Source organism: Diadema setosum, chromosome 4 (assembly GCF_964275005.1).
Source record: "Diadema setosum chromosome 4, eeDiaSeto1, whole genome shotgun sequence".
Lineage (NCBI taxonomy): Eukaryota > Metazoa > Echinodermata > Echinoidea > Diadematoida > Diadematidae > Diadema > Diadema setosum.
This window is the reverse complement of record NC_092688.1, coordinates 43,243,320-43,315,408: the sequence shown is the minus strand read 5'-3', so window position 1 is coordinate 43,315,408 and position 72,089 is coordinate 43,243,320. Positions and strand designations below refer to the sequence as shown.

At 40.2% G+C, this 72,089-nt stretch overlaps 1 protein-coding gene across 1 annotated transcript; it reads right to left on the bottom strand.

Annotated features, from left to right (window-relative positions):
• Positions 1 to 22,187: 22,187 nt before the first annotated feature.
• On the bottom strand, positions 22,188 to 54,229 carry LOC140227912 (uncharacterized). The gene is made up of 5 exons (XM_072308294.1): positions 54,226 to 54,229; positions 52,991 to 53,305; positions 47,922 to 48,227; positions 31,917 to 32,248; positions 22,188 to 22,280 (listed from the first exon to the last, which is right to left on the bottom strand). Exons 1-5 carry the CDS (start codon positions 54,227 to 54,229, stop codon positions 22,188 to 22,190), a joined length of 1,050 nt encoding a protein of 349 aa, XP_072164395.1.
• Positions 54,230 to 72,089: the final 17,860 nt, after the last annotated feature.

The following is a 72,089-nucleotide window of genomic DNA, read 5'->3' as shown; positions in this document are numbered from 1 at the left end:
ACTTGTACAGAAGTCTAAAGCAGTGTAAATGCTAGATGTCCCGATGTGTGGAATCATATCACAACTGCCCGTATTTCTACCTATCATTCTTGTAGAACTCGACCAGCTGACGGGACTGGCGGCAATACTGCGATTCCCGATGCCCGACATCGAGGACGATGACAGCTCCGGCTCAGACGACGACTGAAACCTCCCAACGCACAAGGAGAGACAATTACAAGATGAATACAGACTAAACAATATATACAAATATATGTTTACATATATATCAAGCGCAGATATTCAAGTTTTCTTCTCCCACCGGTTGGATGTGTCACATCTTTCTTGTGAGGATGATGTAGAGGAGTGGTGCTCCAGCTCTTTTTTCTTGATCATCCCATGGGGAAGCGGATTTCCATGCTAGAAAGAAGATATGTGGGCAAGGTGGTGGGGAAGAAATCTTGAGTGAACAGAGCTAGCCTGGTGGTATGTCTGGAGTTCGGACTGACATGTACCATGATGTCCAGCTCATGGGGGGAGAGCAGTGGTGGACTGAAGACTGGACATATACTTGTTGGATCAATGGCTGGGAATATGTTCCTCCCTTTTCTCAAATTGATAGTTAGATAATCTTTTGTGATGCCAAACTGGAGAATCAAAATCTGTGTGAACGACCCTTTAGCGTGGGGTTTGATATGGAAATGGAATGCACCCGCTGTGTGGGTTTCTCAATCTGTCTGATGGTAGGATGTCTCTTTGCAATGGAATATTGAACAGATATTGCTTTGTTAAAGGTGTGATATAACACTTGACATCGCAGCAGGAATTATATTTTTCCCCAAAGTGTTCAGCACTAGGAAAAAATTTGTCTTTAGGGGAAGATATAACTCCCAAGGGACTGTCAAGTGTAACATTACAACAATTGACAAAACAATATTTGTTATACTATATGGTCTACATGAATACTGTACACCTTATTTCATTGTATAGTGTGAAGTGACAATAGTTTGGATAGTTGCAAAGGTGCATATTATTTTAATATACCGGTACATTTCATTGGCAGCCAGTTAAATTCTGGAATTATACAAATTAACTGGTACATGTATTTGAATTGACATCACTGCTTGCAATGTGATTTCAATCTCCACCGCATTAGTCACATGACTGTGTTATATCCCAATTTACTGACTTGTATCTACAAGTGTATGTAGACCATTTAGTATAAACCTCTGGCGACAGGTTGACATAAAATAATCATGCGACTGATGATACATGTACTGTGAAAGGAATGTTCATGTGCATTTCAATTTCGCGAGCGCTAAGATTCACAAAATGAAAATGCACGCGCAAGTTCTTCTCTACAGTATATGCATTGAACATCAGTGGCAATTTGTGAAAATTTCATGCCACAAATATATCATGTTTTACAGTATTTGATAGAGAGATTGTCACATTACCGTAGGCTGTATATCGCAGGCAAAGTGATTTGCAAATTCAAACTTGCCAAAAACCGAAGTGGGTGACCTCACAAAGGAGGAAACACATAATGATGAGGAAAATCAATGTGATTGGCCACAATTTCCCTGTATTGTAATTCATTCACTGAACAGATACTTGTAGTGTGTTTTTCCAAATTAAGTTTCGCTGAGAAAAGAGAGTTTATGTAGAAACTTACATTGTCCGATTCTGCAATCACAAATAGTTTCATTCGTTTCTCTGATTCTGACAGAGACTAAACTTTCAGCAAGATGTAGCAGCAAGTGTAGCAAGCTTGTGATATATAGGAAAAGTGCTTGTTTCTCAAAGCAGATGTGATAATAAATTAAAGAAGAAAGTCAGATTATTTCTCCCTCTTGTTTTCTTTTATGGGTGTTTCAGATAAGAAGATGGCAGTGACGAAGATGTTGCATCATGTGGCTTTACCCAAGAAAATAAAGAGATTACTGGTACTAATTATAAGCTGTTATTTTTTGTGTACTGATATTTTCACGAATGAGCAGGTCACAGGCATTTTCATGGGATGTTGTTTTTGCGAATTGATGCTGAGCCTATTGTGAGTGCACTATCAGCTTAGCGCATGGCGACATTATTGCATGTTGTTCAATTAGGGGCCCCAGGAGTGATTTGTGAAATTTGGGAAAATGAAACCCTTGTGAAAATAACAGCTTGTACAATACAATGTTCAGTGTGTATGTGTGAGTATGTGTGTGTGTGTGTGTGTATGGGGGGGGGAGAATTAAGCAATTGCAATGTACATACACATTATATAAAGCTGGACCTTCTAATCTTGATGGTAAATATGCTGTCTGGTCTTGCATTATTGTCAACACCATGCAAAGAAGCTCATGATATGTCTTAATAATGTAGTCAACCGCCCCCCCCCCCCCCCCATGGCTATGGTGAGTATAGAAATTCTATACCGTAATTCTGATTCCTATTACAGCCAAGTGGCCTTTGTTTGGTATTGCTACACTTCGTACATAGTCTGTTATGTATTACAACCACTAGTTTTCCCCTCTGCTTTGAAATTAAATCAACACTAATAAACTGTCTTGGCAAGTTTGAGCCAATTTCATCGGTACATATAAAAATGTCAAGTGAAATTAAATCATTGGAAAATTTATATCAAAATAGTGCCCTCAATCTTAAACTAGCATCAGACACAGCCACACAAAACAACTGAGACATCAGCAAGCACAGGTACGGGAAGTTTACTTGACATTAGCACACAGTACTGTTTCCTAAAGAAAAAGAAAAAAAAAAGGCGACGATGTGATTTTCTCTGATGCACTCAAGTTTTCTAGCAATTTGGAGAAAAGTACTTGCATATAGCATAGTTAAATTTACAAGTATTGTATTGCCACAAAAATTTTGGTGGATAGGTGTAAGGAATGGTGCTTTCCAAGATTTGATGTCCAGTTGTGGACTCTATTCAAAGATGCAAAATACTGTTGCTCATTATTAAGCAAAAAATACTTCCACTTTTGCATTATTGTTTGAATGAAAGCGTTTGAAAATTTGAGTACAGTGGAACCTTGTTAAAAAGAGGTAAGAAATAACAAAACAGTCTTTTTGTAACAAAGTGATTTTGCAGGTCTTCAGTCTTAAAGGGACTGTACAGTACTGGTTGAGGTAGGGATTCATGTTTCGAACATTCCTGAGTGAGATAATGAAAAGCCTCTTATGAAATATGAAAGAGCATGTAATTTTAAGAAGGATTCAACGTTTATTTGATAAAAATTGGTTTTCATATGGCCGAGATATCCAAAAAAGTGCTAATAATAAAAGGCGACATGCCCCAACTTTATTAGTATCTCTTTGTTTCACCTTGTTTTTGGATATCTCCGCCATTTCAAAACCGATTTTCATCGAATAAACTTTTGATACCCCTTAGAACTGCATGCTCTTTGACATCTCAAAGAGTGGTTTCTGAATGTCTCACAAAATGTTAAAAGCTAAATCTTCACCTCGACCAGAACTGTACACACCCTTTAATATTTCTTTGTTTTTGTACTGATATAGTGAGAAACCTGATATAACAAGATAATGATTGTTTCTTAAAAGCCTTATTATAATGAGGTTTCCCTGTATCGAACTACGCATTGTGTTGATATACATGTATTATGTTTGTAAAGTCTTTGCAATGATGAGTCTGAGCAAAGACTAACCTGCCAGCTGTAGCTGGATGTAACATGATATGCCCCATGTGCAAAGGACACACTGGAAGAACCAGTTGAATAAAGGCACTCACACAGTTCACATCATCTCAACAATGTCTCCTCATTACTAAGAATCCTCCTTTCCAACTAAGGCATATAAATGCCAAGACATGGTGTCAGAGTGGTTCAACTGTCCAAGTCATGGTGTCAGTCAACTGTCTACATCATTCTGAAGTACAGAAGGGACTAGGACAAGGAATAATCCACGCAAGAAACAGGCCAGACCGTTTCATTTGAAAGAGTGGAGGATGCATGGAGCTATGTGTACATTAGCATGCTGTACAGTAGCCAAGCAGCAGTGTGTTGAGATGCCCTAACCCAGCGTGTGTGTGTGTGTGTGTATGACATACCTGAATGTGCATGACTGTATTGTGTGTCCAATGACCTGCATCAGCACTGTGGTACATGGTAGCTCGGAACAGAAAGTTCTAGAGGTCAACTGACCAGACTGCACAGTGCATGAGGTATTGGGAACACTACAGCCAGTGACGTGGCCTTAGCCTAGATTAGCCACATATATGATGCAACATACTAACCTCGTGAAAGTGTTGGATGATTGAGCATAAGTTAACTTGTTGAAAAGATACAGTTTTCTGCTAATTGTTAACACTGTTCATGTGAGTGAATGCTCAGAGAGTGAACATGGCAAACTTAACCCAACCAGCACCACTAGATTTGAGGGGTAATTTGTCTGAGAATTGGAAGAGATTCAAGCAAAGATTCACTCTGTATAATGTTGCTTCTGGAATGTCAAGGAAAGATGATAAAGCACAAACATCAATGTTGTTGCATGTGATAGGTGATGCTGCCCTTGATATATACAACACATTCACATTTGCTGAGGGTGATGAGATGAAGTTGGAGAAAGTGCTTGAACAGTTTGAGAAATATTGCACTCCCAAGAAGAATGTCACGTATGAGAGGCATAAATTCTTTACCAGATCTCAGGGTGTGAGTGAGAACATTGATCAGTATGTCACAGAATTGAGAAATCGTGCACAATCGTGTGAATTCGGTGAGTTGACTGATGGTCTGATCAGAGATCAGGGGGGCATTTCATGAAGGAACTTGTCGGATAAAATATCTGACAAGTCAGTTATATCCGACAAGTTCAGAGAAATCAGCCAATCAGACTAAAGAATTTCTCACAACTTGTCGGATATAACTGACTTGTCAGATATTTTATCCGACAAGTTCCTTCATGAAATGCCCCCCAGATAATTTGTGGAATCACAGATGGTGGTTTGCGTGAGCGTTTGCTCAGAGAGGATGATTTGACACTTCAAAAGGCATTGCAAATTTGTCGTGCTGCTGAAATTACCAGAGCTCAGGCACAAGAGCTTGGTTCAAAGGCAGATGTGTCAGTCCCTGTTGATGCTTTGAACAAAAAGAAAAAGGCAGTCAATCCCGGTAAAAGATCAGAACCTCCAAGGTGGAAGCAAAAAAGTCAAAGTCAAAGTCAAGGTCAGAATTCCCAGGCTTGTGGCAGGTGTGGCAATCGACATGCCATGAATTCATGCCCTGCACAAGGAAAGGTGTGTAAAAAATGTAGAAAAATGAATCACTTCGCAAAGTGTTGCAAAAGTCGTGTTCAGGTAAATGAACTACAGAGTAATTCCAAGGATGAGAGTTTTCTTGTTGATGTCGTCAAGTCACAGGAGTCATGTGACGAATGGAAAGTGAATCTCATGGTGAATGAACGTCAAGTGCTGTTCAAATTAGATACAGGCGCGCAAACGAATCTACTACCAGAGAGTGTGTATCAGACGTTGAAACCAAAACCAAAGTTGTCATCGGTGAATGTCAAGTTGACAGGGTACAGTGGAGTTGAAATTCCAGTGAAAGGTCGTTGCTTTGTACAGGTGAAGCACAAGAATTTGACAGAGAATATGTCGTTTCTAGTGACTCCCGGAAATCGTCAACCACTACTAGGTTTGCAAGCATGTGACAAGTTGAAACTGGTGAAACGTGTGTTGAATGTCGCACAAAACACACATGATGAAAAAATGTCGGTCGAAGACTATGAAGACGTGTTCGAAGGTCTAGGATGTGTGCCCGGTAAGCACCACATCACAGTGACAGAAAATGCGAGACCTGTCCAACACGCATGCCGAAAAGTACCGTTTCCGATGAGAGAAAAACTCAAAGAAGAGTTAGACAAAATGGAACGCATGAACGTCATTGAGCCCGTAGATACGCCCACTGACTGGGTGTCGTCTCTCGTGATCGTACCGAAAAAGACCGGCCAACTCCGAGTTTGCTTAGATCCGCGAGATCTAAACCGCGCTGTAAAGCGAGAGCATTTTCAGCTACCGTCGAGAGCTGAAATAACCGCGCAGTTTGCCGGAGCGAAGTACTTCAGTAAACTAGATGCATCCAGTGGATTCTGGCAGATTCAGCTGGATGATGAAAGCTCAAGGTTGTGTACCTTCATCACGCCTTTCGGAAGGTACCGATTCCTGAGACTTCCGTTCGGAATATGCAGTGCTCCAGAGGTGTATCACAAGATAGTGCACCAGCTCTTCGCACATATTCCAGGAGTGAACACAATGATGGACGATATCATTGTATGGGGAGCTACAAAGGAAGAGCATGACCTCAGGCTGAAAGAAGTTCTAGAGACAGCGAGAAAGAACAACTTGAAACTCAACCGAGAAAAATGTGAGTTCTGTGTTAACAAGCTGACATTCATCGGAGATGTCATCAGTGATCAAGGAGTTCAGCCTGACCCCAAGAAAGTGGCAGCCATACAGAACATGGAAAGACCACAGTGCAAGCAGGATGTCCAGAGATTCCTCGGCATGATCAACTACCAAGGAAAGTTCATCGCTGACTTGTCAACCAAATCAGAGCCCCTCAGGAGCCTTTTAGAGAAAAGGAATGAGTGGGTGTGGACCGATGCACAGGAACATGCATGGCAAGAGCTGAAAAAAGCCTTGACAACAGAGCCAGTGCTGCATTTCTACGACTGCGCAAAACCAACCAAGCTGTCAGCTGATGCATCAAAGAATGGGCTCGGAGCAGTGTTGCTTCAGAAGCATGACCAAGATTGGGTCCCCATAGCGTATGCATCTAGAGCCATGACTGATGCAGAGACAAGATACGCGCAGATCGAGAAAGAACTGCTAGCTATCACGTACTCATGTGAAAGATTGCACCAGTACATATATGGACGACAGGTTGAGGTAGAGACGGATCACAAGCCGCTAATACCCCTGTTCGTCAAGCCCCTGTGTGACTGTCCCCTTCGCATCCAGCGACTCCTCATCAGAGTTCAAAGGTATGACTTGAAAGTGTCATACACACCAGGGAAGTATATGTACACAGCGGATACCCTCTCCAGAGCGGTCGACCCAGAGTCAAAACCAGATGTCATGAGAGAGGAAGACATCAAAGTCTATGTAGATGCTGTCGTGATGAACATGCCAGTCACGTCAAACAAACGAAGCCAGTTTGTAGATGAGACAAAGAAAGACACAGCACTACAAGAACTCTTAGCTGTCATCAGAGATGGATGGCCAGAGAGAAAACAACAGTGTCCAGTCTCAGTCAGAGAATACTGGAACATCAGAAGTGAACTGTCAGAGGCACAAGGCATCATCTTCAAAGGAAGTAAGATTGTTGTACCAGCTACAATGAGACGTGAGATGCTGCAAAAGATCCACAAAGGGCACTTGGGAATTGAAAAGTGCAAGAGACGTGCAAGAGATGTCCTGTACTGGCCCCGGATCAACCACGATGTAGCAGAAATGGTGCAAAACTGCAATGCTTGCCTCATGTACCAGCCAAGACAGCAGAAAGAGAGCCTTCAACCTCACATGGTACCCGATAGACCATGGCAAAAGGTGGCCGCAGATCTGCTTACGCTGGACAACAAGGAGTACCTGGTGATTGTGGATTATTTTTCACAGTACATAGAACTGTGTTCACTGTCGACCACAACGAGTAGAGCAGTGATCAACAGTATGAAAGCTGTATTCGCCCGCCACGGAACTCCGTGTGAACTCATCACAGACAATGGACCACAGTTCTCAAGTCGTGAGTTCCAACAATTCGCAGCAGAATGGGACTTTCGCCATACGACCACAAGTCCATATCACCCGCAGTCGAACGGACAAGCAGAGAATGCCGTCAAGATTGTCAAAAACCTGATGCGGAAGTCCAAGCACAGCGGACAAGAAGTCCTTCGAGCTCTACAGGTCTACAGGAGCTCACCACTAGAGTGTGGAAAATCGCCAGCAGAACTGCTCTTCAACAGGCGAATCAGAACAAATCTGCCTATGGCCGAAAAACTACTTGACCCCCAGCACATCAATGCTCGCTTGGTGAAGGAAAGGAAAGAAAGGCAGAAACAGAAGCAAAAGGAGCATTTCGACAAACATGCTCGTGACCTACCCCACCTGAAAGTAGGAGATCATGTCAAACTCCAAGACATGAATACCGGCAGATGGTCACAAGGTGGTGTCATCAAGAAAACACTACCACATCGGTCGTACCTGGTCCAGACAGAGACTGGTGAGATTCGTCGCAGAAATAGGCGTCATCTTCGACCTGATCCTAGACGAGGCCAAGACGAGCGACAACCAGCGCAGAGGTACGATGACGACGACGACAACGTCAACGCCCCGATGGTAGACGAGACTACACGAAACGCGACGTCTGTGAAATCTACCCGAAGTGGACGCATCGTGAAGCCTCCCATCCGCTTAGATTTGTAAATAGTGAAACTAGCGATGAAGAACTTTTCGCGAATTATTAAGACCGCTCGAGAAGAACTTTTCGCGAATTTGTTAGAGTTAATAGTTGAAACATGATGGACTCTAATGATAATGTAAAGACAGGATTTAGTTAAAATACGCGAATGATTAAATACGCGCACTAAGAAGCAGTGAAACCCGGTTGTTGCATATGAACTCTAATCATTGAACTCAAAGAACTCAGTTTTGAAACTACAGCAAAGATTTTTGGATGTTTGAAACGCACATGCATGAAAGTCAAAAGAGTTAAAGTAAACTCTGAGAGGTTGTCATGAATGTGTATGTAAATAGTCGATAACAATGTTATCTCCTTTTAAAGAAAGGGAGATGTGTTGATATACATGTATTATGTTTGTAAAGTCTTTGCAATGATGAGTCTGAGCAAAGACTAACCTGCCAGCTGTAGCTGGATGTAACATGATATGCCCCATGTGCAAAGGACACACTGGAAGAACCAGTTGAATAAAGGCACTCACACAGTTCACATCATCTCAACAATGTCTCCTCATTACTAAGAATCCTCCTTTCCAACTAAGGCATATAAATGCCAAGACACGCATAAAACAAATGTACGTATCTGTAGTATGCATAGGCCTATGAGACATACTTTCTTTTTTTTGGGGGGGGGGGGAGGAACTAGAATTGGTCCAGGAATGGGGTTGTGGTGTCATCGTACAGGGGTTTACCAGGGTTCAGTCTTGGAGCCTGCATAATTCAGTCTTTCATCATCAAGCCACATCATACTGGTTCATCAGTGGGTGCGTTCGAGCGCTCTGCTAAAGCGAGCCTCATCAGTGAGTCCAAAGTAATAACAATGATTGATGATTCCATAATTTATCATTAACTATGGATCCAGCTTTAGGGAGACATTATAGGGTCAATACTCATAATTATGATATCATGTTAAGGAAACACTTGACCTTGAGGAGACAATTCGTCTCCTTGACTTTTTCAACTATATCATATTCCATTCAATCACATGCTTTACTACTGACATTGCTTATCTACACAGTCAGTGTCTCCCTAAAACTGGATTCAGAGTTAGCATATATATATATATATATATATATATATATGATAAACACCTAAAATGGCAGTAGACATTTTATCACATATATATGTATATATATATATATATATATATATATATATATACATATACGTATGTAGATGCACACACATGCACTTATGTATTATTTTATATAATGTACAAGCAAATATATATTTTGGCACTCCCCATTATTCTTTGTTTCTGTATCTTTTGTCAAATAATTGATTTTCTGTGGGTGACCAGATTTGCCACACAAAATTGTCTCCTTAGACATATGAGTATTTTAAAATCTTTTTAGAAATGATGCATGCCGTTATTTGTTCATAGAGCATGATGACTGAGTGGTAGTTTTCAAAACTTTAGTCATCGTTTTTGTTCCCTTCAATTGAACATCATTACAACTACACATACCGGTACACACATTTTCAAAATCAAGCCATTGCAATATGTCAAACAGTGTCCATTTGGAACCATCAAGTTTTGAATAATATACAGTTGCACATTGCACAGCATAATCTGTGAAGTAATAATTTCATTTACATAAGTTGTTCATTTAATATAGAGATGTAACATGAAATCTTTGCCTCTTTTTGTTGCATTACATATCTTTCTCTTTGTTGACACAACCACAATAGTGCACATAACAATATCATATCCGTGGTGATCACCACGGATGACACTATTTTTTAAGGCCTTTCTTGGCTCACTCTTACAACAACTACATTTTATGCTTAACTCAGGACTCCTCAGACAAGACACTTGACACAAGTAGTAGAGAATAAAATTGGCACAGTCCCAATTTGTTCTTTATTACACTGTTGACCACATTGTAAAAGGTGGCATTGTTAACTTCAACAGAAGATGTAAACACTGTACATCAAACTCCATAACACACACCTCATGAAAGCCGTACTGGCAAAGTTAAAGTACATATTTTACAACTTCCAAGACTACAGTAAGTATCAATTTTTATTTCAGAAGTGCATAAAGAAGCCATTCTTGACTACAGGCATGTACATGTATACATTCAGTACTGAATGTCAGCAAAGATTTCCTACACAACAACTTGGCAGGCTACTACAATGTAGGCTACATGCAACACTAGGTTTGCTGCTTTGGTCAACGCATACACAAAATAGGTAGCCATTAACCACACTTTTCATCACAGCTTTACAACAGAGTACATAATAAAAGACGGTTCTATATTTCTAGATAAACTACGGTAGTAAAAAGCATTTCACTAATAAAAGAATGTTAGTGCATAATGTAAGCTTAGCAGGGTATGCATGAGACAATAGTTTGTATTTACTATCCTTCCTTAGCGGCACTCTGCTAAATAACCCTGAAGCGTACATGATAACTCAATGTCAAATAATCAAGTCAAATGCATAGAAAAATCAAAATGATAGAATATCAACTTGCAGCATCACACTGTTATATAGATTTTCCAAGTCACATATTCGCTGTATCAGAGCAAGTGTCATACTGTTAATGGAGGAATATTTGCATGCATTTTAATTTTGCAAATTTTGGGAGCCAAGATTAGCAAAATTGAAATGCACATGAAATTTCTTGAATACACTTCTACAATGCATTGAATGCCAGAGGCACTTCACGTAGATTTCATGCCATGATAGAGGCCATCGGCTCCAATTTGATAAAAAATAGGTTTTACAGTATTGAGTAATTCATATAGCAGCAGGGAAATTAAATGTCCACTCAGCAAAACCGATATCCTAGTACTAGTAGGTAAATAAGATGTCCATAGCCAAATAAAATAGCCACACAACAGAAATTGTGTAATCTCAGGTGAATGAGAGTATCACATCAGTCATAGGTAATTCAATCGTCACATAGGAAAATCCAAATATGACTCCAAAACACAGCAAAGATGTCTTACTCAAAAATATATAATGCTAATAAGCATTATCAACCAGCTAGGTGAAGAAAATGACACTATCTTGCGAAGATAATTTTTAATGACTTCACAGAAATGACTAAGTTTCTCAATTGATTTTTTTTTCCTTTTCTGAAGAACACTATTTTTTTAAAGGAATACATAAGGGTTTAGAAAACTGAAACTTGAGAAATAATTTTGAATTTTTCACTACAATGACAGATAAACATTTACTGATGTACTGCAACAAAACTGTAGCAAAATTAGTATGAGCATTTTTTTATACTTTTTTTTTTTCTACGGGATGATGCGAAAGATTTAAGAATCATTCTTTAGACAAAGAAAGTGAATAACCACACGCCGGAAAATTTCATCTATTTATACGTAATATTGCATGTATGGAAGTCATATCATAATATGATTCATGGAAGTTTTGTTGTTTATTTTTGTCTGCGTGCATCTATACAAGGATTTCAATAAATGTCATATTTCTTGCCATTGTAGTCTAGTTTTTGATGTTTGGCGTTGTAAACATGCAAGGAAATACTGGACAATACAATTATGTTTGAATATTTTTGCTTTCAATACGTTCCAGTAATTGATGTCTCAATTCCGCAGAATTAAACACATGCAAAATTCGTATTGGCCAAGTGCGCGGAAATATCCACTTTTACAGTACTATATGGACATTTCATACCTACATTGACATTTCATACCTACATGGACATTTGAACTACCAAGTATCTAGATAGATACCTGTATTCTTTTGTGGTCATTTATATTCAGCTATGATTCAGCTATAGGCCTACGCCTATGGACATTTGAACTGTCTATGATAACAATAGTTTCAATCAGCAAACATTTGACTTGGAAACCTATAGACCTGTTCAGTTTGGGTGCTGCTTTATGTGTTATTGTCTATTTCAGCCATAACCTGAGGACTTCAGTATACCTAACAATACTTGATCTATGAACAAACATAGTAACGTACCCGACCCATTACATACCCCATTGAAGCATCTTTCTTCTTTTGTTGTGGAAGACCGGAGTTATGGCTGACAGTGTTTTAAAACCAGATATTTGTAGGTCTATTATACACAATACATCATACACGCTGTAGCATGATACAGGATCCAATCCCTGTGAGAAATTGTGTGATAATTGACGAGAACAGATTTGTTACAGAAAAGAATACCCATCATATCACAATGAGCCCAAGTAACTTCTCATATCTTTTATCACTATTATTATCTTGTTTTACATTTTATTCCTCAACTGAATATTCATCTTTTTTTTCCCCACCGAAATGTAAAAATCTGATCAAGGTAAGACACTATCAGTAATCTATCTAATGCTACGTTTACACCATGTTCCTGGTGGAAAAGGCTATCGCGATGGACGTGAGACAATGCGGGGTACAGGATGAGCATAATATGTGACAGGTTGTGATTGCTGTGGATGCAGCACTAGATTTCAAACTGCCAAAAAATTTGTCACAGCAGTCACGGAGAAACCGAGTATTGTAATGAAATTGTGACAGCACGTAATAAGCCGTAACAAAACTTGGGAGGCGGTCCAAAGTGGGACGTGACGGGAAATATGTGTAGTCTACACCAACCAGACGCCATGAGAATGGCATCTGAGAGCAACATGTTCACTGGAGCGAGAACTGGAACAAACAAGACTGACTGAAATATGGAAGGGGGAAAAAAAGGGAAATACCCCACCTACTCATGGTGCACTATGTTTTGGGCAAACAGGGCTGCTGTGGCCACTGAGAACATGGTGTAAACGTAGCATAATGACAACACTTAGATATATAATAGAATATCATTTACTGCGACCATCATCTGTCACAAATATATTACAATCAACAGCTATACAAATGCATTGTGATAAAATAGCTCAGTATAAAATTCATCATTTGATAATTTCTATATCAAACATGGTAAAACGATAATAGTTTTTATTAATCTTATCATATTAGAAAGACAGAGAATATATTGCACCATAATATGAATTAATTTTTGCATGATTAGTGCTAAAGCCAATGCTACACCATGCACAGTTCACACTCTCAGCATCATTTCCGACGTAAAAATACTTTGGAATGCTCTACAGACTACCTCCTTTTGAGTGACATCAATGAACACACAATGACCACTGTTGTGCAGGATCACTGCCTTCTCCTATCCAATGTCTTCCCTGACTTCCAAGCTATTAATCTAGTATCTATCCTACCCTGTTGCAGATATACACAAAACAGGAGAGGGGAAGATAAATGTGTACAGAAGGAGTAGCAGTACATTTTACAGAGAAAAGACATATTGTACATGTATCTGTGCAAATCATACTTAACAGTTCATATACAAATCATGAATGTTTATGAGTGCCACGGACAGAATATTTCACAAGGTGAAAGATGAAATGATCCATTTCATCTTTCACTGAATGAAATATTCTGTCCATCGCACGAATGAAAAACATTTATTATTTGTTTTATATAACGCCTAAAATAGATCGTCATTTCATATTTTATTAATTTAGAAACAAAGAGAGAATCTGAGATCGCGAGAGTGCTCACTGACCGCTTTACGCTAGCGCGCTGTCGCATACAGACACTGCAAATGCAAGCATCTAGCGCGCTGTCGCATACTAGTACTACACACACTGCAAACGCAGGCGTTTTACACGCGTGTGTGCCGGGCTCTCAGCGAGTGTGCAATAGACCAAATCGTATGGATCCAAAATTGCATGGTGTATGGAGCCACAATTGCACAGATGATGACGTCATAGTTAAATGGGCCGAATGATCAATGTCAAACAACCAATCGAATGACAAGGATCTCTTCAGGTGTTATATAATATACAAATAATGAATGTTTATGAGTGCAACGAACAGACTATTTCATGAGGTGAAAAATGAAATGATCCATTCGAGGTGCAGCTGAGTTGAATGGATACATAATTTCATCTTTCAATAAATGATATATTCTGTCCATTGCACGAATGAAAAAACATTTATTGTTTTATTAAACATCTAAAAATAGATCCTTGTCATTTGATTATTATGAATTTAGACACAAGAGATCATGTGCAAGATCTGAGATCGAGAGAGTGCTCACTAAGCGCTAAATGCCTCTGTATATATGAATATGCTTGATCGCATGCACACTGCAAACGTACGGATAGTTTGCCGGGCTCTCTGCATGCGTGCAATGGAGAAAATTGTATGGATTCAAGCTTGCACGGTAAATGGAGTCACAATTGCATGGATGATGGCATAATAGTAAAATTGGACAAATCATCAATATCAACCAACCAATCAAATGACAAGGATCTCATGAGGTGTTATATAACATCATCTTGTTATAAAATCACAAGTGCAATAACAAAGTACACAATTGAACTACCAAAAGGAAAAAAGAAACAGATAATCCTCTGGCAATGGGATTGTTCTGTATCTTAAATGTCCATTTTGTTTCCTTTGGTATGACATTCTGCATTTACAGTTGTGTATAATGTACAAGTTTTGGACCACTCGGTTTTAAAAAAATGGATACTGTATACATAAATATGAGCACTGATGTTTTGATTTTTATCAATATCACAATAAATTAAAAAAAAATTAAATGATCTCACATCGATAACAAAAATGAATTTTCAGATGTTGATACAGCTTATGTTAAACATACAGCACAAAACCATGACCTAGACTCTAAACAGATTTAGACACAGAGAAAAGTAATTTGAGAAGATAAATTGCATATGCTACAAAACACATGAAATTAAGTATTTTCTGATGTTTCCTGTGTAGACATGAAGTGTTGTGACTCCTGGTGGGCAGACTGGGTGACAATGAGATCTACGTATCTGTGGTACACACAGTCAACCTTACCTAAGTCGAATCTAGTTGGACTGAAGAAATAGCTTTGACTTCGAGACAATTCGACTTATGAGGGATTAAAATCAATAGAATGATATAAAGAAGAGGACTTGAAAAGACCTTCAACTTGGGGGATTAGTCAACTTATGCGAGGTCAACTTAGGCAAGGTTGACTGTACAATCAGTTCATCATTGTCGCAAAGAGAGTGACCCTTTTCCCATTTTCAGCATACAAGTAGCACCATGACAGCACCTGTCGACCGAGAGCCTTGGCCACAACCAACACTTTTTGTTTGCTAGCCACTGCACTGAAGCACACGCTATTGCTAGCACAGCATACCATGCATGCTTAGTATAACATGCAGTAGCATGGGAATGACTATGTACACACACACAGTGCATGCATTTCTCTGCGGCTGTCCTCGAGTGGACATGAGGTGGCGCTACACAACATGGTACCCAAGATATTACGGTACCATGGGGTAACGCAAGATGCATTATATATATTATACAGATATGGGCTGCTTTTCGGGGTGTGATACATATTGCCCCTTGGGATCTCTACTCCTTGATATGACCTGAGGAGCATGCTCTGAGGGTCATAGCAAGGAGTTGAGATCCCAAGGGACAATAAAACCAACCAAGCCCCGAATAAAAGCAGTCTATATCTGTTATATATACCTTTCATGCTGTGGAAGCCATACAACAACAAAATGTAAGTGTAACCATTAGTCCATGTTTCATACAGCGAATAAAACTAAATGAAATTGCACTTAACAATTCCACATAATGTCATGTTGCAAATCAACGATTTCAGTGGTTCCCACAGGTAACGTACTGCTGAGATAGAATTCACACACTTAATTACACAAAAACCTAGTACATATAGGCGTACTACAAGTATTACAGTTTGAGGAAAGGGTTGTTTTCTGCAATAAAAATGTTGATTGCATGCATTAATTGCACACAGCCTTGCCAGCTAGCTACCCAGCGAAAGGCTCACTGCTAGAGCTGTGTGCTCACAATTTCTACACAAAGCCAAGCCTTTACAGTAACATTTGTAGGGACTTACTGTATGTAAACACAAGTCTGCATACATACCGCCTACGTAACAATCAAAACAAGGGCAGTTTGGGTGCTAAAAGGTCCACTTGGATGCTATAACAGGAGCATGGATGCTGTAAGCTGCCTGTGATTTCAACCAATCAGAATCAAGGATTCATCAAGTCACTGTATTATATAAATGGAAACATCGGCTTCTGGGTCACCTATTTCTCAGACTGCCCCCAGCATACACTGCATTGATTGATTGAATGATTGATTGATTGATTTGTTTACTAGAACAAACAACATGCAAAGTAGTAGCCTGAAGGCTAAATTATAATGCATCACATTAAAAACCATATAAATTACATCAAACAACATACATTGTGTGAGTATTTTAACAATAACAAATACCAATTACATATTAACATAACAAATACACAGTATCATATCATATAAAACTTAAATTTCCCTGTAATTAATTCAAAACAATATAAATTTCAATAAATATATCTTCTGTAAAAAATCTCATTGACCATTAATGCTTTGGTGCTCAGGTGGCTGTGTCTGCATTTACTTTTAACTGGACTTAACACCCATTACCCAAATCTAATTACTCATATCAATTACTGCAGGAGGCACAAGGCAAAGGATACTTTACTATACAGATACACTGGCTGATGAGTTATTTCTTATTTCACAAACGCCATACAATATGAATTCGTGAGGATGAGTACACACCACACACGAGGTATCTGTACATTTGGTGGCAAGGCTGCAGTGTATTGTTTGAGAATCGCACTTGACTTTGGCTTTGGAATATCACACGGAGGCACCGGCATCAAGCAGGTCTTTTGCAAGGTGAACGGCCGAAGCGTGGCGCACGAGAATATCAATGCATGGACATACAGAACCACAGCCAACTCAAACAGAAACGTCAACATTTTCACCTCCACAGTCACAAAATGAACTCAATATTCAAACTGCAATACGAACCAACAGCGTCCTTGGAATGTGTTTCCTCGGATTCCAACGTAAAAGACACACAAGACTGACGTATACACTGACAAATGACAAAAAAGGAGGACAGCTTCCCTCGACTGGTGCAGCTAGAACAGCACCATGATTCTAAAATCATATTTCACAATATTCACAAAAGGACCACTTTGGATGAAGATGCCTTGACACATACTTGTTCTGACATCTTAAAAATCAATTGGACTGGAACACTTGTGCCAATTCATGTCTGAATACCTGGTCCATCTAATGCAAAAATATTTTGAATTCATTTGAGGTGGTTTGGAAACTTCTTTTGAATTTAAAGGCCCTTGTGTCAAGGCAACTTGTGAATACAACTTTAACATGTTGACAATGACAAAACTGTTTGCAACTTTTTGAGTTATTTTGCAAACAGACAAACAAACAAACAGACGAATCAACGCCAGCACAAACATGACCTCCGTGGCGGAGGTAATATTTAAAGGCATTGGTGGTATACAATAGAGTAAAAGGAAAAATCAGCTTCTTGGTCAGCCATTTCTTAAACCGCTCTAAGAACCCTGCATACAGTCTATACATAGTGACCACATTGGCTGAAGATGCCTTGACACTTACCTCCTCCCATGGTTCTAGAAATTGATAGACTGGAAGACCTTTGCCAATTTAAGTGTATAAACCTGGTATATCAAACTGTTTTTAACACATCTTAAATGGCTTTGGAAAGAAACTTCTCTGTAGTAGGCCTATAATGTGATGGTGCCAAAGCAACTTGTGACTGGTACTACATAAAATGGACTTTTCCCTCATTACACATCACAGGACTTATATAAGACAAATATAGTCCTGAGCACTTTTCCACAATTGCAGCACATCATACTTCATTATCATGTCACCATCTTTGTGGGAAAGCTCAGATGTGCGTGGTCATCTTGTTGCCACTTCTCACTTAGCCCGAGTCCCATGCACCACCAGCAGTGTCTGAGCTTCAGGATGGAGACTTGAAAGTGCCCTCCTCACAGCTTTTGAAGGACACTTGATGAAAGACAATTAAAAGACTGCAGCTAATTATTCCACCTCATCATAGTGTTGGTCAGACACTGTAGATGCAAAGACAAAACAAGAAAAAAAGCTGTAGAAGAACAATAATGTTTATTTACACAACAAAGTTTGATATCAAGATGAAAAGACAACCCTGTGCTTGGTGGTACATGTTCCAACTAACATTTCTTCACACAAACTATCGGTGTAGAGAACAGCAAGTAATGATTACGAGATGGTCATTAACAGAGACTCAGACTTATCCTTTAATGGGAGACTCTCCTGCCAGGCCCCCTTGCAGACTGGAGACTCTGATCTCGCAAACAACATTATGTGCACGTAGCACACATTATGAGCATGAAGCATGATGTCCCTTGCAACTAAGGTCTAAGGCCAGCTTAAGGGCCCTGGAAGCTCTAGGCTGTAGATGCATTCTGATGCTATTTTAGACTTGTTTTTGAACATTTATGACAAAACTCACATTGGGCAGGAGAAAGCTACATTGTAAGTGAAAGACACATAGGCTGAAGGGGAGAAATTTGAACTCACGCCTAATAGGCCTATAGTACGTCTTGACATTGTTGTGATGACAGCTTTACTTCATTGGCAAAAAAAAAAAAAAGAAGAAAAAACACGTTTATCACAAATGTGTTTAAGTGTTTACTTTCCATGAACTAGGTTTCATTTGGATGGATGGCTATTTTTTTTTTTTTTTTTTTAAGAGAGCAGGTATTCAGGGATTTGAGCATATATTCACTTGACCTTTGACCCTTTGACCCCCTGGCACACAAGTCTTCAAATGATCCTTATTAATTGGTGTTCATCAATTTTCATGACAATACCTTGAGCTACTTTCAAAATACAGGAAAAATTGTGACATTTGAACATTTTCCCTTGACATTTGAACATTTTTCCTTGACCTTTGACCCAACAGCCAGAACCTTTCCCTACAGAATCATTGTGCAGTAATGCACGGCACGTACAAATGTATATATATAGTTTTACTAAGTTTATGCACTGAGTAATCTACAAAGTGTAATTTCAGCATTAAATACTGTAAAAGTGGAAATTTTCGCGCTTTAAATGCAACCACAAACTAGCACGAATATAAAGCACCAAATATCTTTGCTTGCTATTTGTTCTGACAGTAGTTCATGTCTTGATTCTGTGGAATTAAAAACATGCAAAACTCATCTTATCCGGCCGCGTGCGAAAAATTTCTTTCGCGAAAATATCCACTTTCACACTAGTAGCATTTTAGCATTTTAACCTGACCTTTGACCCTTGAACTTTGACTCCATAACCTCGAAATCCCAAAAGAATCATTAATTGTCAAGCAGTGCATGCATACAATGTATATGTACTAAATTTCATGATAATACCTCGAGCTATTTCTGAGATATGGAGAAAAAAAGTAAAATGTACTTGACCATGACCCCATGGCCCAAAACTTTCAAAGAAAATATTTATCTGGTAATACACGTATACACCATGTTTCATGAAAATTCCTTCAGGCATTGCATGGATTTGGGAAAATACTTGTGAAATTTTGAGCATTTGCTTTGACCCTTGACCCCATAATCCAAAAGTCCAAAGAAAATCACAAAAAGGCAGTACATGCATCTATCTTATGTACTAAGTTTCATAAAGATTCCTTGAGCCATATCCAAGATAGAGAAAACATATGTTAAATTTTAGCATTTTCACTTGACCTTTGACACCATGGCCCAAAACTTTCCCTAGAAAATCTTTATCGCCATACATGTAGGGCCTATACACTAAGTTTTAAGAAAATACCTTCAGGCATTGCGTAGATATGGGGGGAAATAGTGAAATTTTGAGAATTTGACCATGAACATATACACTGTATATGCACCCAAAAGTTGATAGGCACAACTTCGTCTACTCAAACATACATACAGTTGTATACCAGTACCAAATTTCAGTAGGATACCACAAACGGTTTTTAAAGGGAAGATAAACCCCAAGAGCAATGTGGATTGAGTGAAAGCAGCAACATTAGTAGAACACATCAGTGAAAGTTTGAGGAAAATCGGACAATCGATGCAAAAGTTATGAATTTTTAAAGTTTTGGTGTTGGAACCGCTGGATGAGGAGACTACTAGAGGATATGACGTATGAGTGGACAACAATACAAAGAAAATATAAAGGAAATTCAACAAAAATTCACTTTTCTAGAATCATGAAAGAGCAATGGACCAACCTCTTTCAGAAAGCAGGGGGAATAATTGCTACCCTTAACATATGTCAATATCAAGTTGATGGAATTTGTAATTTTCATGAAAAATGGATTTTTGTAGAATTTTCTTTATATTTTCTTGGTATTGTTGTCCACTCATACGTCATAACCTCTAGTAGTCTCCTCATCCAGCGGTTCCAACACCAAAACTTTAAAAATTCATAACTTTTGCATCGATTGTCCGATTTTCTTCAAACTTTCACTGATGTGTTCTACTAATGTTGCTGCTTTCACTCAATCCACATTGCTCTTGGGGTTTATCTTCCCTTTAAGTTACACTCTCCACAAAATTCAGTACGGATGGACGGAAGGATGGACGGACAACCCGAAAACAATATGCCTCCGGCATTTCTTGGTGGAGGCATAAAAAAGGTTGTTGCCTTGGAAAAATAATGTTTCATTTTGCATCAAAATTTGATATCAATATGAAAAGAAAACCCTGTAACGTGCTTGGTGGCAAATGTTCCCATTATCATTTGTATCAATTGAGAGGAAACTACTTGAATTAAGCTTTTCCCCTTCACAATGTCATTAGTTCACTTCAAAAATCAAACATTCAACATAGCATCATCAACATACCATTAAAAAAAACTAGAGATTGGTGCTCGGCAGGTCGCGCAGCCGAGCACATGTATCCCCCGAACCCACAGCATCATACATCATCGCAATATATAGAGCTCATACAGAAATGCCATAAATAAATACAGTTATCATGGCAACAATGATCCTGTCCATATTTTGCCTCTGGGTACCAAATTTGATGACAATATGATGCAGCGGTGTAACTCTGCAGAAGTGGGTTCCATGACAAATGCTGTGATGACAAATGCTCCAGCAAGGAATCCTAGTGTTGAAGCGCACAAAGCTTAACGCTTACCCTAATCCAAATCTTTAGTCTGCCTTGAACCTAACACCCAATCATACCCATGATTGGAGAAAAGAAACGCAGCCGGTAGAGCACTAACAAGGAAATCTCTATTTCCACAAAAATTCTTGTTATCATGGCAACGATGTCTCCGCCCACACCAAAAACAATAGGCGTCTTCGTCTTACCATAATACACCTTCATGCCAAATTTGAAGATGATCGAAGAAGACCTGCAGCCAGTAGAGCGCTCACAAGCAGACCCTATTGGATTTACCTTTTCATGTACATGTATAAAGACGGTACAAGCGAGGGCGTCATCACCAAAAACCATAGGCATCTTTGTCTTATCGTAATACACCTTCATGCCAAATTTGAAGATGATCGAAGAACTGCAGCCAGTAGAGCACTCACAAGCAGACCCTATTGAATTTACCTTTTCATGTATAAAGACGGAACAAGCGAGGGCGCCATCACCAAAAACAATAGGCCTCTTCATCTTACCATAATACACCTTCATGCCAAATTTGAAGATGATCGAAGAAGGACTGCAGCCAGTAGAGCGCTCACAAGCAGACCCTATTGGATTTACCTTTTCATGTATAAAGATGGAACAAGCGAGGGCGCCATCACCAAAAACATTAGGCTTCTTCGTCTAACCATAATACACCTTCATGCCAAATTTGAAGATGATCAGAAAAGAAACGCAGCTGGTAGAGTGCTCACAAGGAAATCTCTGCGGCGGATGCGGCGCGACAAGGCCAAATCGATAGTATCCTCCGAACTCTGTTCGGGGGATACAATTACAGAGCAATGTGACATTAGTTATTCAAATGTAACTTTATCAACAATATGTAATCTGTCACTATTGTATATTCAAAGCTGCTTTTTTTCACGCAAAGATATTTTCGCAAATGAGGAGATTATGAACATTTTTGCAAGATGTAGTTTTCGTGAATGGACACCAATGCTTACATTAAAGATAATAAAAAGTTTTGGTACCTCAAAAGTTTCCTTGAATTTCCTTGTCTTGGTTTGTGTTTCAGGTTAAAGTACGCTGTCTGTGAGAATTACTTGCCCCAAAGTGCTCTCATGTCTTAGTAATCATGCAATAATGGTTTCGTACCAGAGCCGTCGCGGTACCGGGGCGAGGTATAGTATTGTACGAAACCACTGACTGCGACCAGCAGCGTGCAGCCCCATACGCATAGCTAACTGCGACCAGCAGCCCCATACGCATAGCGTAATGGGGCTTCGCATTGTAGCATTCAGGATCATGACAGAATTAGTATCGCGGGTAAATGTCAACTTAAAATCCAAAAATTTCTTCAATTTGAAGACTTACCAATGAAGTTGAAGTATTGAAAACAGGCTTCGGACAACGTTTGGTTCTGCCAATAGTCCCTTTCTGTTCGAATTGATGACTGAATGTGACTCGGTCGAGAGGACCTTGGGAGAGCTACATACTCTGAATACTACGGCCAGCGCATGCGCACACAAACATCTTATCCGTTCATGGATTTGAAATTTGTGCGCATATGATGTGTTCGCATGCAAAAAATATAGCTACAAACGGCAGTTTTTGGAATGTAAAATGTCAAAATTTTCAAGCTCGCTCGCTTTGCTCGCTCGCATTCAATCGCTATGCCATTCTCTTGATGTTGCTGCCAGTAATTGCCAGCAGTTGCGACCGGTGCATCCCCTCTTAATTTCCAAAGCGAAAAAAAAAAGTATAGCTACAAACGGCAGATTTTTTACGGTAAGATGTCAAAATTTTCAAGCTCGCTTGCATTTAATCGTTATGCCATTGTAAAAGAGAATGTTACTGCCAGTAATTGTCAGTAGTTGCGCCTGGGCCGCCCCCCTTAATTTCCAAAGCGAAAAAAAATATAGCTGCAAACGGCAGTTGGGGGACTGTAAAATGTCAAAATTTTCAAGCTCGCTCGCTTCGCTCGCTTGCATTTAATCGTTATGCCATTCTCCTAACATTGCTGCCAGTAATTGCCAGCAGTTGAGCCCGGTGTGCCTCCCCCTTAATTTCCAAAGCGAAAAACGTAGCTACAAACGACAGTTTTTGGACTGTAGAATGTAAAAATGTTCAAGCTCGCTCGCATTGAATTGTTATGCCATTCTCCTAATGCTCCTGCCAGTAATTGCCAGCAGTTGCGCCCGGTGCGCCCCCTTAATTTCCAAAGCGAAAGATATAGCTACAAACGGCAGTTTTTGGACTGTAAAATGTCAAATTTTTCAAGCTCGCCCGCATTTTATCGTTATGCAATTCTCCTGATGTTGCTGACAGTAATTTGTCATTTCACACCGTCATTCCATAATCCATGTAAGGAAAACTTACAATATTGCTCAATGACTGCAGTGACTAATGTGTTAGTTCCATTAAGTTTGCAGACTGACAGCGCACGCACACACGCACAAGCATAGACACCCTAAAAAAATACTTTTCCACAAGGTGCCCCCCCCCCCCCAATATCTCGACCCACGGTACGCCACTGTACATTATATATATATATATATATATGTGTGTTTGTGTGTGTGTGTGAGTGTGCGCGTGTGTGTGTGTGTGTGTATGTGTGTGTGTGTGTACTGTAAAACAAGGAATTTTCGCGTGCATTTTAATTTCGCGAATTTCGCGAGCGCCAAAATTCGCGAAAGTAAAATGCACGCGAAAGCTTTTGTCTACACTGCATACATTGATTGCCAGTAGCAATTCACGAAAATTTCATGCCACGAAAAAGGCTGTCGGCTCCAATTCGCGAAAATTTCATGCCGCGAATATATCATGTTTTACAGTATATTGTGTAACATATGTATGGTCTATCGTGAGCCCCCTCCAATATTTGCCTCCCCCAATCCAAAACTGCTTCCGGCGCGCCTGGTGCCTGGTGTGAAATGTATCCCCAGTTGCCTGGAGTGAAACATTACAATATCCCCTATTGAAGCCGTTGACGGGAACACACACATGCACACACACACACACACACACACACACACAGGACACAGCTGTACACATTCAGCAAAATTCGCCTGTTTTTCCACTCTTTAACTTACATGTAGGAGAGCCTTGATTATCCCCTTGATTGCTACGATGATAGGCAATAGATGGTCCATTGCCCTGTTTCCTCCAACAAAGCTTTTGGTGTGCGTAACAATAAACAGCACCCTGTATCATCACAAATATTACGATGACCAACACCACCACAAGTCCGATGATGAGGGATTGATGACCTTGAGGTGGAGGAGCTAAAATGTGAAACAATGCAGGAAAGAGATTATTGAAGTCATTATTGTGTGCTCCCTGCCAATGTTTTGTATTCCTTGAGCAGTCCTTTTATTGCAAGCCTTCACAAGATTCCATTAAATTCTACTGCCTGAAAATATATATTGGTGTGCTGATAGTTTTACATCCAGTGGAAAAGTTGCAGTTTGCATCTGCTGCAATTTCAATTCATTACAATAATCAATTCAATGTATAGTCATGTTACTGTAATCTTGGCATACTACTAGTAATATACAGTGACAAATATATATTTTGCTTGATACAGAAAAAAAAAACTAGAAATGTCTCTATGGCGACTGGTATGCCTCCGCCATAATGCATGGCCTCCGCCATAATGCATGCTATGCATATACAAGGTCAATCATCCCTAGCGGTACGAGTGAGTCACCCGAGCGAGTTATTCCATATACGCCATTTGTTATGTAATTACACACACACGTTTTTCTTTCATCTGGCGAGGTACTTTATTCAGCTCTGTTTCCCTGATTCACCTATCTTGAATGTCTTTCAAATCCGAAGGTTTACTCCTCCATTATGGTAACTAATGGAGAGAGCAGTGACTTAATGACCAGTCGTATGGATATGCATTATTATGGTGATGATAATGAGATCTCTGATTCCGATGTTATAAAAAGGTTAAGCAAACAAACTCCAGAATTTGACTTGTCTTATGATGAGAATGATACATTACTGCGAGGTAGAGGTTCCGACTATATATCCCCTCAGGACATATGTACACATGATTTTTTCAAGATGGAGAACAACTTTTCTATTCTTCATTTCAATATACGAAGTTTGTATAAGAAACTTGACCAACTGAAGACATTTTTGAATTTACACGATGTGGATTTTTCTGTTATAGGTTTGTGCGAAACGTAGTTGTCTGACGTGTCACTTCCCCTAGTTCATTTGGATGGATATTCTCTTGCGTTTAATAATAGAGTAAATAAACATGGAGGGGGTGTGGCTCTTTATGTTCAGAAAGGATTCAATTTTGATTTGATTCAAAATTTATGTCATATGACTGAAGATTTTGACAGCATTTTTATTGAAGTCGACATACCAGCTGGAAAGAATATTTTGATTGGTGAGATTTATAGACCACCAAACTGTAATCATACTGCTTTTTTTGATGCAGCGAATTCCGTATTGAATTCTGAGTCTTTGCATAGTAAACATTGCTTTTTAATGGGGGATTTCAATCTTGATTTACTGCAGTATCACGAAAAGCCCTGTTGCCAGGATTTTGTGGACACTATGTTTTCATATGCTTTTACGCCGTGTATAACTAAACCTAGCAGAATATTTGATTCAGCGTATACAATTATTGATAATATATTCACTAATATTCATTATCCAACTGATCAAGGTATAATAGTTTCGGATATGTCTGATCATTTCCCAGTGTTTGCTTCCAGTCCATTTATACTAAATCGTTTTAAGCCTGCAACTTGGGAAATGAATTCTACAGCTCGTGTTATGTCTGAACAAAATATTATAAGATTTAAGGAAAGCCTGTTAAATATTGATTGGTCAGTGGTTCTCAATGCAAATGAGCCTAATGATGCATATGATAAGTTTGTTGATCTGATCGCTCCTCTTTTCTCTTTTCATTTTCCAATAAGATCACAATCTTGATCAAATTATAAACAGATACCACGATCCCTCTGGATATCAAAATCTTTGTTGAGGTCTATCAATAGGAAAAATAAGCTCTTTTATATATTCACGTCTCAAAAAACTGATGCTGCTAAAAGCAAATATACTAGTTATCGTAATGTTCTTACTTCTGTGTTGCGTGATGCAAAAAGAAATATTTTTCTTCACTGTTTCTTCTCCATGAGAAGGACATTAAATCCTTGTGGAAAGTCATTAATAATGTTCTTCAGAAGAAATGAAATATATCGGATATCCATAAGATTTGTTTAAATGACATCGAGTTAAGAGATGATAATGAAATCTCTGAAGCGTTTAACTCATATTTTGTGAAGGTTGGATCTAATTTAGCTGATGCTATTCCGGAAACGGATATACCGTTTTCTACGTATTTAAGTCATCGCAATAATCAATCTTTGTTTTTTATGCCTGTATTAGAATCCGAAATTGTTGACATTGTAAATAATCTTAAATCCAAAAAAAGTACTGGTTATGATGGAATTTCTAATTATCTTCTGAAATATGTTGTACATGAGATTGTTGTACCTCTCGCCCATATATTTAATCTGTCATTACTGAACGGTGTAGTGCCTACTAGGATGAAAATCACTAAAGTTATCCCGATATATAAAAAGGGCCGAGAGGACGAACTGGGAAATTATCGACCAATATCGTTACTAACTTCTTTTTCTAAATTGCTCGAAAAGATTGTGTACACACATGTATTCCGATTCTCAAACGACTGTAATGTAATAGATGATAATCAATTTGGATTTCGTAAAAAGCATTCCACAATTCATGCTATTTACTAATGATAGAGAAAATTATTAAAGCGATCGATGCCAAGTGTCACACAGTAGGTAACTTTCTTGACTACTCCAAGGCCTTTGACACAATCAACCATGAAATATCATTATACAAATTACAACACTATGGGATTCGTGGAAGGGCCTTGGAGTGGTTTAGAAGTTACCTTACTGGAAGAACTCAATTTGTTAGTTTGAATGGCCATGTGTCCAGCTCACAGCCTATAACTTGTGGGGTACCGCAAGGATCCCTTTTAGGTCCTTTATTGTTTATTCTTTATATGAATGACTTTCGCAGTTCATCCTCTTTACTCTATTTTCTACTTTTTGCCGATGACACAAGCATTTTTTATTCAAATCGAAACCCTCATGTTTTACTGAATACCATTAATACTGAATTAAAATCAGTATCTAGGTGGATTCAGGCTAATAAATTGTCATTGAATTTGACCAAGACAAAATTTATGGTCTTTAGCAATATAATCAATATCTTAAGTTGGTCGTAAACGACGTGGAATTGAACCAGGTGGAATAATATAAAATTCCTTGGTCTTTATATTGATAGTAAGTTGACATGGAAAGTTCATATTGATTCTTTGCGTAAATTACTATAAAAAAATGTAGGTGTTATGTATAAGTTAAAACAGTATTTTCCTAAACATGTTCTGCATTCATTGTATTCTACTCTATTTTGCCTTATATAGGTTATGGAATCCTGGCATGGGGAAACTGCTGTACAACTAGACTTAATTCTTTATTATTGATACAGAAAAGAGCTATATGGATAATTAACTTCGCCACATTTTTGGAACACACTAATGTCTTATTCTTTTCCAGTAGAACACTTAAGATCCAGGATTTATATCATTTCAATATCGGGTCATTTATGTATCAATTAAACTCAGGTGGTCTCTCTGATGTGTTTTCTTCGATGTTTGTCAAAAATACTGAAGTTCATTCTTACCCTACTAGACAAAAAGATTCTTTTCATCTTTCTCCTGTACGGACCGTATCTGCTTTAAAAACAAGAGACCCGCGGGTCTAGCGCTCACCTGAGTATCGCAAGTTCACCTTTCACGCAATCACTAATCTAAATTATTCACAGCTCTACTAAAATTTGACCAGGCATTCTCAAGCAGAAGATGAAAATGTACAATAAGGGCCCAAATTTTTTAACATTCCTTCATTTGGGGGGATTAGGGGCCCTCTGGGCCCTCTGGGTGGGGCATGGTGCCCATTTTGATAAATTGAGATCCTGACCCCCTAGGGATGCTACCTGCCAAGTTTGACAAAAATCTATCATAAGGTTTTCAGGAAGAAGATGAAAATGTACAATTCAAGCCCCCATTTGGACCTTCCCAAGCCCCCCCCCCCCCCCCCCTCCCCTGCCCCCAAGAGGGGCACCCCTGGATCTGCTATTAACAAACTTGAAACTACAGTCATTAATGTACTCACTCATAGTATTATCTTAGCTCTATAACTTCTGAGTCTAGAGAAGATTTTTAAAGATTCCTTCATTTTGGGGGGTTTGGGCCCCCTGGGGGCCCCCTGGGTGGGGCATGGTACCCATTTTAACAAATTGAGATCCTAACCCCCTAGGGATGCTACCTGCCAAGTTTGGTGAAAATGGGTCATGGGGTTCTCAAGAAGAAAATGAAAATTTACAATTTAGGCCCCATTAGGACCCCTCCCCACCCTCCTCCCCTGGGTCCCAAGGGGGGCACCCCTGATTCTGCCATGAACAAACTTGAAAATACAGTCATCAATGTACTAACTCATAGTATTAACTTAGCTCTATCACTTCTGGTTCTAGAGAAGAAGATTTTTACAGATTCCTTAATTTTAGGGGGTTTGGGCCCCCCTGGGGGCCCCCTGGGTGGGGCCTGGTGCCCATTTTAACAAATTGAGTTCCTAACCCCCTAGGGATGCTACCTGCCAAGTTTGATGAAAATCGGTCTTGGGGTTTTCAAGAAGAAGATGAAAATGTAAAAAGTTTACGCACGACGGACGGCGGATGACGCACGACGCACGACGCACGACGGACGTCGGACGAAGGGCGATCGCAATAGCTCACTTGAGCCTTTGGCTCAGGTGAGCTAAAAATAACCACTACAGGACCTAAATTTTGGAATGAGTTGGATAGAGAAATAGTCCAATCTCAGTCTCTTTATTCATTTAAGCATAAACTTAAACTAGTTTTTCTGAATTTATATCTATAGCTATTCTTCAATCCTCCTCGACGTTCTCTGTTCATACTTCACATTACTGACATTATCGATTATGTAACATGTGCTCGCTCGTGATTTCTGTATTATCTCCTAAACTTCCTTTGTACACATTTGGTATCTCTGCTATTGTACACTGCATCTGACTTGTACCTCGCTCGGGTGATCACGCAACTCTCAAGAAGTCTTGTGCCGCGGACATTGTTTTCTTTGTTTTTTCGTTTACTTTTCGGCGTTTATATTTCTCCAATTCACAAATTGTCATTCCTTTAATTACATATACCAAGTAAGAAATAACCTCACATCCGCATCTGGGAATCTACACCCTACAAGCAATGCTTCTATGTAGATTCCTCATATTTCACATGTTTTATCGTCTTATAGGCTGTGCTTGACAATTCATCCAGGCTTTTGTATTGTGATGTTTATGTTTTATGTATTTGTTGAAATGTGGATTATGGAACAATAAAAAACAAAACAAAAACAAAACAAAAGTTCCCCCCCCCCAAAAAAAAAAGGAGAGAAGAAACTATTATAAAGTCACACAAACACAGTAAATTTAGAAACGAGAAACAATGTATACTTACTGTACCAAACATAATTAGAAAGGCATCATTGAAGTATCTTAATGCACAAACATGATATTGAAATAAAATCTTAAAAAGGAAATCTTAAGGAAAACAAGGAAAAGTAGAAATTACGCGGTGCGTAATATATGTCCCCGCCAAAATAGCATTTAGTAGCAAAATGTACAATATAGGTAAAAAATCAAGGTCAAAGGTCAAAGAAGTCAAAGGTCAAAATTCTGTGTAGAAGTTTTGAAGCCCTCACCTAGTGCCATCACATAAAGCAAACAGAAGTGAAATTGGGTTAGAAATGGCGAAGGAGTAGCATTTTGTAGCAAAATGTACAATACAGGTCAAAAATAAAGGTCAAAGAGGTCAAAGGTCAAAATTCTGTGTAGAAGTTTTGAAGCCCTTACCTAGTGCCATCACATAAAGCAAATGGAATTGAAATCCAGTTAGAAATGGCGAAGGAGTAGCATTTTGTAGCCAATGTACAATATAGGTCAAAAATCAAGGTCAAAGGTCAAAGAAGTCAAAGGTCAAAATTCTGTGTAGACGTTTTGAAGCCCTCACCTAGTGCCATCACATAAAGCAAACGGAATCGAAATCGGGTTAGAAATGGCGCAGAAGTAGCATTTTGAAGCAAAATGTACAATATCGGTCAAAGGTCAAGGTCAAAGGTCACAACTGAAATTCTGTGTACAAGTTTCAAAGCTCCCATGTAGTGCTATCATATAAAGCAAACAGAATCAAAATTGGCTCAAAAATGACAGAGAAGTAGCAAATTGAACATTTTGATCACACATGGACGCACAGACAGACAGACGGACGGACGGACACACGGACACACACACGTACGGAGCCCGTTTCATAGTCCCCTGCTCGAACTCGTTCGGCGGGGACAAAAAAAAATGATTCTCCTAATAGGTCTATAGTACATGCGGACAATGCGTAATTAAATTTCCGCAAAATTGGCCAATCAATTTCACAAAATTGGCAAAACAAGTGTTGAATGTTCACCTTCCTTGACCTAGGTTTAATTGGATGAATAGGAGAGCATGTATTTGGGATTTAAGGACTTTAACTTGACTTGACCTGCATCATAATCTACAAGATTGTGTCATAAGATTTTTTGAAACAATCAATAAAATCTTAATTAATTAATTATGCAAATTAAGCTCAAGATCATATTCTAGCCTAATTAAAAGCATTGACAGTCTAATTTACAATCTGTACATCTGTTTTAGCATATTCAACAATTGTACATCACAAAAATTTCCAACTCATTTCATTTCTTATGTATTTTATTGTTTTCAGAATTTCTTATGTATTTCTTTGTTTTTTCTGTTTTTTCATTGCAAATTGTCACTGACCACTTTTCTACCATAATTAGCACAAAACTAATCAATGAAAGTGATTAATTGTAAAAATAATCAGGTTTTTACGACTTTCATGAGCACTGTTTTCCATAGGAAATGTACACAAAATCACAAAATTGTGCCAGTTTTGGGGCGACATTCCGTTAGAAAGACGGGTGTGGCTTTGCAAAAGTATGCACGGATGTCGCAAATTTGGTCTCAAAGGTTGCAAGAAACTTGAACAAACGAAGTCAAGAAGCCTCGTGACGAGGCCTTCTTGCATTACAGAATTATAGCACGAAATGTTGAGGGGGGGGGGCGGATTCTGCCCCCCCCCCCCCCCCGGCCCTTTAGGGTTAAAATGGGGCTTAAGAGAATTACTGTCTATGGAACTTAAGGAAAGGGAGCAAGTGAATGAAATGTTTTGTAATTAGGCTGCAGGGGAAAAAAAAAAAACAACATCCATAAATTGTAATAAATTACAGAAATGGTCATGGAATCTAAATTCAAATTGAATACAATCAATGCTGTAAACACTTGGGACATACCTCTTATGGTCAACTGGGAAGACATATTGAACCCTTCCAGCACAAAAGTGCAGACTCTCTCAGCTGGGGTGTCAGTATCATTTAACAGTACAGTGATGGATGACCATGTATTAAAAGTTCCATCACTGTTGATGCTTTTGTCTCTGTATTCTGTCTGGTCACTCCATGTTGGGTAATTTTCAGGATAAACATTTTCCACCTTGCAAGTGAATAATGCTACAGTCCCAACAAGGATGATTTGTTCACAGGTGTTTCTCTCATCACTCTCACAACCATCAATGTGTAGAGATGTCTTTGGTAATGCTGTTTACAAGAGAGGGGAAGAGAGAGAGAGAGGGGAAAGAATCACTTATTCAGAACATGAATGAACACAAGCTTGCATAACTTACCACTTTTGCAACTAAGCACAAGCATTTTATTTCGTACATTATACATGAAATGAAAATGAAGGAATCTGCATGTATTCGCAGAGATGCCAACCCTCAAACCTACTTGTCAGTAATATCTCACCTATGCTATTAGTCAGTAATAAATAGGGGTAATTTACTATTTGTCAGTAGTCTGGCGATGATTAAAAATTTGCGCTACATTGTGCACAATCACAATTGACCACTAGTATCAGCCTGGACACACTCTGCTGTGCGCATGCGTGCCCATTGTATGTTTGTTTGTGTTTGTTTTTGTTTTCAGTGCTTTTATTAATTCCATATCCTTTGAGAATATTTTTAAAAAAATGTGTGTACAATTAGTCATATGCATGCGTTTGTATGATACAAACACGTCATGCATATGCACACCAACACACACACACACACACACACACACACACATACTCACAGACTCACAGAACATGCACAGTCATTAACCTATCATTTTAAATATACTAAAAAAAAGTACTGAAATACCTATACATGTGTCTGTAATCCTTGAGGTCATGTGGGGATTTTAAGAAAAACATGGCAGGAGTGATGTCTTCCTTAAGTAGCTCAGAGTCATCCTGAAAAGATTATAAATACTTTGAAGGGCATGTCTTTCCCACAGGTCAGTTGATGTCATGGTTCCTGTCACAGCCCGCATCAAATTTTACGCCCGCCCAAAAAAAGTTCAAGACTCAACACTGACGAAATTCCCAAACAAATTTCCCCCATTCAAAAGACCCAAATCCAAAAGTCAACACTTTTTCAGACTGCAATGTATTGCGTACAGTACATAGGTTTCTTGTGTGGAGAACTTACACGAATCTGCATACGTGGGACTGTTAAAGAGATCGCCGTGTGCGATGAAAAGATCGTGCACATGGGTCAATCTACATCTATTTTATCTAAGTCAAATAGTAAAATATGAAGTGAAAACATTCAGGATAGGGAAGGTGTTAAATTTCAATCAATATCACTGTTGTTGTTTTATTCTTGTATTTGAACATGCTGTTACCACAACATCGATTTTTTAAAAATATCTTTGAAAACCGTATTAAAAAGTACAATGACCGTAATAACGTAGTTTGGTGCACTTATCCGTAATAAATTACGGCGAAACCGTATATGTTGGCATCTCTGTATTCGTTCAGCAGCCTTGTTCTCTGCGCAGTAACGAATAAAAAAAAATTATTATCCATACAGAGGATTTTTAGAGCCCAAATACAAGTGTTATTTTGTCGACACACCTCATAACCTCCAGCCCACTTATAAAGTTTGCTGAACTCGACCAATATTTTTTGCCGAGGCGACCAATATTTAAAATATTGGACGGCAAGAGGGGGATTCCCCAAAGTTTTTATAAACTGCGCCATGATTGGTTGAGATATATACGAGATGACCTGAAATAAGAAGTAAAAACGTCTGTGATTGGTCAAGCACAAATTAACTAGAATATCGTTTCTTCTAAAATTCTGTGTTTATACAAACAAATTTCATATATCAATTAGTTGAAATTGTTTTTCACACAATTTTTCAAAATATCACTTTCATAACAGGAAGTTAAATATAGGTTTGATGAAAACAAGTTGCATTTTTTTGTGCATGCAGGCGCAAGGCGACGATTGATCTGCAGCTCTGCATGCCCAGCGCTACTGCTAGATAGCCCGCGCGCGATATAATGTAGCCGGCCGCCGCCGCTGCGCTTGCATTTGCATGCGCGATATCACTACAGTTGCTGTACTAACCACTGTACATGTACGTACGTGTGTACAAATACGTTTACAGCACAGTAGGACTAGTTGTGGTAGTAGTAGCCTAATTCGATCTTTCACGATCTACGGTAGATGTGACGTGAATTGTTTCTCAGATTTCGGATACAAATACATCTAATTCTGGTCTAAATTAGCTAGATCTCGGTCTAACAGTAACATGACAGCTACCTTGGATACATAGATCACTGTTTTATCAGAGACTGAAGTGGATTAACTTGCACTGAAGAGTGTATTGTACCATACCCAGGGCTGCACACTGGCGCCGGTCCGACGGTCAAAGACCGGTAAAAGTCACTGTCGGACCGGTAACTTTTCAGGAAATCCACAAGTTACCGGTCCGACATGACCAGTAAAAAAAAAAAAAAGCATTGGCGGGGTCAGTAGAAAGAAAAAGAGCAGCCCCTATCAGGGAGAAACAGAATGCAAGATATCGCACTGTTCGACAAGTTATACGCAAGTTTTCGTTTATGTCTACCGGTGCAATATGTACAGTAAACATAATTTATATTAGTTTTGAGCACTAGCAGTCGACCAATTATTCGCGCTCGCTTGCGCATTGGCGCTGCTCACGCACTGCCATGCAATGCAATACATGCAAAGCATGTACAGTGTAATTGCTTTTCGTTTGCTTGCGATCGGCGGTCATGCCAGACAAGAAGCATTGATAGAAGCGCACGCATTTCTGGGTCATTTTACTCATGATTTTTTAACGCAAGATCGATCCGATCCTGGCTTCGCAGCAGCGTGGCAGTTGACATGTTAGAACTAATTTACTTGTGTCGATTTTCAGAAAAAGTAAAAACATATTCACATTCAGCGATACAGTAAATGGATCTGATTGCGTTTATTTTCATTTTACACAGTCATTTCACAAATGAATATTTTCATTCGTTCAGAATGGTCTCATAATGAAGATAGGCGCAAAAAGGATCACGAAATCGGCCCTTCCGTATACTTTCTAAGAACGCATGCACAAATTGTGAAGAGATAATACTAGGGAGAAAAAAAAATCATGAAATTATCGCAGTCCCGCTTACATATTTGAGGTAGAAATCGTCCCAAAAAGGATCATGAATTCGGCTGGCCGCGTCGTACATCTTTCAAAAGCTTATGTACGAAATGCGAAGAGATATAAAGGAGGAAAAAAAAAATGAAGGACACATTTGGTGAGTGCATCATAAAAGATTACAGCCGAATAACAATTCATGAAATCTACGCATTCCCGTTGAAATTTGAGGAAATACTTGTAGTAATAGGCGCAAAAAGGATTTTGAATTCAGTCCTGCATGCCGTGTTGGTTATCAAAAACGCATGCACAAATGCGACGAGATTATCGGGAGAAAAATAAAAAACACATTTTTACCCTTCTGGCGCGTGCATTACAAAAGATTATATCCGAAGTAATTCATGAAATCGCCACAATCCCGCTGATATTTGAGGTAGAAATAGGCGCAAAAAGGATCGTGAATTCGGCCGTGTCGTATACCTTTTAAGAACGTATGTACGAAATGGGAAGAGATTAGCGGGAGAAAAATAAAGGACACATTTTCACCCCTTTTGGCGCTTGCATCAAATAGATTACAGCCGAATAGTAATTCATGAAAATTTCGCAATCCCGTTGGAATTTGAGTAACAATAGTAGACGCAAAAAGAATCTCGAATTCGGCCCTGCATGCAGTGTATAATTTTGAAAACGCATGCACAAATGCGAAGAGATTATCGGGAGAAAAATAAAGAACGCATTTTCAACACTTCTGGTGCATGTTATCACAAAAATTACAGCCGAAATAATTTATCGCAATCCCGCTGATATTTGATGTAGAAATAGGCGCTAAAAGGATCGTGAATTCGGCCGTGTCGTATACGCATGTACGAAATGCGAAGTGATCATTGGGAGAAACATACAGGGCACATTTTCAACCCCTTTCGGCCCGTGCATCATAAAGATTACAGCCGAATAATAATTCATAAAATCATCGCAATGCCGTTGAAGTTTGAGGAAACAATAGGCGCAAAAAGAATCATGATTTTTGGCCGTGTCGTGTATCTTTTAAGAACGCATTTACGAAATGCGAAGAGTTTTTTTGGGGGAAGAATAAAGGACACTTTTCAACCCCTTTTGGCGCGTGTATCATGAAAGATTACATCCGAAGTAATACATGAAATCATCGCAGTCCCGCTGATATTTGAAGTAGAAATAGGCGCAAAAAGGATCGTGAATTCGGCCGTGTCGTATACCTTTCAAGAACGCATGTACGGAATGCGAGGAGATTATGGGGAGAAAAATAAAGAACGCATTTTCAACCATATAGCTGGTGCGTGCATCACAAAAGATTACATCCGAAGTAATTCATGAAATCGCCACAATTCGGCTGATATTTGATGTAGAAATAGGCGCTAAAAGGATCGTGAATTCGGCCGTGTCGTATACGCACTTACAAAATGCGAAGAGATTATTGGGAGAAAAAGACAGGACACATTTTCAACCCCTTTTGGCCTGTGCATCATAAAGATTACAGCCGAATAATAATTCATAAAATCATCGCAATCCCGTTGAAGTTTGAGGAAAAAATAGGCGCAAAAAGAATCATGATTTTTGGCCGTGTCGTATATCTTTTAAGAGCGCATTTACGAAATGCGAAGAGTTTATCGGGGAAAAATAAAGGACTTTTTTTCAACCCCTTTTGGCGCGTGTATCATAAAAGATTACAGTCGAAGTAAATCATGAAATCATCGCAATCCCGCTGATATTTGAGGTAGAAATAGGCGCAAAAAGGATCGTGAATTCGGCCGTGTCGTATACCTTTCAAGAACGCATGTACGGAATGCGAAGAGATTATGGGGAGAAAAATAAAGAACGCATTTTCAACCATATAGTTGGTGCGTGCATCACAAAAAAAAAAAAAATACATCCGAAGTAATTCATGAAATCGCCACTATTCCGCTGATATTTGAGGTAGAAATAGGCGCAAAAAGTATCATGAATTCGGCCGTGTGGAACATCTTTTAGGAACGCACTTACGAAATGCGAAGAGTTTATCGGAGAAAAATAAACAACGCATTTTCAACCATTCTAGCCGGTGCGTGCATCACAAAAAAAAAAAAAAAAAAAAAATTACATCCGAAGTAATTCATGAAATCGCCACTATTCCGCTGATATTTGAGGTAGAAATAGGCGCAAAAAGTATCATGAATTCGGCCGTGTGGTACATCTTTTAAGAAGCACTTACGAAATTCGAAGAGTTAATCGGGAAAAGATAAAGGACACATTTTCAACCCCTTTTGGCGCGTGCATCATAAAATATTACAGCCGAAGTAATTTATGAAATCGTCACAATCCCGCTAATATTTGAGGTGGAAATGGGCGCAAAAAGGATTGCGACTTCGGCCCTGCATGTTGTGTACCTTTCAAGAACGCACGCACAAATGCGAATATATATAGATTATCGGGAGAAAAATAAAGAACCCCTTGTAGCGCGTGCATCAGAAAATATCACAGCTAAAATTATTCATTAAATCGTCGCAATCCAACTGACCACCAAGAGCAGGTTACGCAGCAAATTCGTGCGCCAATGTTAAGAAAAAGTCACAAACGCATTGGATACAATCTGATTTTGTTCATTATCATTTTACACTGTTATTCACAAACAAACATTCTATTTTTTTCCTATTTTTTTAATTTCTTGTCAATAAATAATGCAAGTTAAAAAAAAAACATTAATCTGTAAAATGTACATGGGGGGGGGGGGTACGTCCATAAAAAACAAGAAAATAAGTTTGCAAGTCATTTAATGTTTTTTTAGATTGTCGTTGTTGACCGGTAAATTTTCTGTTCGGACCAGTAAAAAATGGTAAAACGGGGCATTTACCGGCCCGACAGAGACAGGTTGGACCGGCAGAAAAAATGGGTTAGTGTGCAGCCCTGCCATACCCCATGTCAGGATCACTACACAGTAGGAACAGCACTCGGAGTCGGAGACAGAAAGGGTAGGCCAAAGTGAAAACATTCTTTGCTAAAATCCTCTGTAGGATAATAATGATGATATTGAATGTCCTATTTTCGATTAATACAAGGAAATATTGGACTCGCTAAGCAAAATATTGGACTCGTCTTCGACTCGTCCAATATTTGTGCGTAGCTCGTCCAATATTTCCTTGTATTAATCTCAAGGCCATCCAATATTATATAATTATCATCTATATAGGATGTTTTAGCGGCGCATTAAAAACGCGTATTGTAGTCAACTCAATTTTTACCGTTCAATATCGGAGCATATTGAACGAATCGCATAGACCAACGTATTAATTCCCCATAGGCTACCGTTGTTACTTGCCGTTCAAGATCACGCGATATTCAATTCTGTCTCGTTTATTGCGTGAGCGCTCGCTGAATGCGCAAATACTTGCTACTAGTGCGCGTCATTTGTTACATTTTTCACAAGCGCGCAAACATCTTGATAGTTGTTTGTTTCAATACGCAGTTTTAGGGGCTTCCCCTTTTCAGCGCTGGGATGGGACTGCCGAGTCAACTTCAAAGACGAGTAGAAGCCGGGTAATTTTGTGCAGCTCATGGTTGCTCTACTTGATTGTATAGATGATAATAATTATATTGGATGGCCTTGATTCATGGAATACCAGGGAATATTGCACTCGTTAGAGTCAATATTGCACTCATCTTCGATTCGTGCAATATTGGCCCTAACTCGTGCAATATTCCCTGGTATCCCATTCATAGCCATCCAATATAATATAAATATCAAGCAGAATCATGATTATTCCATTGGCCTAATTAACCTAGAGGTACATGTGACAACAGTGTTTAGGGGATCGAAAAAAAAAATCAAACGAAAGAAAATCACAGGATATCTCAAAAGTAATATTCTATTCATCTATAGTAGTATGTGACGACATGGCCACTCTAGCAGCTATGAAATTGACACTGACAGCAAACGCTTGCTTTGTCTTTTTTTCAAAAGTAACATGACATTTTCTTCTATACATATTACTGTAAAGATCAAATGTCATCATTTTCAAGCTTATCCCTCCTCTGGCTTTCAAGTTTGGGAGGTTTTTGTTGTTGTTGTTGTTGTTGTTGTTTTTTTTTTTTTAGAAAATCCTTCTAATTTTTCTTTTTTTTTCTGATGGTCAAATGCATGGATTAGGTTGTTTTTTTTTAGAAAATCCTTCTAATTTTTCATTTTTTTTTCTGATGGTCAAATGCATGGATTAGGTTGGGTTTTTTTTAACACAAATTTGCAATGTTTGGGGTACAAAAGGGCCTAAAAACAGATATTAGCCTGAAATATGACATCCCTGCATCTGCTGATTTGATTCCTGACTCACTAGATTATTGCAATGGTCACTTGAATATATATGTTTTCATCAATAACAACTGTTCCCATCAGGCTGATGAGAGAATAATGTACAAACTGCCTTGCAATCCTAATGTACGTATCCTTCTGACCAACCCGAATTTGCCTATTTAACCCTTCATGACAGCACTGAAGTACTTAACTAGGGGCATTATCTGGCTCTGGTCTACAGGTCAGAATAATATAACAGTGCTAGCTGTCAATGACAGTTATAGCCAGCGTGCTTAATCCAAGACACACCTCAATAGAAAATTTTGATGAAATCTGACTAATAACACACAGGAAATGTGGCTCTACAGCCTGGTTTACACAAAGGGGACAGCATCACCAACAACTATGATATTATAAATCTAGATTACTTAACCATGCATGCATCTCAACCCCAAGTTCAAATAAAATCCACTGAATAACCAGGAGGTGGTTGCTCTAACAATATTTGTCATGAAATATACTTAATGCAGCACCACATAGAAATCTGACAGGGTGTGGATGGCAGGCTAATGTCCCTGAATTCACAGTATCTTCCACAGACTCTGTGTCTCCAAGGAGGTACCAGCCTAATACCTTCTTGATATCTAAAGGATGCATTTGGTATGATACGTGCTGGTATTCCCCTGAGACCAACATTCAGGATAAAATTGTAGCACTGTACTGGCTTAGCCGTAATTCTACACTCCTTGGAGTGAGCCATTGTTTTCCTTCCTTGAATGATTTTTTTATCAGTGACTGCATAACAAACTGCCACAGGCATTCAAAATTAAAAGCAAAATTTAGTGGAATTCTATCAATATTTACTGCACATTGTGGCTTTGTAATGTACTTGCCAAGCAGTGAGTTACATGTATCAACATCCAAGGAAAGCAGGCACATAACTCCGTAATATTCAACAGAGCCACCACGATGGGTCACAAAAGTCAGCAAACTTGGATGGCCAACACTGAAAACACTGAGCTTGAAATAGTGATTGTCACAAATGTACACACAAGTAGTTATAATTATATGTACATGTATCAAGGTTGTATGCATGGTTGTTTTAATGTGCACATTGTATGTACACAGGGTGACCAGATTAATGGAGAATATTCTATATGATATAGATGTAGTACATACAGGTTGACCAGATCAGTGGAGAATTTTCTATGTGGTATACAATGTAGCTACAGTACATGTATGCATGTGACAGGAAATACATTATAGCTAACTCAATCTAGAATGATTTAACCCATTCCAGAAAATTCTAGGAAGTGCTGGCTGAGTGAGGCACTGCCCTTGTAGCCCAATGTGATTGGTAGTTAATTTTGGCAATGATGTTATGCACATATTAGGCAGTGAGTCATCCAGGATTCCTGGAATTTGGACTTGCTAGTATGTTCAGGTATGCAGCCCCAGGTTGGAGAAAATTACAGAATGTACTAGAAAGGGGTGAATGAATATATAAGCAGGAGAAATTCTGAGGTAGGCAGAGTACCCAACACCTCTGCTCTGAGAGTTACGTCACTTCTGGCTCTGAAGCGACTTGTTATAGTCAGTCCTGTGTTACCTGCTGACCTGCTATACAAACTGTGTTTGTGGAGATAAGGCCTGGGAGACATTTTGCCTGCAGAGAATTAATTTGCCTACATTGGAGAGAGACTCCATATTTTAGTGTCAACGGACATTATTACGGCAAAGCTGTGACGGGCTGGATTCCTTGCTGGACATTATAAAGTGAATCATCATTCAACGCATCAACTGGACGTGGTCGTCATAACGTTTGGATTTTGCACGTTTCGCCGTGGACATACACCTTGTTTATCGTGGACTTTACCCTGGATTTATAAAGTGGATTATTGCAACCAGTGCCTTTGGAGTTACGTCGGAGGAACCATTCATCGGTGCGTCAAGGATCATTCATCGGTGCATCGAACATCGTATCTGGACACTGTCAAAGGATTACTTGCTTTCAAATTTGGCTGTAAGTGATTTCACTACCGATTTATAATTGTTTTATTGATCATTATTGTACTGATGTGAAAACCGATTACGAGTCTGTACCCACAATATCACTGTTAATAAACCGCCTGAACATTAGTTGATTGTTTCATTTGTGCGATCATTCTCAGAGTGATTTTGGTCGTAACAAAATTGGGGGCTTGTCCGGGAAGTGAATTTAAAGCCAAAACTTAGAATTTGGAACGTTCCGGAATCCAGAATATTGGTACATACAAAATACCAGTTGAGTTGATTGTTCAATTGTATATTGTGTGTAATACATTGTGACAATGTCAATCAGTACAATGGATGTTCAGGCATTTGTTCAGAGGACAGATTTGTCCCTCAAAGATTTGCAAAGGTTACGCAAATGTGATTTGACTGCTATTGCACAGCATTTAAATGTAGATGTTCCACAAGGTGTAAGAAAGGCAGAGATTCTTGACTTAGTAGCTGGTCACATGGAGCTCACAGAAGAAATTGACCCTTCAGATCAAGCTCAAATGTCAGATCAAACACGGCTTGAGCTTGCTAAATTGGAAATGAAGGAGAGAGAAAGAGCAAGGGAAGTAGAACTGGAAAAAGAGAAGATGAGATTAGAAATGAAGAAACTTGAAATGGAACAGAAGAAATTTGAGGTGGAGCAGCAAGTGAAATTGCGTGAGATGGAAATGGCTCATGCACAAACTGTTGGAAATCGTGAAAAGGCTCCTCCTGAATTTGATTTGGCCAAGAACATTCGATTGGTGCCAAAGTTTGAAGAAAACAGAGTTGATGCATACTTTGTGTCATTTGAGAAGGTGGCTGACAGTTTGAACTGGCCACAGGAATTTTGGCCCATGCTCCTTTTAAAGTGTGTTTGTCGGCAAAGCCGCCGATGAGTACTCATCTCTCTCAAAAGAGCAATCACGTGACTATGCTACAGTCAAGAAGGCAGTGTTGAATGCTTATGAGTTGGTGCCAGAGGCATACAGACACAAGTTCAGAAATTCGTACCGCAAACCAGGCCAGACACATGTTGAGTTTGCTCGTGAAAAAGAAATGATGTTTGATAGGTGGTACAGGTCCCTGAAAGTGGATCAGGATTTTGATAACCTACGTGAGGTTGTTCTCTTGGAAGAATTCAAAAAGAGTGTTGCTTTCAGTGTGAGGTCGCATTTGGATGATCACAAAGTGACAAGTTTGCATAAAGCAGCCTTGATGGCTGATGAGTATGAGCTGACCCACAGAAATGACAACAGACCACCTTTCAGGAATTTCTCTGGAAATAAGAGAGACAAAAGTCAGTCAAGCAATCCAAAGAATGCTGGTCCTGAAAAAGGCACGAGTTCTGAAACTTCATTGGCACCAAAGCCTCAATCTGACAAAGGGTCCAGTACAAGTGCAAATGTCATCAAATGTTTTCATTGTAACAAGACAGGGCACATAAAGTCACAGTGTTGGAAGTTGCAAAACAAAACAAAGAAGGACATGGGATTTGTCATGTCAAAAAGTGTCCTACCCGAAAATAGTGTCCCGTTCAGTGAAACACAGGCCATTGAAAGTCAATCTCCGAAATTCAAAGATAGGATTAAGCAGGTGGATGAGAGCTATCGTAGCTTTTTGTTTGATGGTGAGGTGACCCCATGTACTTCTGGTGAGGCAGGTAAACCAGTAGTCATCCTGCGGGATACGGGGGCCTCTCAGTCGTTGATGGTGGATGGTGGAATGACTTTTCCACCAGATAGTGCAGTGAATGCAAAAGTCTTGATTCAGACTGTTGATGGCAGTTATATGTCAGTACCACTGTATAGAGTGGATTTGAAGTGTGACCTAGTTTCTGGTCCTGTTACTGTTGGAGTTGTTCCTGAGTTGCCCATGGCAGGCATTGACTTTTTGTTGGGGAATGACTTGGCTGGGGATAAGGTGGTTGCGTCTCCAGTTGTTTCGGATAAACCAGTGGTGGTTGCTGAAACTGAGCAGTTGCAGGAGGAGTTTCCTGGGATTTTCCCAGATTGTGTTGTGACTAGGTCTCAGGCTCGTAGAGCTGTTCAAGATGATGCGGATTCTGTTGATGTGGAGGAGAATTCCGGTGTTTGGTTGGCAGAAACCTTTTTCAAGGATTTGAATGATGGGGTTGCTGCATTAGGCTCCGAGGCTAACAGTGATGGGCTGTTTAGCAAGTCTTCCTTGGTTGAAGCACAGCAGGCAGACTCTGAGTTGAAAGGCTTGTCTCAGACGGCGTGTTCTGAGGCTGAGGCTGAAAAGGTCCCTGAGTGCTATTATGTCAAAGATGGCATTTTGATGAGGAAGTGGAGACCTCCCCATAGGCCAGCTGATGAGGATTGGACGGTGGTCCGTCAAGTTGTTGTCCCTCCCTGTTACCGCGGTGAGATCTTGAGGATTGCTCACGAGTTACCAGTTGGCGGCCATTTAGGCGTCAGAAAGACAAAGGATCGGATCATGAGGCATTTCTATTGGCCAGGGTTGAATGTGGATGTGGCTGAGTTTTGCAAGACTTGTCATACATGTCAAGTGGCTGGTAAACCACAGCATTCAGTGAAGCCGGCGCCATTGATTCCGATACCTGCGTTTGATGAACCATTCAGTCGGGTTCTAGTCGACTGTGTTGGACCTTTGCCTAGGACTAGGTCGGGTCATAAGTACCTCTTGACAATCATGGATATGTCTACACGGTTTCCAGAAGCTATCCCATTGAGAAATATCACTGCAAAGACTGGTAGATGCTCTAGTGCAGTTTTTCACTAGGTATGGGTTGCCCAAGGAAGTGCAGTCTGACCAAGGGTCAAATTTCATGTCAGGCATATTTCAAGAGGTGATGTATCGTTTGGGTGTGAAGCAGCTGAAGTCATCAGCTTATCATCCCCAATCCCAAGGTACGTTGGAGCGCTACCACCAGACCCTAAAGACAATGATTAGGGCATTTTGTGAGGAGTATCCCGAGGATTGGGATAAGGGCATCCCTTTCCTCCTGTTTGCAACGAGGGACTCCCCAAATGAGTCGACGGGTTTCAGCCCATTTGAGTTGGTGTACGGTCATGAAGTTAGGGGCCCACTGAAGCTCATCAAAGAGAAATTCATGACTGAGGATGATGAGGTCCACCTACTTGACTATGTGTCAAAGTTTCGTGAAAGGCTTTCAAAGGCTTGTGAGGTAGCTAGGGAACACTTGAAAGTGTCACAAGACTCTATGAAGAGAAAGGCAGACAAATATGCCAGAGCACGAACCTTCAAACCAGGTGACAAAGTTCTTGTACTGCTGCCCATACAAGGTGAACCACTGAAAGCCAAGTTCAGTGGCCCATACTGTGTCAAAAAGAAACTCAATGATGTGAACTATGTGATTAGTACGCCAGACAGACGAAAAGATCAGAGGGTGTGTCATGTAAACATGCTGAAAGAGTACTATGAGAGAAAGGCTAGTCAGCCTGTAGGTGTAGCTCAGGTGGTAGAAGAGGAAGTAGATGAAGAGGGAGAAGCTCAATATGAGAATGGAAGTGAGCCCTCTAGTGCCAGGTTGTCTAACTCAGAGATGTTAGGGAAAGTAGATGAGGCACTGAACTACCTACCTGAAAATCAGAGGAAAGATGTGACTAGTCTTGTTACATGAGTACAAAGAAGTGTGTAAAGACAAACCAGGTTGCACCCCTCTGGCTGTACATGATGTTGATGTAGGAGATGCTGACCCTATCAAGCAAAACCCTTACAGGTTAAACCCGAGCAAACTGCAAAAAGTACGGGAAGAGGTTCAGTACATGTTAGACAATGACATAATAGAACCGAGTAAAAGCAGTTGGAGCTCCCCAATCGTCATGGTGCCCAAACCGGATGGGTCTCAAAGATTCTGTATAGACTACAGAAAGGCGAATGCCGTGACGAAAACAGACTCTTTCCCCATTCCCAGACTAGAAGACTGCATTGACTGGGTCGGAAATTCTGCATATGTCATGAAAATAGACCTTCTAAAGGGATACTGGCAAGTGCCCTTAACCGACAAAGCCAGGGAGATTTCTGCCTTTGCTACACCAGATGGCTTGTTCCAATGCAAAGTAATGCCATTTGGCATGAAAAATGCTCCGGCCACCTTCCAACGGCTGACAAACCAAATCATTGCCGGACTTGACAACTGTGTAGTATACATTGATGACATCCTAGTGTATAGTGACACGTGGGAAGAGCACATTACACACTTGCGGCAACTCTTTGATCGACTCAAGGAGGCTGGATTGGTGATTAATCTGGCAAAGAGTGAATTTGCAAAGGCCAAAGTGGTGTATCTCGGGCATGTAGTCGGTCAGGGACAGGTATTGCCAAGAGAAGCCAAGGTAGAAGTTATACTAGGCTTTCCCATCCCCCAATCCAAGAAGGAGTTGCTCAGATTCCTGGGCATGGCTGGTTTCTACAGGAAATTTGTGCCAAATTTCAGCACTGTAGTCACCCCCCTAACAAACCTGCTGAAGGGTAAGGCAAAGTACACCTGGACTGATGAGTGTCAAAGGGCCTTCGAGAAACTAAAAGCAGTCCTTGCTAATGAGCCTGTTCTGGCAGCTCCTGACTTCCAAAAGCCATTCAAAGTGGCAATCGATGCTAGTGATGTAGGAGTGGGAGCGGTTTTGCTCCAAGAAGATGAAGAAGGCACTGAACGACCGGTTAGCTACTTTTCCAAAAAGTTGAACGCATACCAAAAGAAATACTCAACTATCGAGAAGGAGGCTCTCAGTCTCATCCTTGCCCTCCAGCAATATGAAGTGTACTTGACAAATAGCAACGGGGAGATCACGGTCTATACTGACCACAACCCCTTGGTCTTTTTAGACCGGTTCAAAATGAAGAACAATAGACTGTTCAGATGGAGCATGATGACGCAGCCATACGCACTCAAAATCAAACATGTGGCAGGCAAAAATAATGTAATTGCTGACGCTTTGTCAAGAGTGTAACATGAAGAGAGTATCAAAGGTGAAAAGTTTTCACCGCATATCATGTACAGTGTATGTGTTTAGCATATCCATTAATGTATGCAAAACAGTTTGACATGATTGTATAAGCTTCGAGAATCCAAGCAATATCATTGTAAATGGTATCCATGAAAAGAGAACATGGAATTAATGCAGCTATTCAAAAGGCATGTGATAGTATGTGATTGTTGTTGCTTGATTTGGATTTTACCTCACATTCGTTGTAAATAACAATGAGAAATTGTGAAGGTAAAAGAAAGCCTTGCTACTGCAAGGCTTTCTTTTTTCCATGGGGGATGGTGTCACAAATGTACACACAAGTAGTTATATGTACATGTATCAAGGTTGTATGCATGGTTGTTTTAATGTGCACATTGTATGTACACAGGGTGACCAGATTAATGGAGAATATTCTATATGATATAGATGTAGTACATACAGGTTGACCAGATCAGTGGAGAATTTTCTATGTGGTATACAATGTAGCTACAGTACATGTATGCATGTGACAGGAAATACATTATAGCTAACTCAATCTAGAATGATTTAACCCATTCCAGAAAATTCTAGGAAGTGCTGGCTGAGTGAGGCACTGCCCTTGTAGCCCAATGTGAATGGTAGTTAATTTTGGCAATGATGTTATGCACATATTAGGCAGTGAGTCATCCAGGATTCCTGGAATTTGGACTTGCTAGTATGTTCAGGTATGCAGCCCCAGGTTGGAGAAAATTACAGAATGTACTAGAAAGGGGTGAATGAATATATAAGCAGGAGAAATTCTGAGGTAGGCAGAGTACCCAACACCTCTGCTCTGAGAGTTACGTCACTTCTGGCTCTGAAGCGACTTGTTATAGTCAGTCCTGTGTTACCTGCTGACCTGCTATACAAACTGTGTTTGTGGAGATAAGGCCTGGGAGACAGTTTGCCTGCAGAGAATTAATTTGCCTACATTGGAGAGAGACTCCATATTTTAGTGTCAACGGACATTATTACGGCAAAGCTGTGACGGGCTGGATTCCTTGCTGGACATTATAAAGTGAATCATCATTCAACGCATCAACTGGACGTGGTCGTCATAACGTTTGGATTTTGCACGTTTCGCCATGGACATACACCTTGTTTATCGTGGACTTTACCCTGGATTTATAAAGTGGATTATTGCAACCAGTGCCTTTGGAGTTACGTCGGAGGAACCATTCATCGGTGCGTCAAGGATCATTCATCGGTGCATCGAACATCGTATCTGGACACTGTCAAAGGATTACTTGCTTTCAAATTTGGCTGTAAGTGATTTCACTACCGATTTATAATTGTTTTATTGATCATTATTGTACTGATGTGAAAACCGATTACGAGTCTGTACCCACAATATCACTGTTAATAAACCGCCTGAACATTAGTTGATTGTTTCTTTTGTGCGATCATTCTCAGAGTGATTTTGGTCGTAACATGATGCTATGAAAGAGGGGAAATAGGCATGATCTTACCATAGGTGTGACAATACACTGTATGCAGGACACTTCCTGTCATTTCAATGCCAGGCTGGTAACACTTGTAGACTCCTTCATCATTAGGTGATATCTCCTCAATTGTTAGTGAGAAGTCATCAGAGTCAACTGTGTACCCAGGAGTTGTGGTGCCATGGTGAAAGGTTGCATTGGGTGAGCCCTGCGACAAGCCATGTGAATATTTCTTCCAGTAGGCATTGGTATGATTTCTGGTATCACTTGATGAGGGACATGGAAATGTCACACTCTCACCAACATGGCCTTTGATTGTCTCATTTGATGTCTCTGTCAAAATCAAAAAGAAGTTAATCAAAATAAATTTTACACTTACCACACATCTCCAGCATGCACAAAGGTAAAATTCCTAGATGATTACTGTATCTGCCAATATTAGTTAACAAACTGTTTAACGCAATCTTCATCACACTCCAAATATGTAAATGCAAAGGAGGGATCAGCTTCTAGCTGACACCCTTCTTGATAGCTTTGCAACTCCTATATCTTGAAAACATCCAACAATATTTGAGGATACCAAAAGAAGATGGAGTGAACAATGAAGACACAATTTGTCTCAGACCCTGGAAAGAATGTGTCAAATTGGTAATATGTTATGTAATGTATGCATGGCTCCAATCATGGGCACCCTAAGGCCCTGGAAAATATTAATCTTCATAGAAAGAAAGAAAAAAATTCACATGATAAAACTTTTTGCATCTGTAAAAGGAAACATAAAAAAAACCTAGAATAACTTGAAATCATAGCTCATCTTTTTCTCTTCTGAATTTTCTCACTGAACTTTTAAACGCCAAAATGAGCGTGTTTGAAGCACAAAATGCTGCACACAAGAAGATTTCTATTCTTTATAATTGTAATAAACTGATTTCAATGTGATTAGAATAACTTTGAAACGATGAAAGAATGCCAATATTGTGTGTCTGATTATCATTTTTGCATGAACTTTTCTTAAAGAATTAATTGCCTGTCAAAATATGAGTTTGCTGGCATAACTCTTGCTGTCCTCCAATTTGGTCATAACTTTTTACTCTTATTTTCTACGCAACTACTGTATCTCTTGCATATACATTTATGGCTGATTCTGGTCGTTGTGATAACTTGCAAAACTATCCCAAGAATATTTTTTACTCGATTTGCTTTTTTTACTTTCAAAATATTAATTTGTAAAGTATTATTTCATTTGGGGTCCTTGCATTATACACACAAATACATTTTCTTTTTCATGAAAATAATTTATTTTCTGGAAATACGAATGTCACTGATGGGCATTGCTTATGACCTCTTTCTAAATTTGGCATGGTAACCTTTCACTTGCTGTTGTGTACAGCCCAACATGCGGTCACAAGCGTTTAGTGTCTTGGGTGTTATACACTGTATATGTTATTAATGCACACAAATTCTACGTTGGCAGTGTGTTGACTTGATTATTTCTCGCTATCATTATTGCCGAAGAAGATCAAGTCATTGCGTTGAAAGTAAGACCGACTGCGTACACATGTTTTTACCTCAATTAAATTAGTTATGGAGGAATTCATTAAAAGTGCAATTTGTGTTCATAACCAAGGACAATATTTTGATGTCCTTAGTTATGTACACAAATGGAATACTTGATTTTCAGACATCTACACTGACAACAATTGTTTTTTTCTAATCTAATAGTGCCAAGTCATTAGAATCATAGTATCATTAAGACAAGTCTAGTCTTTAGAATATTACACATCAGTTTCAGCACAAAATCAAAGTTATTATTTCCTGACATTGCATTCATATCCATGGACACCAAGTCACTGGCATCTTCGTGTTATGAACGCACATTCATCTAGTGCAGCAATTGTCATCAATAAAGTTAAAGTGTTTTATTGTCGAAATGGACTTGTTAGGTTTACATTTATTACAATGTCCTTGATCACTTTCATATATAGACTGAATCCAAAATACTTAAAAGTCATAAACTGTACACAAACTTTTCAGTGCATACAATTTACCCAGTGTCCTTGCAATATTTTACCGTAAGTAACCTGGAGATATGAATTCTTAGTTTGTGATTGCCCTGATACATGGGGCAATCACTGTTATTATGATAATAGCTTAATCCCCCCAAAGAGAACACTGAATTATGTACCCCATGTGTATGCAACTTATTTTCACTGAATGCGCGAGTTCAATGTGTGATTCCAATTCTGTGGATAATGGTTCAGGTCTGAAAATCTGTGTGTGTCCTTGAAAGTGTCAGGAATAGTACGAAAAAAAAAACGAAAAAAAAAACAAACTAGAAATGTCATATGCGACTGATATGCCTCCACTATTTGCATTATTCTCTGAATAGGTCTACAGAACATATGTTACCATCGTGAGACAACGATTTCATAGGATTGGCAAATAACGGACAAATTCAACAACCTCACCAATGTGACTGTAGTTTTTTCTTCAAGACAGACCAAGTCGTTTGAGGAGCCATTTTAAATGACGGGTAGAAATAATAATTCCGCACTCTGTTACAAGAACAGTCATTATGTCTTTATACAAAAGTCCCATTACGAAACAAACCTTAATCATAGCATTTTTTACTCCTTCTTGTCCGTCCATTTTTTTTTTTTTTACTGTAAGCTATGGTGACTATAACTTGTACTTGCAGCATAGTACAGGCAACATGTGTAGCTGTCTATGGTTGTACGCGTGGCATATACGGTATCGTATGTTGTTCAGCATTCTTTATTACATCAATAAACAATGTCACATGAAAGGCCTAGGTTACAGTTGCGTATACTCACAAACAAATTCACCAAAGATACATTTACACACAAATGAATTAAAATATGCAATACATATATTTCATTTCAAAACATACATTATCCAAATAATACAACTTCATCTCATTCTATTATTTTCATTTCTTCATGTTTTACATAAATCGTTCTCATAAAACCTTCTCTCTCTCCCTCTCCCTCTCTCTCTCTTCTCTCTCTGCCTTCCCCCTGCTTTTCTCATACCTTTCTTTTACTCCATTACCATTAATTCACTTTACACCTTCGTAACTTCTTCTCCAAAAACTCTACTTTTACTTTCTCAATAAAAATAACAATTAACAATGCCAAATCCTATAACATCACATCTACCACTAACAATGAACTAAATCTCAAATTCTTTTTGCCTTATATAAACCTAAACATGAAATCATAACACTAAAAAAAAAACTTTACTAATGATATAAATGAATATACAATCATCCTATCTAAAATCATCAACCGCCATACATTATATACTCATGGTAAATTGAACGCCAATACTTGTTTTCAACTTCACATTGTTGTAAAGCTTTAACATTCCACGTGGCTTCTCTATGTGCATTATAGATGGCATAAGAGGAAACAATAGATATTTTGGACAGGGCCTGGATGTGGGGTTTCGTTTTTGCTTGTTCGTCTGCGAATCTTAATATGGAACAGATATTCTTTTTGTTTTCTTTCGTAACTAGTCCTCGGGAGCCAATTGTGAAGCAAATGAGATCACACTTGTAACCATGGGATTCAATCCAGTCTGTTTGAAGGGGTGCATATTTTTCTTCTTTTCTTTTATTTGCATCTGTGACATTGGCTCAAATGGAACTGTCAACTCTGCAATAACAACTTGCTTATCTCTCTTGTTCACTATCACAATATCCGGGCGTTCTGCTGTAACCACAACATCAGGGGGTATGGTGCCACCGTTCACGCGATGACCATCTAAATCTGCATAAAAATCCATTTCCAGTACAAGTAATGTTATCGCTGATAACATTCTTCACATAATAAACTCAAAATGCTGTCATGTCTGTACATGTAACTATATCGCTCTTGTTCCAACGCTTTTTTACAATTGTTCAATATGTGGAAAAGAGATAATTAAGTCGGGGCCCCGTGATAATAAGTCGGGATCCGTGATAATAAGTCGGGGCCCCGAGATGATAAGTCGGGGCCCCGGGATAATAACACGGGGCCCCGTGATAACAAGTCGGGGCCCCGTGATAATAAGTCGGGGCCCCGTGATAATAAGTCGGGGCCCCGAGATCATAAGTCGGGGCCCCGAGATAAATTGAAAAAAAAAAAATTTCATGTCCCCTTAGGGGCTCCGTACTAGAGTACCGGTATACCTTGTAAAACATGGTAATGCATGTTACAGAAAATTTGAGACAAGTTAAGAATGGTGAAAAACAGCATCCAAAGCATGAACAAGACAATCCTTCTTTTATATTCCTGATGGGAGGATAAAATGTGTATTGTAAACATAGTGTTTAGGAAAAAAAAAATCCTTTGAATGTCTGACATCAATAAATTACACTGACAAAGATTTTTTTTTTTCCTTTCTGACAATAGTTTTTTTTTTTTTCCACTTCTATTTCTTACTGAGTGAGCCATCATTCCGACCTCATTTCCCTGAAGTCACTTTCAACTTAAATAACATATGCCACTGAAAAGATGAGCGGTAAGAATAATGTTCTGCACATTTTAATTTATAAATGCAGGCAAAATAGTCAACAACACAAAAATTTCAGAATTGCGCCGAGGTATTGGGTTTGACCCAACAGCGTGTGGAGCTAATAGCCCAGTGCTTCTGAACATTCCATTGATTGACTGAGAGCTGATTATCTCCTTTGTTGTGTGTCTATACATCATATTCAAGTTGCAAATGCAAAAGGGATTTTCTTTATAGGTCTTGTGCTTGCATGTACTCGCAATGTTGCAGGTTGAAAATATGAAAATGATTGGAAATGTGGGCCCATAGTCATTCTGACAAATCAAAATGTTTGGCACCTTTGGACATAATTGTGTGGAAGATAACCTTAGGATAGTGTATGCCAAATTTTGGGGTAAAATGAAATATATGAGGGAGAACAGTAATGCTGAGATCTTTATCTAGGCCCCTCAGTTGATGTCCTGAAAACCTAGACAAGCAAAATGAACACATTCCCCTGTAGATCACATTATCAGGTACAGTATTTAAAGAAACATGAGAGATGATCAGCAAGCTGTTGCTAATCACATTATCAATCTTACCATCAACTTGTAGGATTACATCGTGGGAAGAAGAGGCACTGGCATCGACACTTGTCACATAGCATTGGTATATGCCAGCATCCCTAAATGAAACTGATTTGACAGTAAGACTGAGGTCTGATGATATATTGTAGCGTGTAGATCCAAGATCGGAGACTACGTGTTTGACCATCTCTGCAATAAGCTCCTCAGACCCTTCTTCACTGATTTTTGCCCACCGCAGCAAAACCACGTCTGTAATACTGTGCTGATAGGGACAGGGCAGCATAGTGTTCTGTCCATGTTTGGCCTTCACCACTTCCGCAGCAGCACATCCTAGGCAGAAGAGATGGTAAAAATTGATCACACTAGAACAATCACTGAATTCAATGCATAATATCCCCACCAAAATCTGCGGAAGTTAGCTTAACATAAAGTATTTTCTAATTATTGCGTAACGCGTGGTCTTGTGAATGAGTATTATCAAATTATCACTCAAATCGCTGATTTTCATCGCATGTACGTCTTGCAAAGGAGCAAATCCGGTGTTGTCAACCCCGGTTGTCAACGCAACGGTACATTGCTAATACACATGCGATTCGCACTGTACTGAAGTTTTGCCACTCTTAGTAATGGCGGCCGGATCAGGCTCCATGCGATCACAGAGCCTCAACGTCCACGCGTATGACGAGTCCGCACTCTAGTACGCATAATACAGCTCTTAAATGTGCTTAAAGCACAGCAGGGAGCACCGCGATTGATCTGAATGTAGCTATCTCATAGTAACCAGGGCAAGTTCTTCTATGGTGTCTTTAAAAAGATAATACTTTTCCACCTATCTCTCGGCTTCTACAGAGTCTTCTTCTTCTTCTGATTAAGTCTGCCTCCGACCTTCAATAGGCTGAAGATTCTTACAGACTGTGCTACAGTATTTACATGATAATACAGTTTATTTACAGATATTTACAAGCACATAGAAAATTTGAAGAAAATAAAGTTAACTAGCCACTGTGATTATAACCATGTGCCATGGTAGAAACCCCCTAAGTGCCACATTATTCTGAGACACGAACATTGCATGCTTTGAGAAAACATTATGTTTTCTTAAATCTGTGTAAATTTTATAGATTTCTGTTAAGCTTGACATTTGGTCAACAAAGTTGTAAAGAAAATTAATGCCAGGCTTTTCCTTTATGAAATTGTACTACAAATATATGCAGGGCTGCCAACTCTAACGCATCGAGCACGAGACTCACTCATTTTGGTCCTTTCTCACTCTAAAACTTTATTTCATTTGCATGCATTTCTATTGATCTCACTCATTTTTACTCCTAAATTATAGCACTGGCCTATGGGAGTCTCACTCTCAACTAGTTTCCAGTGTTGGCAGCCCTGGTATGATTGTTTTTGCTTTCAGATGGCCATGTGAGCTACATTATTGCACACAAAACAATGATTAAACTTAGAACGCAAATCCAGTTCGGAACACATAAAATGCAAGCTTTGTGTGAGAAGAACAATATTGCAAGAAACGGCTTCAATGTAGTGCATGTGGCATTTGGTGATTTATCGATCAGTTTGGGCGTGTTTGGGCGTTTGAGCAGAATATGCGAAGTTGGCACTCCAGGCGTGCGAACATGGAACATAAAGGCCCGAATTCACGATGGCGGTACAAATGAAACCATGGTTTAAACCATGGACAAAAACCATGGAGCGCCAAGTGTCGCATGGAATATTTCGTTACGAAATCAATCATTTCGTTGATGAAATGATTATTTTGTAACAAAATGACAACATTCTGTAACTAAATGAACATTTCGTCCACGAAATGATAATTTTGTTAATGAAACGGTCATTTTGTCGACGAAGAAAATGACTGATTTCGTAACGAAATATTCCGTGCGACACTTGACGCTCCATGGTTTTTGTCCATGGTTTAAACCATGGTTTCATTTGTACCATCTTCGTGAATTCGGGCCAAAGAGTTGATGATAGTCGTTTTCGGAATGATCCAACAGATGGCGCTGAAACAATTTCTGATGACAGGGAAGTCCAGTTCCTCACAGTTCTTGGTAAAGCGATTGAGGATTGGGGTTGTTCTGTGTGTATGTGTGTTGAGGTGTGTGTGTGTGTGAGGATGTGTGTGTGTTTTGTATACAAAATTCTTGATTTACCTTAATTCACCTTGATGTGGAATCAAGGTAAATCAAGAATTTTGTATTTGATATTGACATTAATGACAATGTGGAATTTATGTTATAATGAAATGTGTATTATTTTGCAATTAAATAATTTGTATATTACATATATAATTTGTATAGAAAGAAATATAAACGATTGACAAAAACGAAAGGGTGTATGCTTGATGTGAATGAAGGGAAATTGTGAAAATTTAAAGATAAGACAAGGGTGGAGAATATAAGGGAAAGGCTAGGAAAGGGAGAAAAGGAAATGAAAGAATATATAAACTGTATTAAAAAGTTAAACCCACACAAAAATGAAACAATCGGTTTACAAAATAGAGAATTCATTATAAAATGATGGAAGGAAAAAAAAGAAAAAGAAAAGAAACTTGCAATTTACAGAAAAGCAATTGGGGAGACATGGATATGTTTGAGAAGGAAAGAGGAAAAGCCATTTAATACTATAAAGAAAGAAATACAGATTGAAAAGGAAATAAAGAAAAATATCCATTAGAATGACACGTAAGAAAAAGATATTGGAGAGGATAGAAAGTAAAAACCCTTTTAGAAACCCTGGTTGGAAGGAAAAAACAACTCATGAAGAAAACAAAATACAATTGTACAACTAGAGCACTCGCAATCGAGCACATGTATCCCCCGAACCCGTCTCCCATACTCCATCTGGATTACTTTTTAGGCCAGAATTTTGTATGATATAAATGGCAACTGTTGCAGGATGAAAGAAAATCCAATAGGTGTAGGTGTATAGATTTGACTATGATACATTTTATACCAAATTCAAAAAAAAAAATCGGTCAAGAAACAAGGTAGTGTCGCACCCACAAGCAGATCCTGCACAATTATGGAGAAACACAACGTTAGTTTGTTGATACTTGGAGGAGCATTTATTCAACGAACCATGGTAGTGGTACAAGTCGCAGTTATACTGCTTATTATCATAGATGGCGCTATTGCATGTTAATTCAACAACACCTTAACTGGCGTAATCACTTCTTTCTTCCTTACAGCAATTATACAAAGATTAACAGTTTTACATACCGCAACACTTACCTAACTTCACAGTACAAACTTGTAGTGACGCGAGAGCAAACACAATATGAAAATCCTATAAAATATATGTTTAAGTCACCTAACAAATAAACAAAACTTTTACACTATACTTTCTCCAATTAACATCATAAATCAGCATACATATACCTATGTCCTTAAATGACTTACATGTAGGGTAACAAAAAACCAATATCACACCTTGTATCGTAAGAAATAACTGCTTACAGTCTTCAACATGGGAACAATATGTTATGCAAGCATCGCACTGCACAAATAGCCATTTCTTGGTATCATAAAAACTATCAACTTTCATATCCAAATATACCTTACTAGTACTGCTCAAACAATTATTATAAACAAAATCTCAAAACAAAGCAAATCGTTGTTTTCGTTTTTGTTGTCTGTGACATCTCACCTAATAATGCAACCAAAAAAATTCCAAACCTTGAAAATATTGATAAAACATCTGATCGCATCGGGCAAACATGAATATAAAGTGGATTAATCATAATTGAAAGAGAAATAAAGCTGGCACCATAGGAATGGGAGAGACTGAGGTAACAGACTAAAAATATACCGACATATCTGATAAAGAAGGCATGTGATTAGAAAGAGGGGAATGCATAAACAATTATAAAAGACATGTGTGAAACATTATACTCTGTATAAAATACAATATAAACTGACTGTTAAACTTGTACTATACAGCACTTGGAAACAATAGCACAATTTGCCTTGACTAGCATTGTACAATAGCTGATAACAAACAAAACAGCTTGGTCCCAAGGACCTTATCATAAAAATTTCCCCTGCATAACAAAAACATGCCAGTAGTTAACACACATAATCTGCATGATGTCAGACAACCTAATAAAACAAATATAAAGAAGTCTCCTTCCTTGGAGGACCTTGATATAAAGAGTTTCCCCATAAAACAAAAATATGCCTGTAGCTAGCACATATCATCGGCAGGACCTATTAAACAACAAAAGAATGAATACCATGTACATTGTATATAGTACATGTGAAATATAACATCAAATGTTTTAACAAAAATCACAGTCCTTGAAAAAAATTACTAGCCGGGGTATCGAATGAGCACCAGGCACTAGTTACAACGCAAACTGTACATGGGTTATCACATGGTAGTGTAAAACAATACTTAAGTTCAGACTACATTGTATGTCATTGATGAACAAAACCGGAGGGGGGGGGGGGCCTCGAGGCACAGATCTATTCGAGAACATAATCGGAGAGGTAAGGCGGGGCATGTCGGCTGCGATGGGGATATCGTCGGCTAGGTGAGGGCACACCAGGTGTCTGACAATTGTCTGGAGGAGCGGGTGGGGGTATGGGTTCATCATGTGGGGTAGACAGTTCATGTGGGATATCGGGGGGTTCCGGCGGCCGGAGGTCAGGTTGCATCGAAGTGATAGCACCGGGATGCAGAGGGGGCATGTGGTCATCCGTTACTGTAGAAACCTCGGGAGGATGTGGCGGGGGCCTCCCTTGATCTGTTGCATCAGCGATGGGTAGGTCGCTCACATCATCACCATCAGATTCAGGGGACCGAGAAGGTAAAGTGGGGACATCTGACGGAACCTTCAGACAGTCAGAACGGCGCACACGGTAAGATGTGGACCGAAGTTGGTTACCGACGAACCTGCGAACATTGCACCACTCATCCTCAATACTACAAACGAGGTAGCGGGGTCGGGAATGCATCTTGGATCGATCCGTGCGGAGATAGACAAGATCACCAACGTGAATGGTGATGTCTGGTGAAGGGGGCGGTCGTGTGGGTGCCTTCGACTTGACACTTGGAGCATGATTAGCACGACGTCGGTTGTGTTGAGTCATGATGATATCTTGGTTTTTGATAGGAATCTGTTCACTTGTGAACTGATCACGTTGAGTCCAAAGCTCCCGAGCAGATAGGCCATTACCACGGAGCCGACTGTTGAGGCGATTGGTAGCAAAAGCAAAGGCAAGGGGGGTAACTGGGCCACCATGTGGATCATCACGGAGTAGTTCATCTTCCAGTTCCCGTACTGCTTTTTCAGCGACAGGGTTCTTGTTGACGTTTGTGGGTTGACCAAGTTCAAGGGTAATCCCCTGTCTACGAAGCAACTCGTCATTCCGGAGGGCTGCAAAGCCCGGGGCTGGATCTGTGCGCACTACAGCAAGAGGGCCCACTAGCGGTCGTAAAGGTGGGCACAAATGGAGTAGAGCATTGCGGAGGGAGCCAGCACGTTCATCCGGGATCAGCATGCATGAGGTATATGTCACTATCTCTCTGATGACGAATATGAGCTGTCGTGCACGCTTGATGACATCTGCTGCAAATGATACACCCACCACACATGGCGGATCACTTGTGGATTGGGGTGTGGCAGCATGAGGAACATTCTGAAGTGAGAGAGCAGTGGCAACCTAGGCTTACCTGCTGAATGGCAGCATCAAGGTCCAAGGCGTAGAAATACCGAGACACTTGTTTGAGCTGGTGTGGGGTAGGGTGACTCAGTTGGAGATGTAGGGCAGTGAGGATGCCAGGAAGCACCCTGCGGGGAACTACAATATGCTCTTGCCGTGGCTGGAACGCTCGTTCTTGCCGGACAACGAGGCCGTCACTAGCAATGGTAGCGACCTGTAGGTAACGCTTCACATCGCGAATATCCGTCAATTTCTTTGAAGGGCGGGTACCCTGCTTGAGATGGGCATGTGTACGACGGAGGTCTGCGCATTCAGATTGAATACGTGCCCACGCATTGCGGGATGTGAATGGCATGCGTGTACGTCCAGACAGAACTTCGTCTATGGTATTGCGGTGAACAGCGGCGCCCTCCAACTGAGCAATGAAAGAGCAAATTTGACACTTGGGCTCTTGACATGGAGGAGCATTCCTACTGGCAAAATCAGCTGGTACATTCACAGAGCCAGCTAAATGGCGAATGGATACCTGGTACCTACTCACAGTTGTTAAGAATGTGGAGACTCTGGGACTAGCAGAAAATTCTCCACGGCACAGCTTTTCATAGGCCTGAACACATGGATTGCTGTCAGTAAGGATACAGACAGGGTGATGTGACTGAATAATGAACGGGCTGAAATGCTTGGTGGCAGTGGCGATTGACAGTGCCTCCACCTCACAGGGGAGCCAGATGACTTGGCGGCCATGCAGCTTAGCACTAAAAAAACCAGCCACAAGGGGTTTCTTATCTCTTGTCACATACATGGTGGCACCAAGGCCATGTTTCTTGACTGACCCATCTGTGACAATCCACAACTGGTCGGAGGGGCGTGGCAGAGTGATAGTCCGTGAAGACTGAATGGCGGACTGAGCCTTGGTGAATGCACCATGCAACTCATCTGTCCAGTGGATGCGGTCTTGTGACTTCAGGCCAGCAATGGAATCGTCAAGGGGGCTCACGTACGAAGCACAGCTGGGGAGCACTCGAGCAAGCATCTTGTACGCGCCAATAAACGATCTCATGCCCTTCACCGTAGTAGGAGGGGAGCAGGTTGACAATGTTGTCATCCTGTGTGGACTTGCACGGAGGGTTCCTTCAGACCAGATCCACCCTAGAATAGTTGTAGTCCTGGGACAGACAGTAGTCTTGGTCGGGGACAGGTGAAGGCCATTGGCAGCTAGGGCCTGCAGTACCCGCGACCAGTTCTGCAGCAAGGATTGTGGTGTGTCGGCACCACAGTACAGATCATCTGCCAACTTGACAACAATGCCTTCAACCAACAAGTCTCCAAGCACGCGACACATCATTTCCTTCAAGGCAGTCTCAGAGCCTGGCATACCCATGGCACAACGGGTGTATACCCGGATACCTCGGAAGGGTGTAGCAACACCACAGTATTTCATGGACTCCTTTGAAAGGGGTATCTGATAGAATGCACTGGCAAGGTCTGATGCAACAATGTACTTCCACTGACCAACTTTACGCAATGTAGAATCAACATCAGGGAAGACCGAGGGCTGAGGCTTGGAATAATGACCTACATCAGCGAAGGCTGTGACTAGCCGGTGACCGCCATTGGGTTTCTTGACCAAGAAGGATGGGTTTACATATTCAACAGTGACACCAATATCCTCTGGACGAGCAAAAACACCAAGTTTCTCCATGTCATCAAATTTATCCTGCAACTCGACAAGCTTGTCATGGGAATACAAGGGGAGCTGCCCTTTGTGTTGAGGTGGTTGGACTGGGCCCATGTTCACAACAGCCTGGAATGGTCCAGAAGCACCGTTATAACCCTTGTAAGAGGAGCTAAACACACTGTCACACTTGGCATGAAGTGCCTGGAAAGCATGCCTCGTCTGTGCTGGGAGAATCCCATCAGGATCGAGAATCACTGATTCAGCAGACTGGGCAGAGGAGCCTTTCCCACGGGGTGGGGTGGGGGGCGCTGCAAGCCGACCGGGGATGGGTGGGGTAGACAGACCTGTATCCTCCATACACATGGGGCTGACCTGACACAAATGCAAATTGCGCCGAATAATACAGGGCGCCTCAGACAGATTGAAAATGCGGATCTTACCAGCGATACTCGGGACCACCTGGGGAACCGGGAAAAATTCTGGCAGGGAGGGGGTAGGAGGAGAGTCTGTGCGAGGCTCTAACACAAAGGTCTCCTCATCTGCAAACTGGGGAGGCAAGGCAAGCTCCAGGAATTCTCCTGGCCAGAGAGTCATGGTTTTAGAAGGAGCTCGGAGAACGTGGGCACGCCTAACAGCATGGCCAACTTTTGACTTCCCAGTGGAACCATAGGAGTACACAGTGCCATCATCCAATGATATCTGCCGCTTAGCTGGTCGAATAGCCACATCATTGCGCTCCATAAATGGGGTCCCAGCTAGGACCTCAGCATCCAAATTCTCCACAACCAAGCCCTCAAAATGGAAAAACATGACTATCACGAGACGTGAGACGGGTTTCACCAACGACCTCCAAGGGGGATGATCCATCGGCTTGGTGGGCAGACTGGGATGTGGGAGCCACACTACATCCTAGTGCATGTGCTGCAGAGGCCCGCATCATGTTCCCAGTTGCACCACTGTCAACAGTGACACGAACAACATGATGATTGTAAAAAGCGTCAAAGTAAGGAGACTGACTTACCTGAACACGGAGTGTAGCAGGGGAGTCTCTGGAGTCTGGCCCAGACACCGCATCTGGGTCAACCTGAGTTTCCTGGGGTTCAATGTCATCCGCAAGCACCTCATCACTATCAAAAATCTTAGCAACCTGGCGGGCTTTAGCCATGTACTGCCTATCAGATTCTGGGAGGTAGGGGCATACACTAAGAACGCGATTGCTGGGGCGGCCAGCCTGGAGACAGAGGGGGCATGACCTAGCAGGCTTAGCGCGAGGTCGAACACGAGATTGTGGTTGAGCGCGCCTAGGGTTAGATTGATTGCGATTGCGCGGGGGAAGGGCAGCAGCACGCATGGCCCTAGAACACTCAACTGACTCAAGGAGACTAGTGAGGGCCTGAGATATTTCAGGCTTAAGAGAAGCAAGGGTACGTGAGCGGAGCTCTGTGCCGTACCGCTGTTTGACTAGCTGGGGGAGATCAGGATGAAGCAATTGGAGCCAATGCAACACTATGAAATTTTCGATAGTTGGAGTGAGCTCTTCATCTTCTGTAATGGTATCACCATGGTGAGTAATACCTCCACCTGAGGTCAGCAGGTTATCCTCTACAAAGGCAAGTATCCTTTGGTACAAGTCCTCTGGCCGTTCATCACTTTCCAACTTGATGTTAGAAAAATCAAGAAAGTGGGCACCGGTAGACTGAAAACCGTAATGGAGACGAATTTTCGACCAAATGTCATTGAGTGAAGTGGAACTGCGGACTATACAGTTCCTCGCAATCACAGGACAGAAATTGGCTATCTGTCCTAGCATTAGATCAAGCACGAAAGCCTTTTGTTGAGCTGTTTTGCGAGAATCTGTGGGGACAGAGCTAGTGTCATCAACAAAGCCCCGATTAGGGTTTGTCTTGGTCTTTTTGGACCATGTCACTGACTCGCCTAGGAAGGGTGCAAAGTGTTGGTCGAGGTTTAGGGTGTACAGGAGATTCTGTCTCCAACTCTCAAACGAGGTGATGGTTTCTATTTTACCCAAGCACCATTGCTTTGGCACTTTGGCCGTAGCACACGCCATTGTGGGTGTGTGGGACTGTACAGTACAAACAAACTAGTTGCTATTGAAGTCCTAAGTAAAAACTTACGTTTATGGTGGACTTGGCTGTTTTATCTCAGCAGAATTTCTTCCTGTGATGGGCAAGATTTAACTTAGGCTGTGGGTAGTATTCCAGCGCTGCCACCACGCAATTATGGAGAAACACGTTAGCTTGTTGATACTTGGAGGAGCATTTATTCAACGAACCATGGTAGTGGTACAAGTCGCAGTTACACTGCTTATTATCATAGATGGCGCTATTGCATGTTAATTCAACAACACCTTAACTGGCGCTGTTAAATTTACCTTTTCATGTATAAATCCTTAAGACAGAACAAGCGAGGGCGCCACCACCAAAAACAATATGAGCATCTTCATTTCACTATGAGTGCACCTGTAGTGTCTTGAACTATGATGGCGACGAGGTAAACTCTGATTTTGATGTTATTCTTACCTTTGTGACCCCACTGGCCGCCAGGGATTGAATTCCTTCACAGCAACACATTCCCACATATTGATTTTGCATGCAGTGGTAGGTATAGGCCATACCGTTTTCATTATCACCATATCCGATGTCGCATACGTGTGAGCTTGTGACAATGGATGGACACTAACCTGCGTTCCCCCCTTTCGACCCTGAGCTCGACAAGGCGGACGTTGCTGCTCGTTGGAGAAAATGGCTCTCCAGACTAGAGAACTTATTCATTGCCATGAACATTGACGATAACAAGCGCAAACATGCTTTGCTTCTCCATTATGCAGGGGAACAAGTGCACGACATTTTGGATGCCGAAAGCTTAGCTTACACGACATCTACCCCGATCATGTTGACCTCTGTTTCAGCCACTGATACCAGCAGCTCATCCTCAACTGCTGCTACATCTCGAAGCCCAGACTGCTCCACATTTGAAGGCGCTAAAGACAATTTTGGACACATATTTTGCGCCAAAACGCAATGTTCAGATGGAAATCTATGTCTTCAGATCATGTAAACAAAAACCAGATCAAACGCTTGAGGCGTATATGACGGAACTTCACCATCTAGCTCTTACCTATTCTTTTCCGGACACTGAAAAAAAAGTCCTGAGTCAAGTCATACAGCACTGCTCATCACAACGCTTGCGTAGATGAGCCCTACGCGAACTGGACAAGAGTTTTAATGAGATTGTCACAATCGGCTGTATGCTTGAACAGGCTGACCAGCAAGCCCAAGCCATGGAGAAGGACGAGGTGAATGCCCTCCCACGTCAAACGCACCCTCCACTGGGACAAACGCATCACAAGAAGGGATATTCTAAGCCTCCCAACCGTGCCAGTGACGCGAAAGCTCCAGCACACAAAGCCACTCGCTCTACCTCTACTACTTGTGGCAATTGTGGTGGTCGTTATCCCCACAACGGACAGTGCCCAGCAGCAGGAAAATCTTGCAATTCATGTCACAAGCCAAATCATTTTGCTGCAGTTTGTCACTCTAAAATTTGTCGCAATTGTGGTGGCAGCTACCCCCATGATGGTCCATGCCCAGCAGCAGGGAAAACATGCAAATCCTGTCACAAAATGAACCATTTCGAAGCAGTTTGTCGCCCCAAAGCAAGAGCTAAGCAACAGCTCAATGTTGTTGAGGACACTGATCCAATCAATCTAACACATCAGTCCGACGATAGCGATGACTATTGTTTTCCTGTATCCAGTGGTCCATTTATCTCTGCTGTTTCTCCTAAGATTGAACTCTATGTGCAGGATGTTCCCGTCAACTTCCTCGACACGGGTGCTTCGGTCAATATTATTGATGAAAGCTCATACGAATGCCTTGGCAAACCGCCATTTCGCGATACACATCTGTCCCCATTTTTCCCATATGGCGGGTCAACACCAAAACAGGTCCTTGGATCTTGCTGTTTATCAACGCGCCTAGCTGGCAATGAATCAGTGCTTGTCGATTACCATGTCGTCGCTGGATCTCATGGATGCTTCTTGAGATATGACACTGCAAGCTCCCTCCACCTTGTACATGTCGTTCGTGAGATTAGTGATTGGCAGAAGGGCAGAAGTCCTTCCCTAAACTGTCACAAGGCATTGGTAAACTCAAAGGTAAAACATTCGAATTGCACATTGACAAAGATGTGCCACCTGTTGCAATCACAAACCGTCGCACACCCTTTCACCTACGCAAAAAAGGTGGAAGACGAGCTTGCTATAAGCTTTTGCAAGAGGACATCATCGAGGAAGTCAATGGTGAACCAACACCTTGGGTTTCACCCAAAATCACCCCCCCCAAAAAAAAAAGAAGATGGTTCTATCAGACTATAAGTGGATATGTGAGAGCCGAATAAAGCAATCCAACGTGAGCGTCATTGCATGCCAACAACTGATGAACTGATCCAAGACCTGAATGGCACTACAGTCTTTTCCAAGATTGATTTGAGAGCCGGATACCATCAGTTAGAACTTGCACTACAGTCATGCTATGTCACGACCTTTGCCATGCATAAAGGACTCTACAGATACAAGCGGATCAACTTTGGAATATGTTCAGCCAGTGAAATATTCCAACCATGCAATTCACGAGGTCATTCACGATGTCAAGGGTGCCAAGAACATCAACGATGACATCATCTGCTTTAGACGCGGACCGAACGCACAAGCTGATCATGACCGAGCGGTCAAAGAAACCCTCACAAAGCTCCAAGACAGCAACCTAACAGAGAATTGGTCGAAATGTGAATTCGATGTCAAGCAAATCGAGTTCTTCGGACTGGTATTTTCAGCCAAGGGTGTATCACCAGACCCCAAGAAAGTACAGGCAGTTCACAACACTGACCCTCCAACCAACGCATTACAGGTCTGCAGCTTTCTTGGCATGCTCACATACAGCGCAAGGTTTATTCAGGACTTTGCAACGATCAGTGAACCACTACGCAAACTCACTGTAAAGGATGCGCAATGGGTATGGGGTCCTGAGCAGTCAACCGCATTTAATACACTGAAGGACAGATTGACAGACAGCACCACCATGGCATATTATGATCCGCATGCCCCAATCGAAGTCCTGACAGATGCTAGTCCAGTTGGACTAGGAGCGATTCTCGCCCAGAACAACAAAGTCGTAGTATATGCCAGTAGAGCACTCAGTGATGTTGAATCGCGCTACAGCCAGACCGAACGTGAGGCACTCGTGGTTATGGGCCTAGATGAGCACTTTGATATCTACCTTCGCAGTGCAACCTCATTTGATGTTATCACCGATCACAAGCCCCTAGTCACAATTTGGGTGAAACCATGACCTCCACTACGTATCGAAAGATGGGGTCTACGCTTACAACCCTACAAAATGGTGATCAAGTACCGCCCAGGTCGCGACAATCCAGCCTATTATGTCTCGACAGCCAATCGCAAACTCTGCAAAGTCGCTACTGCAGGATTTCGCTGAGCAATATACATTTCATAGCCACATCTACACCCAAAGCGTTGCCACCGACAGAGATCGCTGACGAATCAAGCAAAGATCACACGCTCATGAAAGCCATAGATCTCTTGCAATCGGGCAGATGGCATGAAATCGCAAACCTCGAGGATGATAAACGTGAGCTTCTTGAGTACAAAAATTACAAAGATGAGTTGACATTTCACACAGCTGGTGTTGAATTGCTCTGTGGTACTCTCGTCATCATACCAGCACGTTTACGCAACCGTGTAATAACACTGGCCCACAAAGGTCATCAAGGTATGTCGCGAACGAAAGCACTGTTGCATTCAAAGGTTTGGTTTCCAGGAATCAATGCAGCTGTCGAATCCATGATCAAACGGTGTGTCATTTGTCAAGCGGTTCAAGACACACCCACACCCCTAGAACCACTACGCATGTCTCCCATGCCTCCAGGCCCATGGCAGCACGTTAATACCGGTATGGACTTTTGTGATCCTCTACCATCCGGTGACTACCTACTCATCTTAGTCGATGAATATTCGTGATATCCAATCGTTGAGATTGTGAAATCTGTTTCAGCTGCAGCAGTCCTGCCGGTACTCGACAAAGTGCTTTCCATGTTTGGGTTTCCAAAAGTTTTGAAATCTGACAATGGCAGCCCATTCAATTCAGTACAGTTTGCACAATATGTGAAACATTGCGGATTTATACATCGATGAATCACACCGCACTGGCCCAGAGCGAATTCACTGGCGGAATCGTTCAATAAGCCATTGATGAAATCCATTCGCGCAGCCCATCTCAAAGGAAAGAATTGGAAGCAGGAAATGTTTGCGTTCCTCCAATACAGATGTACGCACACTTCAACTAGCGTCAGCCCACATCGCTTACTGTTTGGTCGCGATCCCATTACGCGTCTTCCGCAAATGAGCGAAGTCGTCAACCACCATCGCGATGATTCACCAGCCTCCTCGGTTCACGAGCATGCAGCCAAATGCGACGCATTAGTGAAACAAAAGCAGAAGTCATACACTGACCAACACAACAAAGCACACATTCGCAGTCTCGACATCGGCGACCATGTCATGCTTCGCCGCGATTCACGTGGAAACAAATTGACCTCGACATTCCATCCATTCTCCATGATCGTTGTCGCAAGAAAAGGGAACATGATCACAGCGAAAGGAAAAAACCATGTTGTCACGCGAAACATTTCATTCTTCAAGCGAGTCCCCATCGATGACACTTCTCGCGACACAGATGATCGCTTAGCTAATGATGTCGATGACGACAGTGCCATGCCTCCTATGCAGCAGATCCCTAACCCTCCCACAGCTGCATGCAACCCACCACCCACACGACGCACACAAAGGCATCGTCGTCCTCCCAAATATCTCAAAGATTGTCACCAATACTGTAACAAAATAAACATTGACTATATGACATTGTGATTGGTGACAGTTAAATTTTTCATAAGTTTAAAACTTTAAATTTGACCCCAAGTAAAACTTTTTTCTCCATTATTAGTTTGTTTGCCCCCCCCCCCCCCGTTAGTAAACTTTTATTATTTTTGCATATCAAAGGTGTTGAAACGAAGTGCCAAATATTTTCTAGAGTTCAACACACCATTTTTATTGTGGTTTGAATGCACACAAGTATTTTTTGACATTTTGAGATGCACAGTGTATTTTTTTGTGTGTGTGTGTATTCATAACACCTAAAAAAAAAATAAATAAATAATGATCAAAGTTCCTAATGTTTCATTGATAAAATAACCAAGAAAAAAAATATACACTGAAGACTTTTATTATTTTGCATGTATTTAATGACATAGAAGCCAGATAACAAATACACTTAATATTCTTATTTTCATTATTTTTGTTGATATCCTGTCTGGCACCATATTTTTGTCTGGTGTGATTGCTTATAAGGGCATAGAATACATACTCAATTTTTTTTGTAATCACTTTCAAAGTTACATTTGTTAGTGTATTGAAAATGATGTAAAATTAGATAACCAAATTATCATATATGTAAAATGATGTCGGGCAGCTCAAATTGTTTTGCTGGCTCCAGATAATACTGTTCAAATGGCTGTTGTTCACTGACATTTTGAATGATATGCAATGGTATGGTTGTTTCCATTGTCATCCTTTTCTTAAACAGGTTTTGGTGTTAAAGGATTCAGTGTTAAAGAGGTGATAATGTCACATGTTTATGCGATACTTCACATTACTTTGGAATTTGTAAGTTTTCAGGATTTCATATGCAAACTGATTCTCTCCCACACTGCATAATATTTCAATAATAAGTCAAAGCTATTTTCAATGCTAAGTTCAGGCTGTCACAGTTTTAAGTTTACGCCAAGTGATATTCTTCCGATGTGTTCATTAGGCGTTTTCACATCAGCCCGATAAAAATCCAAGCTCGAGATATCTTTTAACTTCCCAAGTCAGACCAATAGCGCGCTATTTCGAAACATCCGGCTGATGTGAAAACACCTATTGTGCTTCATAGTCTGCTCAATGATTTATGGATTTTTTTTTTTTTTTTTGATTGGTGATATTATACCTATATCTCCAAGTGCCTGGTGTCTTGATTTTTGTGGAACATTTACTGATTTTTTTTTTTGATACATACACGGTGTACCTGCTGAGTACTTCAAACATGATTTTGTTAGACTTCTGTGTTGAAACGTTTTTTATTTTATTAGTAGATTTCATAAAATAGCTTCTGCCGCATGGAAATGAGATTTGTTTTTCTCAAGTGTCATTCTTTTTTTTTTAAAGGACAAAAAAAAAAGAGATGATAACAACAGTAACAAGAAAAAAAAAATTATGTCTTACTAGCATAGTATTTTTTTCATGTCAAGCAATTTGCAGGTATGGGGTCGACCAAATGAGAAGTTCTTCATTTTGTGAGTGAATTTTTGACAGAACTTTTATTGCGTAAATGACATTTATGTTTTATTCTCTCCTTGCCTTGTCACAGGGACACTGTTAGATTGATTCATGTACCACTGTAGGTTATTTTTGCATAATTTATTTCCCTGTTTTAAGGTTCTGAATCATTTAATTTTATATTCTCACAATGACAAAGTTTGGACATAGACTCACTAATCTTGGAATGGTATTTTTGCTTCCTATATAAGTAGTAGATCAAAAATTAGTTTAATCAAGAAACTGGAAATAAACTGATAATTGGCGAAACGTCGCAATTGGCAAAACGTCGCAACAGTGAGTTTATTTCCAGTTTCTTGATTCAACTAATTTTTGATCTTGTACTTCGACTGGATGAATGAGAAGAATTTACATCAGTCTATATAAAAAGTGTTGCTTTAACTTTTTGGAAACAGGAATGGGTGAACAGGTCAAAATAATTACATACTTTGTTTGTAAAGTGTAGAGTAAGTGTTAAGGGTAAGCAAACGACAAAGTTTTGTACAAAGGTTTTCATTGTACAGAGCATTTAATTGTTGTTAAGAATTGATTTGTTTTAAAAGGGACAGTAATGCTGTGAGGTGAATAGTTTTCATCAGGGATATATTTCTACACTCATTGTGTAGGTTCAACCATTTTGATGTTGACAGTTGTTGAGTAACAGAGTTATGATATATGGATAGTTGTTTAGGAGGTCAAATTGTTGTTGTTAAACTGGAAATGGTTAGATGATAAATGTTTTGTCATATAACGAAGCCTCCGGCAAAAAAGAAGAGGAGGGATGTAGTGTCTTGAACTATGAAGGCGCTACGCTGTTTTGTTGAACCATTCTGAGCAGTCATGGAGGGATAAGATTCCCGAGAATAAATGGAAACACACATCCAGTATAATGTGTCGGGCTGAGTTTGATGTCTCTGTTAACTGTAACAAAACCCATAAAACAACAGGACATCACAGCACCTTTTTGCCAAATTTGAAGAAAATCTTATAAGAAATGTGGCTGATAGAGCACACACAAAAAATGTGCATTGACATTCAAAGTCGGAACTCTGAGGGCGCCGTCACCACAAACTGTTGTGTCCTTCATGTAGAATGATCATCCATACTCCTCCTCCATCATGTAGCAAGTCTGAATAAAATCTGTTGAGTAACAATCAAGTTATTGCATAAATAAGCACTTTTGCAATTTTGTCATGATCAAGGTAACCTTTGACCCTGTAAAAGGTGGGACAGTGAGGGCAGCATTATCAACAGGTATAGATTTGACTATGATATATTTACATACCAAATTTGGGGGAAAATGGTGTAGAAACAAGGCCAGCGTCACACACACAAGCATACCCTTTAAAATTTACCTTTTCATGTATAAAGACAGAACAAGCGAGGGCGCCATCACCGAAAACAAGAGGCGTCTTCATCCTACCAGAATACACCTCCATGCCAAGTTTGAAGATGATCGAAGAAAAACTGCAGCCAGTAGAGCGCTCACAAGCAGACCCTATTGAATTTACCTTTTCATGTATAAAGACGGAACAAGCGAGGGCGCCATCACCAAAAACAATAAAGCTGGTATCTCACCGAGCCGTGAACGTTTGCGAACGTAGCGAATTTGAGATTCGCCAACTTTTCAGATGAATGTTTGCAAAAAATCAAAGTTCGCTTCTGCCATTAGCGACAGTTACATACCTGCCAACATTTCCTGATGAAATATCTTACTCGTTGATTGTAAAGATCTTATTTTATATGCAAACTGAAGTTAAAAATCTTACTTTCAGTCAAATCTTCAGAAAATACACATGAAAGGTATATCTAAATATTTTTTTAAAAATCTTATTTCTCTGACAGAAAATCTTATTTTGCTATTTTTAATGTAAAAAATCTTACTGAATCTGATAAAATCTTATTAGTTGGCAAGTATGCAGTTAGCGACTTTTAACGATGTTTAGCGACAATTAGCAACACTTCAGCGAATGTTTGCGAAAGTGTTTGCGAAACACAGGTGGCGACTATTAGCGAATGTTAGCAAATGTTAGTGACAATTTTGCAAATGTTAGCGACAGTTTTGCAAATATTAGCAACTGTTTGCAAATCCTTTGCAAATGTTCTTGGACCTAGATAAGTACCAGGCAATTATGTGTAGTCAGACCCATAAAACGAACGTAAAACCTTCCCCTGAATTCAGATCTCTTGTGACAACCGTTCAAGATGGATTTCCAGTATATGGAAATAAATTTCTGCCAAGAAGAGGCTCAACGTGTTGCTATCCTTGAAGAGCTGCTTTTTCTGGCTGCTGCTACAGCTATTGTGCAGCATAAGAGAAAGAAAATAAAGAAAAACAAGAAAGGAAGAAGAAAAGAAAGACTGTTGGGGTCAGAAAGTGGTTGTTGCAGAGGACAGACTTTGGTCAATATGAAAAGCTTTTGCAGCAATTACAATCATGATGGAGATGTCAAGAGCTTCAAGAACATTCTATTACGACCGTTTGCGAATTCTTACGAGTGTTTTGCGAATTTTTGCAACTGTTAGCGAAAATACAAATTTGCACAGGTTTGCAAAGAAATTTTGAACATGTTCAAAATTTTTATTTGCGACAAGAAAAACTGTTTGTGACAATATAAACCATTTGCGAACTTTCTTGCGACTGTTAACGAACCTTTTGCAACCCTTTACGAACCCTGGCGAAATCCCAAATTCGCTACGTTCGCAAACGTTCGCCGCTCAGTGAGATACCCCCTTAAGCGTCTAAGTTAAATCATAATACACCTTCATGCCAAATTTGAAGATGATCGAAGAACTGCAGCCAGGAGAGCGCTCACAAGCATGCAGACCCTATAGAATTTACATTTTCATGTATAAAGATGGAACAAGCGAGGGCGCCATCACCAAAAACACTAGGCCTCTTCATCTTACCATAATACACCTTCATGCCAAATTTGAAGATGATCGAAGAAGAACTGCAGCCAGTAGAGCGCTCACAAGCAGACCCTATCATGCCTATTGAATTTACCTTTTCATGTATGAAGACGGAACAAGCGAGGGCGCCATCACCAAAAACAATAGGCCTCTTCATCTTACCATAATACACCTTCATGCCAACTTTGAAGATGATCGAGGAAGAACTGCAGCCAGTATGGGTAGAGCACTCACAAGCACACCCTATTGAATTTACCTTTTCATATATAAAGATGGAACAAGTGAGGGCGCCATTACCAAAAACAATAGGCGTGTTTGTCTTACCATAATACATTTAGTACTACTATAGTAAGTACACTTTCATACCAAATTTGAAGATGATCGAAGAAG

Coding starts and splice junctions, on each gene's coding strand:
- LOC140227912 (XM_072308294.1), bottom strand. Junction 48,228..52,990: donor TGTAATCCTACAAGTTGATG/GTAAGATTGATA, acceptor TGATTTTGACAG/AGACATCAAATGAGACAATC. Junction 22,281..31,916: donor AAGTGTTTACAGCATTGATT/GTATTCAATTTG, acceptor TCCCCCGAACAG/AGTTCGGAGGATACTATCGA.